This window comes from Oxyura jamaicensis, chromosome 3 (assembly GCF_011077185.1).
Source record: "Oxyura jamaicensis isolate SHBP4307 breed ruddy duck chromosome 3, BPBGC_Ojam_1.0, whole genome shotgun sequence".
Lineage (NCBI taxonomy): Eukaryota > Metazoa > Chordata > Aves > Anseriformes > Anatidae > Oxyura > Oxyura jamaicensis.
The window spans coordinates 6837766-6893432 of NC_048895.1; the positions used below are offsets into that span (position 1 = coordinate 6837766).

Sequence of the window (55667 nt, forward strand, 5' to 3'; positions counted from 1 at the left end):
CCCCCCCCCAAGGTGTTTTAAGTTTGCTTTCTGAGTTTTTCACTGCTCTAGCTTGTTAGTAATAGGTAATAAATTACATTAATCTCACTATGCTGAGTCTGTTTTGCCCATGACGATAATTGTTGAGTGATTTTCTTATCTCAACCCTCGAGCCCTTTTCATCATATTTTCTCTCCCTTTCCCATTGAGGAGGGGGAGTGAGAGAGCAGTTGTGGTGGAGCTCAGCCGGCCAGCTGAGTAAAACCACCAGAGATCCATGGCTCATCACTGCCAGATCAGGTATCAGGACAAGGAGGAGAGCTTTACCACTTCCTCGCTGCAGGATTTACCACTGCAATTGAGCCGTACTGTGCATATCGTTGCCTGCACATCAGCACAGAGAGGATACACTGTTGTCTCCCACCTGAAGTGTTACCTGGAAGCAGGTGCATCAATGGCTGCTTTGGGAAGACTGCATTTGGCGTCCATCAGCTGCACTTTGTCTTATGGGAGTTTAAATACACTGGGTTTGCATTTATCCTGAGCAGAGCACAGTAAAGAGCGCAGAAGAACCCTCTCTGCAGACCAGATGGATCCAGGCAAAGCTGGTTCTGAGAGCAGACACCTAACAGCGTTTAATTTTCCACTGCTGGAATTGTATTTCAACACATTTCAGATATCTTCGTAAGTCCCAGTGGCCTGACTGAAAGTGGTATGTTATTGTCAGACCGGTTATGGCCCTTCTGAAATGTGGCTCTTGAGAGCTGCTTCCAAGTTTTGTTCTGAGTACATTCTTAATTAAAGCAGATTGGGGCTTTGGGGAAGGAGGGAGTGCAAACCATTTCCTAAAGTCCTTTCTCCTTGAATTTCATTTGGAAAAAAATATACCTGAAGGCTGCAGCAACTTCTCAGTGTTTGTTGGGTCAATTATACCTTCACAGTGTGTTTCTGAGGGACAGTAGGAAATGCAGGAAGCCCAAGCGAGCCCAAAGTCGCCTTAAGGATTTGACATGGGAAACATAAGGCATGAACGTAAAGTCACCGTGAAGTTGCTGACAGACTCTTCTTATTTTAGAAGTGCCTCAGAGCTGTTTTCTTCAATCATTTTGGTATGTGAGCTGAAAAAAAAAAAAAAAAAAAAAAAAAAAAAAGCTACTCGGGCTAAACCAGAGGGATGAAGTGCCCATTTTGCCACTGTAATAAATACCAGTTCAAACACAAATGAAATCATCCCAATGCAGTGCTCCCATCAGACAGGCCCTGTAACGTTGTGCAATAGCCTTTCTGCTGCTGCTTACACAAGAAGCCATCAGGCAGGAGACAAGGACACGACAAGCAGGTTTCCGCAGTCGTAAAGTGGAGCCAGTTTGATGGTTGACGCAGGATGATGCAAACATGGGCTCTGAGGAGGAATGGTACGAGGCATCTGAGTCACCTTCCTCCCAGCACCATCAGCCTTGGTTTAGACATAAAACAGTAATTTTGCAGATGCTGTTTTCCACTGCTAAAACTCTTTCTCTGTGGAGATCTGGACATATCTCTTGTGTAAATGATACCAGCTGGGTTCGCATTGTTGCTGGGCAAAGCACAACCCTCACCTGCCTCTGGGTGGGGAATTTGGCTGGTCCAGGTGATGCTGATGATGAGTGTGTGGAGAGAGGATATAAATGGTTTCCCAGGAGCCTAGTTACATGGTATGGGAGTAATGTGTTCTATTTCTTATGTACTGCTTGTTTTTTTGTTTGTTTGTTTGTTTTTTAAAAAAAGAAGCTGTAGAGAAACTCATTGCTTTCCCTATGATCTCCAGTTACTCTTTGCAATTTTATGTGGTTTATGAATACAGCCCTAGAGCTAAGGACTCTGGCATTGTTTCTGGGAGAGTGGTAAAGTGCAAGGTGATGGCCTGTCCTAGCTAAAGCCATGTGAGAGGTTGGGCTGCCTGGCCCTTACCATGAAGCCTGCTGGCAGTATGGACCAGGGAGAGCATTGCCCTCAGCTCTGGAGGTGAGCTTCCCAACAGATCCTCAGGCTCAGAGATGAGGAGGTGCTTGCCTGTTTCATTGCCACCTTCTCATCTTCTTTTTTTCTACTTCTCTGCCACCTGGAGAGGTGTGATGTGGGAAAGGCTGTGGAGTACAGTAACTTGTGAGGTAAGCCCTTGCTTCCCTTCTCCCCATCCACCAGTACATTGCCTTTACCCCTACCACTGTAAAATAAGCATGCAGCACCAGCTCTAGCTCTCTTTCACCCCTCAGCACCTCCTCCTGTGTATAAGGAGACCTGATAAACCAGCTCTATGACTACTTTGGGCCACTAATAGCATCTCAGGAGGGTGGCTGTGAAGAGAGAAAGGTGTAGATATGGAGTGCTCCTGCATCTTTGCAATGGTATACCTGGAAATGAAGGGGTTCATACAGGTTGGTGGCCACATGTGGAAAATGAAGGCTAGTTCTGACTGACCACAGAAAGCAATGGAGAAGCTGGAAGCCCTTTCAAATAGTCATCAGGATAGAACCTCTGCTCAGCAAAATATCTGTTGGATTGTTTGAATGTGGAGAACTTGCACGGGGAAGCTAAAATAACATGGTTATGAGTCTTTTGGCTGAACTGAGTGACTGAAACTCAGAGCAGGTGGTGCAACAAGGTGAAGAAATCTCATGCTTATTTGCACCTACTGTGGATTTGGTCCGCTGCAGTAATCATGGAAAGACTGGAAATCCATTCTGTTATGCTTCTCCTGCCCCCACAGCTTCTGAATGCTTTAGCAGATGCACAGCAAACAGCTGCAAAGCCTGTTCCTACCTGTCAGAAGCAGCTGCAAATTTCTGAAGTTAGTGTCTTGTGAATACCCAATTACACTGAAAAGGGGAGAATCTGCAGCAGGCGCAGAGCACAGTGGAGCAGATAGCAAAGACCAGGAGGCTTGGGGGCGATCAGACAGGTACAGCAGTAGTAACTGGTAAAGCCAGCTCAAATTGTTCTCCAGCTCCCTCCTTAAGTTGTGGTTTTCCTTGTAACTTTGTGCCACTGGTGACTGCAATGAGACATAGATGGTGGCAAGGCTGAACTTTTAAGGATCAACTTCAACTGTTTTATCAAAAATAAATAAATAAAACCAATTTTAACCAGGGATGACCTAACTGGAACAACTCCTTGAATGTGCTGCTCTGCATGCAGACTGCAGCTCGCATCAAGCACTGTCTCCTGTGGTCACTGTTAGGTATGTGCTGTGCGAAGCAGATTGGGCTACAGCGCTCTCTCTGCAAGGGAGAGGCTTTAACAAAGGATTTTCATCATGGAATGATTTTTTTTGTCTCTGCACATCAGATGACAAGAGAAATGTAATCATCTCAGACATCTACTGCCTGTCTCCACTGCTGGCAGTGACTTGTACCTTTTGCATGTGATGAGGAACTGCATTTTCCTTCCTCCCTAGAGAAACTAGGGAGGAAGGAAAATGCATGTAATGAAGTATGGGTTTTAGCTGATAATTTTTATTCAGTCTTGAAATGGGTGTTTCTGGAGCATCTCTTGTTGAAGCCTCATTTCTTATGAGGTAGAAAGCTAAAAAATATCAGTGGTGTACCTGCATTGGCTTGAGACGCTTGGTGCTTGCTTTATAGACGCATAGGCAGGTGGGATGTGTTCCTGCCATACCAACACAGAGATGACCTCCTGTAGAAAGGGAACCCCCCGCCTGAGCTGTGTGTTGCTCAAGTTGCCTGAGGATGGTGTAATGGTATTTTTGGCCAGAACCCTCTTATGGAGTGATTGATGCAATCAGCTCTGAAAACCATGGGGCTAGAGGCTTTGTGAAGGGGAACAGCAGCAGCCCCTTAGGGTTTCCAAAGTCTGGGGTGGTTTTGTCCTTGCTTTGCTGCTGGAGTCTCCAGGCTGCCCTTACATCCAGCCTTAAGGCTTCATAACTTGCAGGGGACAGGTAAGCCTTATCTGATTATAAAGCCTAGCACTCCCCAAAGTGGCACTGCTCCCGCTTAGGGCACACTTGGGATGGCACAAAACTGGTGGTTCCATCTTCAGCTCTCAGAAGTATGTAGCAGCAGAGGCTATAAATAATTTTTTCCCTGCTGGGTCAGGGAGTTGAGCTAACATTTGGCTGCAAAGCGGGAAACTTTCCAAAAAGGTGGCTGCCAGCCTGCTGATATCCTTCCCTGGCCAGTCACTTTCCAGCAATCCATTGCTGGGATATCTCGTGTGTGTGCTTTGGTTGATTACGAGAGCGTATCCTTCCCAATGTTGTCTTTTAAGATCCTTTTTCCTTATCTGGTCTCAATTTGTAGCTGAGTTTCTAGGGCAGGAGTTGCAAGGAAGGAGATCTAGAACCACCTGAGAAGGTTCCTAATGAGGCAGATGTGCTCCACCTTGGTCAAATGCCCAAGTACATCTTCCTTCACCCAAGCCTAAGATAACAGCCAGTACCCCCTGGGCTAAAACAAACCCCAAACTTGTCAGCCCATGCTAGATGCTTAACTAAAACAAACTGGCAACATTTTCCTCTTGGGATGCACATTGGTCCTATTTCTTGAGCCCTAGACGTCCTGCCAAGTTCCTTTTAGTTCCTCCTAGCTTGTTTGGTCTGGCAAATGTCAAGCTAATCCTAAAAATCCTTGCTTCTTAATAAGCACAGTATGTGGCATCTCAATGGAGATTTAATGAGGGGAGGCTGAGGAGCAGAGCTGACAAAGCAGTGACCTTTCCTCTGTGGTGAGCCAGACCCAGTTCGTCCTGAGGTGCTGAGATTAATGAATATGGTGCTTCCAGCCAAAAGCAAATGGGCCTTATTTATCTCATAGGGCTATTTTATTGGGATGCAAATTTCATAGTGCTGAACTCTTTGCTTGAGGGAAGTCTTGAGCTGAGCCAGCACAAAAAATCACTAAGTTATCCACTATTCCTGATATGAGTGTGCTTCGAGGTCACAGCTGGAGCAATCTATCCGAGCCTGGGGTTGGCCATCTGATATGACTTAGCAAATAACTCACTGAAGAGGAGGAGGACAAGTTTTCTGTACTTCGGTTTTCAGCAAGAAGAAATACAGGTACTTTAATCAAAAGAAAAAAGCTTATACCTCTATATTAATAAAGAGGAGCTGTTATTACAAGGACTTCTGAGCCATCCATGTCTTGCACACTTAAAATCTTCCCATTGTTCATTAAGTGCTGATGTTTAGCCCTTTGGTTTGCAATGTCTGCCCTGTTTTGCTTTAAAGATGCTTTAAATTTATTTTTTTTTTTTTTGTCTGCAATTTATCTGACTGGACATGCTCTAGCCCAGAAAGCAGATCTCTGTGAAGTTCATTTGATGCTCATATTCGCTGCAGTGTACTTCTGGGCTCGACGCTGGGAAATGAGAGCAGGGGACTTATTTCTTTGGTGGCTTCAGAGCTTCCTTGCTTGCAGTCATTACCCAGCAAGGGGAGCAATGCCACCAGCAAGCAAGAGTTGGATGGATGGGGGACATTGAATGGGGGAAAAAAAAAAAAAAAAAAAAAAAAAGGTGAGTAAAATAAAAATCCCAGCCTGGAACACAAATAGGGGCTGAGAGGAAAACACTGAAAACAAGGAGCAGCCCAGAGATTAGAAGGATGGAGGTGAGGTTGTGGTGTGAAGGTGGAAGGGTGAGTGGGAAGAAATCTAGAAAAGGGTCTTTACGTACAGAGTTAGTGGGGAAAATAGCATGGGGACAAAGCCGATGGAGTGGCCCAATGGTGTGGAGACTGCTTGTCTGGCATTGACTTGTGTCATTGGGACACCTGCACCAGGGAAAAAAAAAGCAACCCCTTGTTGAAGCCCTGCATTGCTACGGCTAGGAGTTCAAAGTTATCCTTTATTTACCACACATTGCTCAGACCTTGGCAGAGATAGCAAGAGATCAGACAAGAGGATCAGAGTGGTCCACTTTGGCCTCTTCATCTTCCTGTATGAGTAATTATCTTCTCCAGAAGTCCTTCTTGGCTTTAGGCGGGGGGTTAAAAAAAAAAAATCCCCCAAACATCAGGGTTAATGACATCAAGTATAAGAAATAAATTGTTGTGTGTTGGGTCAAATGAGGCTGGTCTCAGTGTGCTGGCGGTTGGGGAGGGAAGGCAGAAGGTGGCAATGCTCTGGTGTGTGCTCTTCTGGGTGATGCCCAGCCACAAAAATTGCTGCCGTATTTCTGAGAGGCACTAAAGTGTGTCCTGAGCGTGGCCTCATGTCCTGAGCGCCTAATTAAGCACAAGGCTTGTGGTTCTGTGGAGATGATCTACTGCATCATGTGCCTGTTCTATTTAATGGGTTTTACTTCCATAAATTAAGGCACTTTGGGTTTATACATCTTAAGGGAAGTCATTTAGATGCAGCAGGTCACTTCCAGACACAGTGGGTTTTGCGGCAAGAGGTTTTCTTTGGTTGGTTGTTTTTTTGGGGGGTGGTGGTCTCACAGAGATTAATCTGCTCTTTTAAAGCACTAATCCTTCCATCTAAGCTGACGTGAGTGTCCTACCCACCTTCCGATTACACCCCATTACCCAGCTACATCACTCTGGGCAGGAAAAATCGGCTTCCAGCAGCTAGAAGCGATTCATTTTTGATGCAAGCGGAGTCCACGCAGGTTTGATATGCGGCTGCAGCAAGGTAACAGGAATTAAAGGGCACATCTTAAGCTCGTGAGACACCGGGATATCAGGGCTCTTAATGTTACAGTGTAAATAATCTCTTAATGCTCCATTAAACGAGAGGCTTTCAGGGCACGCAGCTGTTGTTAATGATCGCCTCCTAATCCTGATGTCCGTGGCTTGGTAACTTGAGGTCTCCTGGTGACTTTTTTTTCCAAATGCAACTGTTTGCAGATGAGGGCTGTGTGGGGAAAGTGGCGCTGGGCTGAAATGCAAAACAAGGCCGCTGCGTGCAAAGGATCCCACTGCTGTTGCTCCGTGATGCTTGCTTATCCCACTTGGAGAGAAAAGCTGCTGCACAGGGAGAGGAAGGGGTCGAAAAAAAAATACTTTCCACAGCTTTAGCAAGCCAGCCTTTTGCTAGAAATATCTCTGTCATTGACACAAAGCCAAGTCCAGGAGACCTTGATTTTTGGTAAGATGTTGAACTGCTTCTGTAAAGGCTTAATTTCTGGCACTACCTGCAGTCCTAATAAGCATTTTTCTTCTGCAAAGAAATTAAAAGATGATGTGAAGACTAGTTAAATCCAGCAAATATTTGTGCTGCTGTAATTCCCTGGGAGGTACTGTGGCTGAAAGCACTGCGGTGGTGGAAGAAAGCTGGTAAATATTATTCAGATTAAGATTTTTCCTTTAATTACAAGTTTAAATGATACTTGGAACAGTTTCATGCAGATGGTCAAAATTGTCAGCACATCTTGTGGGTGCTCTTTGCTGTGCAGTGACCATTGCAGGGCCCTTCTGTCCCCTCATCATGTTAAGCTGTGGCATAACTTTTCACCTTTTCCCAAATCCAGCTCTTGCTGCTGTGTCCCTGCAGCAGCCCAGTTGCTGAGGTCCCTCATGGGGCTGTGCCTGTGAGGTGTGTTTTTACAGCTGTGATGGTTTTCTCACTGGGGGGACCCTGGTGCTGGCAGTTGAGTGCCCTCTCCTCCTCCCCTTCAAATCATCTTTGCTGAGCCAGGTGGGACAGTTGCCTCTGTGAAGCAGGATCCAAGTTACGTGCAAGTCTGTTGGCTTTGCCAGACCTGATTTTATATATATTTATGATTGTATATTTATCTACACATCTTGTTTTGGCTCTGTGCAGGCGGTTTGAGAAGGGTAATGGCGATAGGCTAGAGATCTGGACACCTCTGCACCCAGGCTGTGGGGCTGCTCTGAAACACTCGCAGCTGCGTGGAGCCTGGGAGCAGAGCAGAAGGAAAACAGCTCTGAGCGCTCTTGGGATGAGGATACAAAACCCATCTCTGCTTTGCATGCTCTGAAGGACAGGAGCATCCCAACTATGCATGCAAAATGAAAATTGTGCTGCTGTAAATTCACGTGGCACTGTGTTTTGCAATAACCGTAGGGATTTTGATCACAGATGTCCTTAAGAACTGTGGGGTAGCTGGTCTGGGGGAAGGCAGTGTGAAATATACAGGGACAATCAGGTCCTGCTTTGGGACAGACCAGGTAACTGCAGCAATTATTGTTAATTTAAATCCACTGCAAGTGTCTTACCAATAGCTGCTGGTTGATTTCTCTGCCTTTGTTCACTCACTCCAGATGAGCATCACTGAGTCCTGAATCAATAAAAGGCTTAATTTAGAAAGCTAGGGCCAGAAGAGAGTGTAAGTGCTCTGCAAGAGGCAGAAAGGGTTAGATGGCACAGCTACGAAATGCAGAAAATTACACACAGCCTTTACATGCAATGCTATGTCAGCATTTTAATTATCCAGCTGATTTTCAGTGTTGCGTGTTTTGATTTAAAAAAAAAAAAAAACTTAATAGGATGTCCTGGGTAAATAAGGTCAGGTCAGGGGCATATTTTCTGCTTTACAAATGAGTACAGTATGGAAATGTCTTCATGTTTTTCATTTCTGAAGGAGGAGCTGGAGTGGGGTCTCAGCCCCTGCTTGCAGGGAGCACTTGTGCACATCTTCCCCTCTGCTTTTTTTTTTTTTTTTTCCCTCCAATGACTTTTGAGTTCCTCTGTGCCAAATGCTCAGAAGTGATGATTCTCAAGGTCTCTTTTCATTAGGTGCTGGGGCCGAGATGGGGCCATGCCGTAGCCTCGAGCTCCTGTGACAGATTGGATAACTTATTGCAGCAAACAGGAGGCAAAGGTCATTCAAGGCTCGTGGGCTTCTGAAATCCGCCTTGAAACACTTCCTCCCCTCACCTTGCAAAATGCCATCAGGTCTTCCTTGCAGAAAAGAAGGCAAAGACATTTTCCTGTAGTGAGAAATATCTGTGCAATATCAGTCTGGAGGAGCTAGGCATCACCCTGCTGGAATTTACCCCGTGCTCAGAAGCTGCCCTTTGTATGTGGAAGCGAGGAGAGCAGCCCTGCGTGCTGCGATCTGGGCGATCTGACCTGCTGCATGGAAATGAGCTGCTGCCTGCCCCGGCTCTCAGCGGTGCATAGCAAACAGAAATGAAGGGGATCCAAAGAGCACGCCGAGACAAGTAGCCAGTGTTCTGGGTGCTCGTTTTTATAATTGCAGGGCAAAGCACTCCGGGGTTTAGCTGAGCTCGGCAATGTTACACCACCACCACCACACTGCTCAGGGTCAGCTGCCTGCAGGGGGGAGCAGCTCCTGTGCTGGCTCAGGGGGAGCATTGGCAGCATCCCCTCCTGAAAACTGCTGTTCTCCTCTGGATTCCTTGAATCCTGGGTGCATCAGCTCAAGGCTTTCTACTTTCTTGTTACAAATGTCTTTTATGAGCCCAAATGAGTTTGCTAGCCCTTCTGATTTCCCAAACCTCTAAAACTTTCTTATACCGTCAAATTCCTATTACTAAAATAGTTTTAAAACTTTAAATAACTGTCTGTAATCGACAGACCTTCTGTTTTGACCATGGTTTTTGGAGTCCTGGCTGATAAGCTGAATTATTTCTCACGTCTGTTAAGTCAGAAGGTAGCAAAAGCATCGCCACCTCTTTTGACAGGTCTGTGTTTAAGTCTAGGCTACCTAATTTCTGTTTTGTAATAAGTAGGAGCACCAGGTGCCTCTGAACAAAATAGAAACATGATTAGCTGCAAGTGTGGACGGGAGCTGAGATGTGGCTGGATTTCAAGCACTGGGCATCTCTGTTTAGAAAAAGACCTGCCAGGAAGGAGTGCTGCCCTCCAGCCGTTCCTGCAGAAATGCAGGGTGAAAGGCATCTTTACCTCTTCCATGGTTCCCGTGGAAGTACCTGGTTTAGGGTTGTCAGAGTGCAATACAGCACGAAACTGCTTGACCTAGTTAGCTGCAGACAAGGAAGCGTGGCAGAGATGCTTTATTTTGTTGGTGTTCGAGGTACGCAGCTTTATTGGTTCCTGCACCTGTGGTGTTTTGTGAGATATATCTAGGCATCAAATTCAGCAAAACAGGGTGAAATATAAAGCTTGTGATCAGTGCGAAAAGTTCTTTAACTGTGAGCTCAGTGTGCAGCTATCTTTATTTTTTTTTTTTTTTTGCCAGCTGACTGCTTTTCTCCAAGAGAGCCAGCTCCTTTTGTAGCTGCAGCGTGTTGGATGCTGGTGGCTTGTGGCTAGAGCTGGAGAACAACAGGAAGAGGAGCAAACAGCAGCACTCTGTTATCAAAAGCCTTTTAGACCAAGCTCCTTGTTCAGCTCTAGAGGACAAGTTGTGCTGGCAGCCAGAGGTCTGGGACACCTACTGAGGCTGGAGACCTCATATTCAGGTAGCAAAGGCTAGGTGGAGGTTCACGGCTTCTTACTTGAGAGAGCTGGTGGCCACAGGGTAACTTGGAAAATTATCTTCTTTAAGTGATTGTAACTGAGAAAACAAGATTGTCTGCTTTTTTAGACTGGCTGGAGCTTCCTGGAGTTGCTTTGCAGGCACGTACATCCTAGCTAAGAATAAGCCATATGGCACTGAAATTTCATTTATGAACCCCCCTGAACTTGAAGGGGAGGTTTGATATGTCTCAGAGGATGTACTGTAGTGTGAGGCTTTCTCTGTCTTCAGGATCCTCAGTTTCTCTCCTGCTATACTTTTTCATTGCTGTGCGTAAGAATCCATTAAAAAGGACTTGTTGCTATAGGGGAGATGAACACAAAGCAGTGGAGGGAAAGTTGAGCTGCGTAGATAAGTCAGGTCTCTCATCAGATGGATGGGGGTGCTCTGGTGGAAGTGTTCCTGCTTTGGTTGACTCTGAAACTTTAGAGGAGCTTGATGTGGAGGGTGAGAAATGCTGGTGCACCAGATGTGGGTCTTGTCTTTCACACACTCTTCTATAGCTGCATTTAAGGAGACTTCAGGGTCTCTCTTGCCCTACTGAGGAGGTAAAACATCCTTGCAGAAATCCTAAAAAGTGTGCTGTAAATTGATCTGGAAGGAGAGACGTAGTACATATTGTCTACGTTCCCAGGCCAATATATATGGATTTGTAAGAATTCCTGGGTAGGGATTATCCATATGTAGGGTGCTCGTGTTTGAGCATGAATCCTACTGATGATGCCCTATGCAGCGGAGATGTGATTTATGCAGAGATGAGGGTCTTGGCCTTGAATCCATTTGGGCGCAGAGGCTCTTGATGGAGAGCGTCTAATTGCTAAAGAGATCACCAGGGTTTATATTTGAAGCAGTGCCTCGGGAGCTGATGGGGATCGGCAGAGCTTTGCAGGAAAGCCTGCCCCCTACCCATTTGCATTTGTCTGCCTTTAGCAAAAGCCATCAAGTTAATGCTAATTCAAATTCTCACTTAGGCATCTGCAGGTATAATTGTTACCTACATATATTGGCCATTGAAGATAGAAGGTTATTATGCCCTTCGCTTCGTCCTTTTTTTGTCACTTGAAGAAATAATGATATACATTTACAGTGGCTTGGTAATACCCTGGTACCAGTTCAACTGCCAGAGACTTCCCATCAGTGTCTCCGGCAAGTGCAGCCCCCACTTCTTTTATGAACCATTTTGCTGACAGATCCCAAGTCTGCAGATTACATGGGTTGATCGTGCTAGACAAATGAAGCTCGCAAATGGATGGAACAGAAACTGCTTCAATTCTGGTTGTAACATGCTGTAATTAGTCACTGCAGCAGGAGCCCAAATGCAAAGCAGGTCAGCCAAAGCCAGCCTCAAACCTGCATGGGAAGCAAAGCCAGGGCAGTTTTTACCTGCTTGTGCCTTGCTCTTATGCTGCTGGAGCTGAGCTTTTACTATTCAAAATATAACTTTTAAAAGTGCAACTTTAAGGAGAAAGCTGCCACTGGGGCAGCTTGCAGAAGGGACACTGTCCTTGAAACTTTGCAAACTTGGAAAAATTACTAATTCCTGTGTCTGGCTCTCATCGCAACTTCAGCAGCCCTCTTCAAATTTGGGTTTTCTATTGAAAAGAGTTTCTTTTTTCTTAGCTGTGTCCAGGGGTGCTGCGCTGCTGCAGAAAGCTTTTTGCCAGGCAGCCATGGCAGCCCGGCCCATGCACTGCTGCTTCCAGCAGTTAACGCCTGAGGGTTAACACCTTCTCCTTCGTGTGCATGGGCATAAATGAAGCTCCTCTCAGGGAGGAGGTTTATGACATCAGTTACTAAATGATCAACTGAAGAAATCCATGAAATGTTCTTTCGCTTGGTTTGATCACCCTTGCCAAATGTGTGTGCATCCCAGCACTTCAGCCTGGTGTGGGAGCTGTGTCTCAGGGAAGGATCTGCCTGTACATGCAGACCCACTTCAGTTTTGGGGCACAATGCTGACTTGAACCCAATTTCTCTATGCCCAAACATCCTGCATCGTTCATAAAAAAAATGAAGGGTGGTTTTGACCTGAGGAAGGTGCTGTGGTTCTGGGCAGATCCTGCCTTCTGGGCATGGTACAGGTGCTTTGGGGGCCTCTCTGAAGACCTCCTCACCTGGGGCAGGAGGCTGTGTCCTTGTTTCCAAATGTCCCCAGCCATCGCAGCTCCCCAGGAGCCTCTGCAGCTGAGATGTGGCATCTCAGGATGCCCCAGGGCAGCTGAAGCAGGCAGGGACAGAACTGCAGAGGCTTCCTAAGCATGGGTGACAGATGCACAGAGCCATACCAAATGGGAGAGATGTCACGTCGCTGCCTGTTGCTTTTCCCTTGTCATTCTCTAGTGTCTCCTTTAGAGCTGGGTTGCTGTCCTTAAAGCCCCAGCTTTAAGGTTTCTCTGACTTTGTTGGCAAATCTTTGGCCTCGGAGATGCCTCCTCCTTTAACGCCTTCCCAGTCCTGTCAGATTGCACACCCTCATGTACTTTTAAGTCCTTCTTTGGCATTTGAAGCTGTTCCCCTGCAAGGCCTCCTCCTCCCTCCCAGCCCTTCAGAAAGCCCCTGGGATGGCTTTGGCTGGGGATGGAGCTGTTCTGGCCCTGGTTGGGACACCAGGTGCTGATGGCTTCTGGTGAATGGCTTTTCAGAGACTCGTTCTGCTGGCTTGTATTTTGTGGGGAAGGACGAATCTGGATACAACAGATGTGTTGTACAGGGGAAGTGGTGGCTGGTGTCAGAGGGGGCTCTCTGCAAGGCTGGAAGGGGGAGGCTGCTTTCTGCAGGCAGCTTTCGGCTGCTCCATCACACTGACGGGTTTTGGTACCAGTCTGGCAACAGCAAGTCTCTCATCCCAAGTTGGATCTGTTGTCCTTCTTAAAAATGTGCACTTTGGGGTGCACTTCCAGCTTTATCCTCGCATCCTTCTAGCCTTGGTTCTTACAGGGTTTCCTTCTGAAACCCCGCTTCTTGTTGCCCTTTTCCTGCTAATGTCACCCTGTCTGTTTGACAGTGGATAGCTACAGGTGATGTGATCCAGGTGCTCTTCAAGATCCCACCCTGATGTGGGGGCACAAAAACCATCCGTGTTGTGTCCCTTCCCTGACGACACCAACGCAGAGCAATGCATGGGCACAGCGCACAGTGCTGTGTCTGCTGGTGTAGCTCGATGCCGAATGCACGAGGCAAAGCCCCAGGCGTGATCACCGTGTCAGGGTGAGCCGTGACGGAGCACGATGACAGCAGCACAGCGGCTGCATGACAGCCAGGATCAAGCTGATATACAGGGGGCTGAATACCTCCAGCAGCGACACTGCTGTGGAGCTGGGCCCCAGCCTGTGCCGAAGTTAATCCCTGATCCAGGGAAAGGGTTGGTGCTCGCTCCCTGGAGGCGCTCTCAGCAAGCGGTTGGGGACGGCAGCTGTGGGCTGAAACCCAGCCGTGGCTCCACAGCACGTGATGGGTGGGTGAGGGGTTTAGAAGAAAAATCGTCACAATGTCTTTGTTGGCCTTGCTTGAATAGACCCCAAGAGAGGCCCGCCTAAGGTGGCTGCTGGTGATTTGTGTTTTTAATAAGGAAAAGCAAGATGTCTTCACTTTATCAATAAATATGCTATTCAGAGGGCTCCAAAGGGAAGATAAATGTCGGGTTGATATTTGACTAGCTGTTGCTAAATTCATAGATGTGAGGTGTGTGTATGTTTAATGCCTCTCACACTCGACACGGATAGACCATGAACTAACCACACTGCGATCCTCTATCAGCTGTCAGCATCAGGGCTGGACCTGACCAAGTGACACCCCTGACAGCAGAGATGAGGGGAAAAAAGGGGTTAAACTGTAGGCAGGAAGGGGAAGGCAGGAACAAGGCAGCAAACAACTGGCACCTGGCCTCCATAGGCTAAAAGTGTGGTGGGGAAATATGGGTTAATTGAAAAATCTGCCCATTGTGTGTGGCTGCTGGCATCCAGAGGGAAAACAAAAAAAAGGGAAAACAAAAAAAGGGGAAAAAAAAAGTCAAAGGGGGGAGCAAGGAACTGGGAAATCCTGTTACAGACTTAGGCGAGCACTACCAGCAGCTCAAAGAGCTCAGGGCTTCAGCAGGCAAAATGCTGCTCACAGCCCTGTGTGGGCACTGAGCCCTCCAAGGGGTCAGTTCTTTCTGCAATGCCACAGGTGCCCCCTGTGCTGCTTACTCTGCCTGTTAGCTTTTCATTTGCCCAATTACTGAGCTGATCCTCACATGTTTTTATAAAACGATGTTTGGATGTGACTGATTTGCAGGTGTTTTTAAATGTGGCTGGCGTGTCTTTCTTTGTGTAACCTTGGTGTTGGACAAAACAAAAAAATCTAACGTGGACAGTGTCAAAGGCTAGGCACGTAGCTAATTTTAGGCTTTTAACAGTTGAAAGCATAAGGCTTTCTCTTCTAAATTTGGTAAAATGAGCGTGAAGCAATTGGCTTTGTCTGTTGTAAGGTATCTCCAGCAATGACCTCATTAGGCAGTGAATTTCACTGTATTTTTTCTATAATGCTTTGGAGGGCGTAGTATTTTTTTTAAATATTTTTAAATGCCTTTTGTAGCATGCCTAATTGTTTTAGAGATTTTATAGTGCAAACTAGAAGAAATTTTCTTTTGCGTTTTCCCCTTTACATTGTCTTTGGCTCTGCTAAAGCAGTTGTGCTGATTCTGAGGTTTCCTGTGCACGAAAACAAGGTGAGTGTCTACCCCTATTACATGGGATTCCTCTAGCTGCATTTGGAGCTGCTGCAGCATCTTTGTGGCGCTCTTTTTTTTTTTTTTTTTTTTTTTTTTTTTTTTTGCCTTAATTCTGTTCTATTAAGCTCATAAGCAGTGCTGTAATTTCAGAGGGTCAGAAAGCCTCTGATCGGATCAGCACTGCCATCGCACACGTTTGTAGCACAAATACCAGTCTCCGTGCCCTGTGCTATCAAGAGCCCCTTCACTCTGTCAAAAAAGTTGTGCACCCCTTATCCTCCTTCTCAGACTGTTGAGTTCAGATGGGCCATGGCCAGACTTGGCACAGCCACGCACCTTATGAACACATCTGCAGCTCCTGTTCCTCCTACCTCGCCCTGCTGGTGTTGGGGGAACATGCTGGGGGACAGCCCCTCACTTCATGTCCCACGGCATCTACCCCTGTGGGGTATATGCTGGGATCTCCTAGGAGGTTTCGGTCCACTTCTAAGTGGGTTTGAGAGGTGTCTTGCTCTGAAGGAACTATCTTGGTCCCTTAGCCTGAAGAACTCCTCACTGTAGCGAGGCAGGTGCCCAGGGTGGGGAAGGAGCATGAAGAAGGTCTATAGAGAAGAAAGGATTTCCTACAGAGACGTGGTATAATGCCTTCCATATTATTATAATCCAAGACTTTTAGCAGCATTGAGTTATGAATCTGTGACTGGCAGAGGTGGCGATGCAGGAGCGTCAGCGAGCTGAACACCTGTCTTTTGTTTCCAGAGCTATGAATTTAATGCCTGTTCATGTCATGTAAAGTGAATTCAAAATCATGCCTGTAACCATGTGTCCCTATTTGTATCCCCATTTTAAAGTCACTCTGTGTCTTGGGAACCACTGAAGCCTGGCCGTGGGAGAGCAGGAGGGGTGTGAGCTGCAGTGTACGGGCAGAACTGGGGGAGGGTGAGGAGTTTTTTTCTACAGCATCAGCCTGTGCTAGGCTGTGCGCTAGTTTGCACCATCAGTCCCTTACCAGTCAAGGTTTTACCTTGAGCTTCCATAAAAGCTGCACTACAGCACCCTACCAGGAGGATGATGTTATTAGACGGGCTTTTAACTAATTGTATTGAAGCTTTAAGAGTCTCCAAGAAAAAGGGCCATGGATCACATCTGCTTCAGCACCAGCCTCGGCTCACCGCTGGTGCTGCTCGATGGGATTGCTTCCGTGGTCCTCGCGGCATCCTCCAGGAGCTGGCTGGGAGCAGCACTGAGCTTGGCATGGAGGGGGGGAAGTCACTGCCAACGTGGCAGTTGTTTGTCATCCCAGACGACAAGAGTGAGCAGCAGCTCCTTGGCAGGTGAAAGCAGCCCGTGTCCCACGTGGTCCCGTAAATGCTCTCACATCTGCTGAGTGCTGAGAAGGCAATTCTAGCTCCATATCCCCCTCCAAACTGAAACGAATGGGAAGATGTATCGACTTGATATCGTGCATATTTGCATTAAAAGTTAAGGATCCTCTGTTAGGATGCGATGGTGTGCAGCGCGCAGTCTGAGCATCTATTTTTAATGCGATCTATTCACCTGTCGTTCTAGAAAGTAACAGGAAGATGGATTTAGGATTGAGTTTGTGGGTAAAGCACACTGCTGGGACCTTCCAGCCCCAAGAAAATGTACACCACACAATTTAAATTCCAACCTAAATCTAAGTTTCCAACGTTTTAAAGAGAAGCACAAAGATGTTAAGACAACGGCAAAAACAAGCACCCAAGCCACCTTAATTCTGCCCTAAAGTAGCATTGAGTAGAAATGTTGATTTGTGACTAATCTCTTTTCACTATTTATTCTCCAACTAAATTGGCTTAGTAATGGTTACGTGTCTGATCTGTGATGAAGGAAGAACTACAGTTGTTGGCTTCAATCCCAAACCAGAAAAAATGAAGGTGTTCCCAGCCCCCACTGTCTGCAAACAAGCTCACTTTCAAGATTGCCAGGCTTGCTTTGCTGTGGTTTACAGCCTCAGGTCAGAGGGAAGCAGAGCTTGCTCTGGAAGGGGGGCAAAAAAGGTGAGTGATGTTGATAGCAGAAGTTTATGCTGGATTATATTAGGTAGAGGCCGATAGGGCAAACTGATCTGCAGCCAGCCCAAGTGCAGGAAGTCGTCTTGCTTTGCCACAACCTTGTGCTGGGGTCTGGGGGCACCTCCCGTGTATGCTCCCCCTGTGCTGCTTCACACCAGCTCCCATGACAGCAATCCTGCTGCATCCTATGCATCCCGCCAGAGCCAGCTCGCTCCTCAGAGAGCAGCTGCTCCTTTTAGGAGGAGAAATCACTCGTTAGCGTATTCCTCTCCCCAATGTTACATTGCTCCTTAGAGTCCCTCTCTCTTTCAAGATATTCTCTGCTGCACTGGTACTTATTAAAGAAAAAAATGAAAAATTCATATATAGAAAACTGAGATATAAAAATATTATGAATAACAGTGCAATAGTCTCTTTTTTTCTTTGGCATTGGAGCAAGCAACGGCCACCCTTGCTGTTAAATTCAGTCCAGAAGGGTTGCTCTTTTTTTTTTTTTTAACAGTATTCTCATTACTGAATCTTCTCTTCCCTGTCTACTCAACATTTTCATACTATTAATGTCCTCCTTAATGTATTCTGTTTTCACGGATCACATCCTGAGGTGTCCAAATTTTCCCTTTGGTACAAACTGCTGGATTCCACTCCAAGAACTGGGTGCCTAACTCCAAAGCAATGCAATGATGAAAACTCTGCTTGAGAGCCCAACTTAATCTCCGCTGTGAAAATCATTCATGCTCTTGTCTTGCTAATGGGAAAAATATTTCCATGAGTATGAGTGCTGCAAAAGAGCTTGAGCTGAGTGAGAAGGACTGACCTACACACTAGTCCCTTCTAGCAACACAGCATTCAGGCAAGAGTAGGAACAGGACAATCATTCATGATGCTTGTCCCAAAAATCTCTACAAGCCTATTTCAGTCAAGGAGTTCATAGCTTGAAGTGTTTTTCCAGTTCGTTAACCTCCTTGGGATTTCCAGGTGCTTGGAGGCCCCAGATCTTCTCCCTCTTGTTTGAAGAACCACTTTTTTTCTTTTTTTCCTTTTTAGGCTCTTACTAGTGTCATTCAGAGGTGCCTTGTTCTTGTATTGGAAGAGAAAGTGAAGAACTGTTGTCTCTCCACCTGCTCTGTGCCACTCGTGGTTGTGCTCTTGTATTTTAGTTGAGGAGGGCTGGGGAAATGCTTAGACCTTGGTGCAGGAGAATGGGCTGCCATTGCCTTTGACCCTTCATTGTTCTCCTCGAGGAGCTACAGCTGTGGAAATGAAGAACAAGAACAGTTCTAATACTTCAACAGCTGCCGTTGACAGAACTAATAAACATCATTTTTAAATGCTTCCTGGGAAAAGTTAAAAAAATGTGTTTCAAGCAGGATGTGATGCACAAAATGTGGTTTCCCTGAAAAACCCATGACCAAAGTCAGGATGTTAAACTTAGCAATATAATTGTGAATGGAAAAATTTTATTAATGCTCTAAGTCTAAAACTTCAACGAAGAATTAGGCAGGGCAGTACTACAGGGTCTGCCTGCAAATGGTTACTAAAATAAAGAAGACATCCAACAGTAAAATGTAAAACTGAATTTTAATCTTCAGACATTTAATAACTTCAGAGAAAGAATAGTGTTTTTAATTCAGAAATAAGGAGTCTAGTGGTAGTTAGCATCTTTTTTAAAGCACAAGCTGCTCGAATTATAGTTTGTGTGGTGTGTTTTTTTTCAGCTTTCTTCTTTCCTTTCATTTTTTTTTTTTTTTTAGGTGAAGAAACACAAGTTTCAAAACTTATGGAGTGGAAAGCTGAAAAAATGACCCAAAGATATGATAAGTTTCAAGCGTGTCAGAACATATCCAAGGCAACTCAATTAGCTGTTTCTATTTCAGTCACAGCATTTTTGGAGGCTTGTTTTGGCACTACCAATTAGTTCCTCTGTGATTTTTCACCTTTGGCAGAAGCAGTGGGAGCTTTAGCAGTACCGTTTTATAATCCTCGAACAACCTACTAATGCTTTCATTTCCCATCTATTTGTTGCCAGGCACAAAGGGGTTTAATCACAAAATGATTGATAACTCTATTTAAACAGAGCATTAGCCTAATGACGTATGAAACTGTAGCAGAGTTGTTAGCTGATGTACAAATGTATTCATTGAAGAGGGACTGAAGTTGCCTTGTCTCGTGTCCAAATCAGTTCACTAATCTCTCTGCAAATTCCTCCTTTGCATTAATCTTTTGCTGATGAATGCTTGCTGGGCATGTTGCAAGCAATTGCTCGGTGCCCACAGACATTTGTGCTGTCCTGGCTCTGAGCAGTACCCGAGAGGTGTCGGAAGGGACCCGGCTGGTAGGAGACAAGAGGATGTCCACACCAAAGGCAAACCACACGTAGCCCGGAGCATCAGCACAGCCCGTGCTTCTCCATGCAATACATAGAGAAACAACAGCATTCTGATGCTGCAATTCAGCTTAACCAAAACTCCCCTAGCAGCAAGAAATTTAATGATGAGCTTGGCCAACAGGACAAGGTAATAGCTGCAGATGTATTTGGGGTACACCTGGGTTCATTTCAGAAGCTTCTGCTTAGCCCTGCATTTGCCATCTGTAGTGGGAAATGCTTCATGAAAGATTCCCAGCTGCAGTGGAGTCAATCTTTGCATGAGCCAGAACTCACCTGACCTCCATTTGAGGCTGCTGGTAATTTTCCATTATCACATGCTTGGAGCAAATCAGTTTTTTTTTAATCCAATGCATTTAGTAAGATTACGCAGTCTACATCACCATTTTAGAAACACTTTTCACTACACATTTATTTTTCTTCATTCCTTCTAATTAGTATTTGGCCAAGGAAAGCTCCAGCTCCATTTCTAATGCTACTTGTCCCTGGGTGACTTCACACGTCACTATGTGGTTAACCTCTCTCCTTCTCCTCACCCTAAATATCTCACTCATGGATGAAAGGATCCTTCTAGGTAGCTGATCCCTGTGCATCCTGACAAGTCAGTCAATCCTGCTGTATAAAATGTGTCCATCCCAGGTACCTGATGACAAAGGACCTATGATTGATATTCCCTTTATATCCTACGACAGCAGCCATTAGCCCTGCTGGAGTTGTCCTGTCCTTATGAAGACTACTGGGAGCATGGTTTGCAAGTCTTTTATATCTGAAAGACAGCTATTTATATCCCGGCTACTGTACAGCAAGGATGGGAAGTGAGTCATCAAAGATGTTTTGATTACATGAATAAGATTCAGTTTTGAGTTTATCCTAATGATGCAGCTATTCTTCCCTGGAGATGTACGCCTAGCACTCTTTCTGTGCTGGCAGCTGAACAAGGCAGGGCTTTGCCCCTTTCAGCTCTGGCTAATTAAAGAGAAAGACCAGATCAGTAATGTGGTGGAGACCTCCGGCATGAGGGAGAGCAGTGACTTTTACTCATCGTGTTAACAGATTTTTCTATCTGAATTCACACCAAACCTGCAAGTCACGCTGACCTTCCTGGAAGTCAAGCCCCAGAGGGCAGGAGCTATCATCCAGGGTAAGCAAGACAGCATTGCTTCCTTCTGCTTGGCTTTCTGCCCTGTTCCTACCATCTTTCAGCATCTTCCTCCTCGGTTTTCATGCTGGTTCAGCAGTTAGTGAAGTACCAGCTGAGCCCAGCCTGGGAAGGCAAAGCCATGCTGAGGGGTTGGCCAGCTGGGGTCCTGGGGCCACCCCGCAGTGAACCACAGCCTCCTGACATGGCCAGTTGAGATCTGGGTGGGTTTTCTGCACCTTGAGCCTTCCCAACACTGATACCCTGCTGTAAGCGTTACTTTAGGCAGGTGCGTGCTGCCTCCCGCTGCTCCTACTCTCAACCTAACACAATTTTCTCCTTATGTATCAGTGCTGCAGAAGCTGATGAGGAGATGAGGTATGGATGCCCCATCCCTGGAAGTGCTCAAGGCCAGGCTGGATGGGGCTTTGAGCAACCTGGTCTGGTGGGAGGTGTCCCTGCCCATGGCAAGGGGGTGGAATTAGATGGGCTTTAAGTTCCCCTCCAACCCAAACCATTCTGTGTTTCTAGGTTTCAGCCTGAAGATGGTGACTGCAGGCATGATTCCTGTACAGCAGATGCTATCTGGCTGTATTCATTATGGCTATTTGTTATCCTCTTTGCAATAAATTAATATGACCCTACTACCAGAAGAGATCATAAATAGACTACTTCAACATGTGGTAGGATGAATACTTGTGGGAAAATCTTGAGGAAAGTATAAGAGATGTACAAGATTGCTAGAGGAGCTTGTCCCTCCCCCACCACCTACAAATAGCCCCATGCTGGGAGCTTGAGGGGGAGGTCTTTAATTAAACAGGATGATTTATTATATTATCTGAAAACGTAAGTCTGGAGATATGTCTGGTTATTTCCTGCTATTGTCCTGGAACATTAAAATATTGAAAGTACTTCAGACAGAAATACGGAGTGGCAGGTAACACTCTCTGTGTGCTCCCAGGTGGGGCACACCTACACCAAGCACATAGAGCAGGGAAGAAGCTTGAGGTGCAGCCTGTGTCCTACAGTCACAACACCTTTGGCGAACCACTTCCCATCAGTGCCATGCTATGTTCAAGATACAAATTAATGGCATTTCCGTCTATGAGGAAACAATCAAAGTGTTTGTTTGTTTGTTGGTGTTTTTTTTTTTTTTTTTGTTTTTGTTTTCAGTTTCACTCTTCCTTTGAGCACACTTGCCTTTAGTAAATACCGAATTTCATTCTTACAAACAGTCAGCACTGTGTTAACAAGATAGGGATGGTTGCTACAGTACCACAATCTTTTTCTTATTCTTAACCCAGCTACAGCTGAGGACATAACAGCTGAGATCACGTTAACTGGCACCCACTCCTTTTGTTCCTCTTTTCCTCTAGAAATTTTGGACATATTCTTGCACATCCAGATTTTTTTATTTTTTTTTTCCCCAGATCAGTTTTTCTGATTTGTATCTCATTGTAGACTAAGAAGCAGTGTCTCCACACTTCCCCACAGCATTCTCCTCAGGAAACTGGCTGCTCATAGCTTGGACTGGCACACACTTCGTTGGGTTAAGAGCTGGCTGGATAGCTGGGCCCAGAGAGTTGTGGTGAATGGAGTCAAGTCCAGTTGGAGGCCGGTCACTAGTGGAGTCCCCCAGGGCTTGGTGCTGGGACCGGTCCTCTTCAATATCTTCATTGATGATCTGGATGAGGGGATCGAGTGCACCCTCAGTAAGTTTGCAGATGACACCAAGTTAGGTGCGTGTGTCGATCTGCTCGAGGGTAGGAAGGCTCTGCAGGAGGATCTGGAGAGGCTGCACCGATGGGCTGAGGTCAACTGCATGAAGTTTAACAAGGCCAAGTGCCGTGTCCTGCACCTGGGGCGCAATAACCCCAAGCAGAGCTACAGGCTGGGAGATGAGTGGTTGGAGAGCTGCCAGGCAGAGAAGGACCTGGGAGTGATAGTGGACAGTCGGCTGAATATGAGCCAGCAGTGTGCTCAGGTGGCCAAGAAGGCCCACAGCATCCTGGCCTGTATAAGAAACAGTGTGGCCAGCAGGGCCAGGGAGGTGATCGTCCCCCTGTACTCGGCTCTGGTGAGGCCGCACCTCGAGTACTGTGTTCAGTTTTGGGCCCCTCGCTACAAGAAGGACATGGAGGTGCTCGAGCGAGTCCAGAGAAGGGCAATGAAGCCGGTGAGGGGCCTGGAGAACAAGTCCTACGAGGAGCGGCTGAGGGAGCTGGGCTTGTTCAGCCTGGAGAAGAGGAGGCTCAGGGGTGACCTTATCGCTCTCTACAGGTACCTCAAGGGAGGCTGTAGCGAGGTGGGGGTTGGTCTGTTCTCCCACGTGCCTGGTGACAGGACGAGGTGGAATGGGCTTAAGTTGCGCCAGGGGAGTTTTAGGTTGGATGTTAGGAAGAACTTCTTTACCGAAAGGGTTGTTAGACATTGGAACGGGCTGCCCAGGGAAGTGGTGGAGTCACCATCCCTGGAGGTCTTTAAAAGACATTTAGATGCAGAGCTTAGGGATATGGTTTAGTGGAAGATTTGTTAGCGTTAGGTCAGAGGTTGGACTCGGTGATCTTGAAGGTCTCTTCCAACCTAGACTATTCTGTGATTCTGTCTCAAAATCTGCGCTGGGCTCATCGGGAGGTGACCTGGCTGTAAGCAGAAACGGGGAGGATTCAAGACACCCACCCACATGTAATACTACTGTACGTGTGGCACTGGGGAGACAAAAACAAGGGCTACCTGATTTGAGACAGCTCCCAAACTACTACTTATATATATATATATATAAGTACATGTTGAGGACATTAGTTGTCCATCATTCTGTGTTTTCTGATTTGTACTGTAAAGCTCTGTTTAGAAAATAATTTTAAAAATAATAATAAAGAAAAGGAATGCTTGTTTTTGTGCAAGCATTTGCTGCATTGTGCAGGCTGCTGCAGGTCGATCAGCGCGCTTTGATGTGAAGAGAAACTGTTCTGGTGGTGATGTTTCTCCACCTGCCTGCAGGAAGAAAATAAATCCATTTTGAACTCGGAGAATAGAAATTCAATGTTGGTTTTACTGGCTGCAGCTCAGCTATAGCAAAATCTCCACAGATGAAATGTGATGGAGCTGCTGTGGCTGGAGCACACTCATGCCAGCCAGGCTGTATTTTTTTTTTTTTTTTTTAGCATGGGACAGGATTGTTCACTTGGAAGGGGACCTTTAGAGATCATCGAGTCCGACTGCCTGACCTGTTCAGGGCTAACCAGTAGTTAAAGCATAGTCCAAACGCCTCTTGGTTCACCTCCAGCATTTACCATCCTGTAAAATCCTGCTCACGGGGAGCAGGCAGCAATATGCTGCTGTCCTGACCCAGGAGGAGAAAAGTCGCTTGTGGGGAGGGGACCTTTACAGCTTTTCAATCCTCTGCAGAAAACCAGCTCAATGCTTTCTCCTAAACCCAGATGAGCAAACCAGGCATTTCTTTGTATCCTTGAAAACCAAATAGGAGCTGCAACGTATCTTCCTGCAGGTGATGAGTACAATTACAACACTTTCTTTTTTTTTTTTTTTTTTCTTCCAAAGAAAAAAGCACCTTTCGCTGCTGAGAACTTGTCCTTCAGTTGGCAGAGCTGGCAACTGTTGGGAGAGGAAAGCTGCAGACTGACAGAGGAAAGAAACAGCGAAAGAGCTCTCAGAGCATTGTGCAAAAATCTTAAGATGTTGACCTCGCACAGAAGTGCACATAATGAAAGAAAAGCAGCAGTAGAATGTCTTGGTTTTCCCTATATCACCACGTATCCCAGCCTGAGAGTGTGAAGTAATGTTTTTCTTGTGATTTTCCTCCAGAAAAGGAAATCTGACATGTTTAGAGGTCATTCCCCTTATTGCTGAAACCCTTTCACTTTTTTTTTTTTTTTTTTTTTTTAATATAATTTCTTCATCATCTTACAGTCTGTTTTTATTAAATTACTTCAGGGAAGGTAATTTGGGAGAGCTCTGGTGCAGTTGTGTTAAATCTGTGACCTGCATGAGAAAGTCTATACCGTAGCATTAAAACCCAAGTAATACAAATAATAATAATAATAATAATTTCTTCCTTCTCCTCCTTCCCTTGAGCTCCTTTGGTCTCTGGATTTTCCTTCAGCTTTAATATCCTTTCTGTCTGTAATCAAGTTCACTTTCAGACCCTGCTGTTCAGCTGTTACTGAAACGTTGTCTTCAGAAACGCCGAGTGGGGAAATGTTGATTTGTTTTGCTCTCAGGGGAAATAATGTAACTCGGTGACAAGCTCACCAACAGCAACTCTTAACACGTATCAAGACAACTTGCATAAAATCACCTTGCTGTTAGGCTGCATACACGTATTTAATTGCATTTAATTCTCAAACGCTGATACAACTCGTTTCAGCGATATGAATAATGGGTTTTCTGGTTCACTGGCTGAACCAACACAGACTAGACAGAAAAAAAAATAAAATAAAATAAAATTAAAAAAAAAAAAAAAAAAACATAAAATGCTCAGTTCCATTTTTAGGGTCTTTAACCATATTAAATACATGGACTTTTATTATTAATAATTTTGTGCATTTTTCTGCTATGTTTTTGGGGTATTAGAAGCTCTGCCAGTCAAGAAGGGGTTGGCAGGATCCTGCTGTCTCATCACAAGGCTGCCTGATGACCCAGAGTACTCTGAAGATTTGTAGTTTGTTTTCCAAAAACCACCTTATACTTCTCCCACTGTTTTTCTTACGAATGTTCATTTCTCAGGCCCTGCGGACTCTCAAAGACTTTGAGCGGTGAGTTTGTAAGGCGTAATGGAAATGCTGTTTTAATTGGCCAGGGCAGAAAATGTGGTGCGCAGAGCTAGAGGCTGAAGCTGCAAAACTTAGAAAACCAGACTGCTCTTTCCAGGACTAGCTTGTAGCAAAGAGCAGGGCTGTGCATGGACTGGTGTGCAGCTTGCCAGCTTTCTGCTCTCTTATGCAAGGACTTCACGTTATTGCATGAGGAACTTCAGAAGTAATAGATGCCTTTCTGCATCTGTTGCTTCTGTACCAGTTTTAGGTCTCTTTTTAATGTGTTTTATAAAGGGAGACCAAATAGCAGGTCCCACTCCAGGGCCCCCTCCTGAAATCCACCCCAGGGGCATGCTCTTCCCTTGGATCCATCCCCGCTTGTCCCCAAGCTGTGGACAAGCACTGACAGCTCAGGGAGAGGCCGTGAGCTGCCAGGGAGCAGATGGGCAGGGGTGGAGGAGAGGAGAGGGTGGCAAACAGTGTGCAGGAATTGGAGGGCTGCAGGACAAGGATGTGAGCTGGCAGCCAGGTTCATGGACCTTGGAGCAGCTTGCTACAACAGGAAAATAAGTAAGCCCAGGATTTTAATTAACGTGTTCTTTCGTTCATGCACAAAATTAAAAAAACTATCCCTCCTCAATCATCATCATCTTCTTTATTTAATTAGGAGGTTTTACTATACTAATTGTTACATTCGTCCAATTCCATCAAATCAAACTAATGACAGCCAGATGGCCACGTCTCTCAAGATGCCTTACTCAGGGCTAATCCCTGCCCTCTGCTGTGCAGACGCAAGGAGCAGAGGGAGCCTGTCCTCTTCCTCCAGGCACCAAGAGGACAGGATTAAAAATGCAGACTTATTCAGCAGGAGGCAAAGCTGGTGAAGATCGCTGCGACCAGCTCTCCCCACGGGGCTGAGGCTGGATTATCCACCCTGTTCGTATGCTCTAGTAAAAAACACGCAGTGGGTTAACTGGGGAAGAAGAAATTGATGTCTCTGGAGCAGAAACAAGGTGCAATTGACCTCCTCAATCAATGCAAAGGATGTGAAGGTTCATACGTGTCCTCTCCCTGTCATGACGTGTAGACTTCTGCATCCTCTTGCCCACCCTCTAGCTCCTGCTTCATCCCTACCCTACACACACAACATTACTAGGAGCACGACTGGTACCCATGGTTTTTATTCTGCAATAACAGGCTCAAGATGTTGTTCCCAGCAGCTCCTGATAATGCATGTGTATTACTAATTACAGCAGTTTATTTAAGAAGCGGTGGGTCAAACCTGTTGTGATCACTTGAACGATACTTGAAAATTATTACAGGGTGCTCCCATTGTAAGTTAGGATAATTAAGGCTGCTGGTATTAACACTCTGCCCTTCCTTACTGCCAGTTTAATTTCCTTGCACATTTTTACATCCTACTCCTCATTCTGCCTTGGGGGTTTGTAGTAAAATTCAATAACCATTTTCCTTTCTAATTTTCTATTAAAGCACCACCTTATTTCACCATCACAGCTTAAAGATGAGGTAAGCCTCTCTGCTTCCTTCTGCTTGGGGCGGGCTGTCCGTCCAGAAACCAGGGGAGCCTGTGCAACTCCTCCGTCACGTCCTGCAAGCACCTCTCTTCAGAGTCCATCCCAGCTAATAAGAGCCTCTCTGAAGACTTTGAGGCAGGCACGAACACCCTCACATTTCAGAAGGGTTGACTATTCAAGCACTGGAATAGACTTTTTGGAATCATCACTTGGGCTTATTAGTTTTGCCAGATACTTTTTACTAACTTCATCCTGACGGACGTAGCAAGCACGTGCTGCCAGAAGGACACCACCAGTCCTATGCATTACCCCCTTACAAAGCCAGGTGTCCTGGCTAGGGAGCACTCGCCCCCACCAGTACAGCTTACTGGGATGGGGGCTCGCACACCCTGGGCACGGCTTTGCCCTCAGCCACATTGTGCTCATAGCCATACCCCAGGACAAAAATGCCCCCAGTGGATTGATTTTTCAGAAAAAGCACAAGTGCTTGATACAACTGCAGAAGGACAATTTATTTCCTCATCTTAACACGCACGTCCCATCCCTGCACAGCCCCAGAACCACCTGCCTGCCACAGCCACGTCTCATCACTGCAACCTGTAACTGGCAAACCTCAGTTTTGCATCTTTGCCTTTTTTTGATGGACAACCCTGTTAGGAAGAACAACATATGACCACCGCTCTGGTCAGAAAGAAATACGACTGCCCTCCTGAGACAGATGAGGAAGAGTTAAAAGGCACCTGGGACTCTTGCACCTGGGGCCTAATGATGGGGTGCTGGAGCTATAAAAGGCTGCAGAAGGAAGTTGAGCTCTTGAAAGGGAGACTTGGAGGTGGTTTCTGGTGTAACTCAGACACAGATAATACAGCTGGTTGGGAGGAAAGGAGGTGTGAGACGTGACTGTGCTGCTAAAAGTAAGTGATTCTAGTGGGGAAAGGGCTGAGGTGTGATGTCTGTGTGCTGGAGATGTTGGCTCTCAGATAGGAGTCAAAAACTCTTGTGACTGCTTGTAAAAATATTTTCTTTCCACAATGTCCAAGGGAGGAGAAAGCCTTGGCAGCCTCTTCTCTAAGCCTTTCTGTGGTCCCTTTCCAGCAGGGTGGCAGGTGAACCCACAGCTGATCCTGCAGGTGTGTGGGGTGCTGGACCAACCTGCTCCTCGTGGGCAAAAGCAGGAATTATGAGACCCAAGCCACTGGTGGGATAGCATAAGGCAGTGTTTGATACCCATTAGCTATCTTTCAAGCAAACAATGCGTCTGCTGTGGCAGAAGGCATGTAGAGTCTACGTAGCCGGTGCCTGATGAGCATTTATCAGCCAGGGACATCCTGGTCACCTGCACAGCTGCTAAATTTGGGGTGACATAGTTGGAGAGTGGAGGCAGAAGTTGGTGTGGCTGCAGGGGAAGCTGGCAAAGGGGAGAAAACAAGCCGTTTTTCTCCACGCTTGCAAATAACACTTATAAAACAAGGTATGGCTGCCTCCGTGGAGGCTACACTTTATCCCATACAGCTCTTGAGCAAGCTGAAATTGTAAGATATTAAAGCAGCCTTAGTGCAAACTGTCTTCCTCTGGATTAAGGCCATAATTCACATTGGGGATTCTGGTATTTCTGTGCATTTATCTCAGTTATTATCTTGGCAGGTGATGACAAATGAATACCTGCCCTGCAATGGACACCCATATCAACTAGTCCATGTATTTTTGTTTTGGAAAGGTTGATAGCAATTTGCTTAATCCTAAAAGAGTTCCTGCCCCAACTCTTTGGCAGAGGGCAAAACTGGGAGAGATGAGGAAAACTGTACGTGCCTGTATGCTAGACTGGAAGTCGTGGTCTTCTAGCTGCAGATCCATAGCCTGCATGTCCTGACCTTATGGGTTAAAGGGCAGACAAAATTCAGCACCCTCTGCTATTAGCAAGTTAATACTTAACCCCAAAATCAGGGTCACCAGCCTCAATGAGCTGCTGGAGATAAGACAGTGTAGATTTTGGAGGCATCTGATGCCCAAGTAAATGCAGAGGACATGGCACCGCACTGGGGATGGCAGGATGGGGATGAGCTCCGCTGGCTCTGTTTTGTCCACGTCCCCAGCTCTGGGAAAGCTACTAGTGCATCTCCCTCCAGCTGCTCTTGGCTCAGGTGCTCAATTTCTAGCCTGAATATCTGCAACACCCCTGGGGGTTTCACCCTGTGCTGCAAGGGCCTTGTCCTGACTGCCAAAAAGAGCTTGCAGCAGCTGCAGAAGTTAATTTTACAAGTCAGGTGTCTGCCTCTGACAGGCAGCTCTTCATATCTTTATGGCTAGGCATTATTATATTGTTCTTTCATTTGATAACAGCTCCAGTAATGGCTTCCACTTGCAGTAAATCTCTTGTGTTCTCTTTTCTCCCCCTATTAAATAAAAGATGATAACCTTTCCGGGAAGCTGCGTGGGGAGACTTAGGGCAACTTTAAGAGGGGGGGCCTGGTCAGAACTAGCTAAGCGCCTGGTGGGACAATGCTTTTGGAGAAATTGTAATTATACCCTGCAGCACTTGGGAAAACCTCCCCAGCATGCAAGCTGAACTGGAAAATGAACATTTTAAATGCCTCTTCAATTTAGTGTCTTTAGAAAGTGCTGCTTAATACCTGGAAAATATGCCTGTGACATGAGAACAGACAAGTCTGAATGTGACTCAACACAAATATTTGGCTCTATTTTCCTACCACCACCATCATGTAGCAGAACCAATCCCAGTTAAATGGCTTTGCAAACACTGACTAAAATACTTCAGCTCTCCCATGCACAGCTTTACCTTTCTCAGCAGCACTGGAGCTTGCCTGGAAACCTGGATGAGAGCAGACAAGACTCCAAAGCTATGAAGGAGCAGCCCAAAAACCTTCACGGCAGCTGCTCTTGGGCTATGGGTGCAACAGCTTCAGCACAAGGAGAAGGGATGTAGGAGTTGGACTTGATGATCCTTATGGGTCCCTTCCAACTCGGGATATGCTATGATTCTATGACATCAACACCCAGCCCCACCAGGGCTGGAAACCCAGGAGAGCTCTGAGGGCCCTGAAAGTAAAACCAGTGTTACTGGGAGGAGCACTTAATCTGGGGACAACTCAGTGCCTTCCTCCATCTGGAAGCCGTCAGTGAACGCTGAGTAACCTTCAGACTGCCCTGGGGAACTGAAAGTGGGAGTATGATCCATACAACCTCTAACCTACAGATGGGAAGCATCCAAAAGCAATCAAAGAGTTGCACTTCAACAGCTGGCAGGCCTGCACGCTGCCCGTGTGCGTTGAACCCCCTTGGTTTATCACCAAGCTCTAGTACGCCTTTGCTATTTCTAGGGCATCAAGGCAAGAGTGAGTTTAACCCCTGTCTGTAGTGTGCTCTGTGTTTTTTAAATGAGGACATATGAATCAGGTGAGTGTAATGAGTGGCTCCGTAGCTTGTGCACACTTCCGCTATGGGATCACAATCCACAAAGCCTTCCTCTGAACTGGAGAACCGGGCTTCTCTCAGCCACTTGCCTGACTGAATTACCTGAGCTGCAAAAGGGACTTCTCCCTTCTGTCTGAAAACAGGATGGAGAATCAGTGGTTATCTAGGCTTAACCCTGCTGTTCAGACAGTGAATATTTTCATTAGCTTCCCCAGTCCCAATTAAATCATTGTTTGTATGTTATAATTTAAAGCATGTACTCTAATGGTAAAAACCATAAGAACTATAAAGTGTATCCATATACAGTTGCAATTGCTGCTGGGTAGCTTCTTATCTATTGCAATAGCTACAATATTAAAACAGGGAAAGTGAAGCACTGATTATCCACAGATACACCTAATTTCACTTTGTGAAGGTATCTGTTGAAATAACATCTATAATGTAGGTAAATGAATGTTCATGAGGGACTAAAGCTGGAGCACAACGCTGATGCCAGAAATTGTTTCACTGGGGTGGGGGAAACAACACTAAAGCTTGAAATAAAGCCCTTTGCTAGGCTTTTAAAAATAAATGCCAGCAATACATCTTAATTTCCCTGGTGGCCTGACAGAGCAGCACCCCAAGAAGCCCTGTATTTACGAAATCCTGGGTAAGCCTGGCTGCTGACCCTGTCAATGCAGCTACGTGTTTCTGAAGGGGGTCAGAGGGGGCTTGGCAGGGGTTTGGGTCCAAGGGCACACCAGGAGCCGTGCCAGGGCCGTGCCAGGACGCTATGTCAGGGTGCCCAGGGAGGGTCGCAGCCCTCAGTCCCCTCGGGTTTATTCCTCTCTGAGGTGGGGCTGCTGCCCTATGGTAAAACCAGAGCTTTTGTGACACCCTAACCCCGCAGCGGGATACTTTTCACGTGTGTTTTTTAAAAATTTTACTATTTCTGTCAATTCCGTGCGTTCATTTGCTACTTTAGTCAAGTTGAAGCCGCCACAGGCACCCACCGCGGCCTGCCACCCCCTCAGCCTGCCATGGAGTTCTGAGGGAAGGGGGGGGGGGAGCGTGCGCGGCGTGCGCGTGCGCGCGGGGCGGGCGGGCGCGTTCCCGAGGCGGGGCCGCGCGTGGCGCTGCGAGGGGCCGCGCCGGGAGCGCCTCAGGTCGGTCGGTGTGGAGGGGCCGGGGCGGGGGGGCACGGCCGGTACCGGGTGGTGCCGGGGGGGCGGTGGCGCTGAGGGGGCCGGGCCGGGCCCCGGGGCAGGGCGGGGGCCGTCGGGCCCCGTAAGGGGAAGGGGGGGAGCGGCCGCACCTGAGCGCTGCTGGGTGTGTGTGTGGGGGGGGGGTGAAACTTGGGGGGCTCGGAGGGGGGAGGCCCAGGTGGTGTGGTACCGGGCGCCCTGTGCAGTCCTCTGGGGGGTTGGGGTTGGTTTTGGGCCCCGGGGTGTGTGTGGAGGGGTGAGGGTGAACGGGGGGGGGGGCTCTCAGCTGCTGCTCGGGAAATGCTTCACAACGGGGTGAACCCATAAGTTGCTTTCTCTCCTTTATTTTCCCTTTTTCTTCTGCCTGAAATGGTGTTTTTTTCTTTTCTTTCTTTCTTTCTTTTTTTTTTTTTTATGATTCTTTAAGCAAAACTCTCTTAACTCTCCATTAAGTAAAACTTGCCAAGGAGAGGTTGGTGGCAGTGCCCAGTCTGACCAAAATGCCCCTTCCCTTTCCCTGTCGGCCCAGTGTCTGTGTGGTCCCCCAGAGCATTGTGTTCCTGGAAGTTTTTGGTCTGAGAAAGTCCGGCAGTGGTACATTTCAGGTGGAGTTTGTAAACTCGGCTGCCTGGGTTGTGTCTTCAAAGGTGAGGTGTTTAGAAATAGGGGGGTTGTGGGTCATGCTCCCCTGAAATGGGGAAAAGTTTGAAGTTAGGATATTTCAGCGTTCCTAGCAGGATTACAAACATGCCCACTTGAAACACCAAAGGCTGCCTGGGTCATGTCTGAAAGGCTCTGGTGTCAGTTTCCTGTGCTGGTACTTGTCTTTGCAACACTTTATTTTTCTTCCCAGCCTTTAATCTGTGTCTCACACTTTTTGTGTAGTGTTTGCAGAGGAAGGTGGTGTTGGGCTGTATGTATGCAGCACTGTATTGGACTCTACTGTAACTGTTCCAGGCTTGAATCAGGCTTAAAATAGTTTTTATTTTGGTATTTTTATTCTGGTCTCATCGTTTCCTGCAGAAAGGAAGTGCAGTATGTCATAATGTGTTGTATCTTGGCATAATTAGGCTATTTAGCTTTGTGAATTAAATATCTTAGGACCTTATTCATTTGAAATAAGTTCTGTAGGATTGCCAAAATGGAATCTAGAGTGGAGTACTTTTTTCTTTTTTTTTAAATCCCTCACTGTAAGTATGCCGCGACATAATACGCGGCAACTTTCCTCGTGTTTCCCCTCCAGTGATCCTCAGCTGCGCCCTGGAGGAAACACCTTTCAGAAGCCATCCGGAATTCCTCTAGCTTGCCGTGTAAGGCTGAGGAAAAGGATGCAACTTGCAGTAGTTTGTTTTCTTTTCTCGTTTTTTAATAGCGTGGATTCTCGCTACTTAGACTGCGTGATAGATTTTTTTTTTCTAAAGTTACCAAACAGGTATTATGTTTATGTTAATAGCTTTAGTGCTAGGGCAGGTTTGGTTAAAGCAGAGGTCTGCTGCTGATAGGCTGTGCCTTGCGCTGTCAAAAGAAATGTAGGTCTTCATCTCTTTTGTTAAGTTGTGCAAAGGACTCTAGTTCTGCAGCAAGACGTCGTTCATGCCCAGTATTAGCGTTGTTGGGTCACTTCAGGTAGTTCTCCTGTGATATTGCCTCTACTAACTCCTGAAACTTTGCAGGCTGTTGCTTTGTTTTACAGAAGCATTTATATACCTGAGCTGGCAGGCAAGCCCCATTTTTTGAGGCACTACATAACTAAGCAACAGTTTCCTGTCAAGGACCTGCTGGTTAAGGCAAAATTTGGAAATAAGAGACGGTAATCTTGTAAGGAAAAGATTAAAACCTTTGTGCAGTGCAGGTTTTCTTCAGTTTTGCTTTCTTCTGTAAGGTTGAATTCCAGTCGTGTGCCTTAATTCCAGAGTGCCTTTTATGTATGCGTGTCAGAAAGCTGGGGGAAGGCTTAGGTAAAAGGTTACCTCATTTGTATTTGTGCACTTTCTGCTTTTCTGGCCTGGCTTGTCTTTTTTGTGATCCTACCAGCCCATCTGAGTTTGCTAACTAAGCATGCTGGAGTAAAATGACCAAATGAGGGCAACATCTGTGAAGTGCTTGCTATTTAAAACACTGATAGGCAGATGGGTGACCTGTGAACATCTGCTGGCCATCCTGGGTGTGCAGGGTGTAAAATCAGAGAAAACAGGTTTGGAAGGCACCTTGTGAGACCATCTTGTCTAGCCCTGTTACCTGTATCGTGAGGTTACCTGGCGTCCTGAATAAATATTTCGGTCCACCAGAGGATCACGTACCACTTAAGTACACTTGTGAATGACTTGTTGGTAACATACGCCCGTGACAGGATGGATATTCATGTGCCAGGTTACACTTTGTGTCCACCCTAGCTGCAGTTTCTCTTCATGATCTGAAGAACTTAAAGGAGTCATTTTGCTTCAGAAAATGACATTTTCTAGAATTACAGCTTTGCTGCCTCCTGTTATGCTCAAAGCTTGCTTGGGTGCAAGGATTTTCTGAGAGCATGAGAAGAAAGTAACTCTTCAGTCAGGTAGCACGTTTGCTTGCACCTGGTAGCTGTGGGATTTTATATGTAGGCTTAAAAGAGTTGATGGAACAAAATCCCTTTAAAATCTAATCCCTAATGTGCCACACGCTGCTTTCAGTGTGTCACCTTGCTTACTTAGCACAAGTGGTACTCTTTACAGCTGGGGAGGAGCTGAGGCAAGCTGCTTGTTATTTACAACAGAAACACGTACGCTGCCCCTTTGCTGGAGTGTTTTGCCTTACTTTAGAGTCCTCAGCATGCAGTTTAACTCAGGTGAAAGAAATCCCTGCCCTGTTAGACAGCTTGCTTGATTTCTGTCGAGGCATGTAGCTCAGGTGAATGCCACGTGACGTTAGGGTAGTGTAATGCACATATAAAGGTGTACAAAGTACACCTAGGTGCATTTGATTTCTTAGTGCAGTTTTGACTGTCAGACCAAGGTGATACTGCTGCATATATACAAAGAAAAAGTAAAGGCTTTCATGCTATAAAAGTTTTATAGTACATAAATCTTACGTACGTGTACCTAATACAATCCCTTGAAATACCTTTATGCTCTTTCGTTTGATTACTTGCTCCTCCTTCATTTTTTTTTCCTGTTCTACGATTCTGAAATGTCCCAGGGTTAGTAAGACAGCATTATGAAGGAGAGTAAGCACTTAGGATGCCCCAGCATTGCTACACAAATATGTCTTGATGCTTAAAAATATAACCTGAAACCAGAATTTGAGTGTATACATGTCCATCTTTCAAAAATTCATTACTGCTAAGTAGCTGCCATTTACTTGTAAAGAGGAGGAGAAATTAATCAAAATGCATAACTGAACTAACAGGCACGTGTGGCTGAAGTACTTGCAGCAGAGGAAAGTATATCTGATTTTTGTAGAACAGTTGATCTGATAAAACTTTGTCGATGTTTTTATTCCCCTGTGGAATCACCATTATAAATCCAAACAGGACCTTCACATGCTGGGTGAGTCTGGAAACAAAGCTAATGGCAAGTAACAAGATCCACAGCTTCTGACATGTGGCCAAAGAAGGTTAGTTTGGTGTAGTGCAGTCTGATGGATGCAGTGTTTAGTTCAGTTCCTTGAAATATTTGGACGCAGCTCATTAGCAGTGATCGGTCCCTCATACCTGAAAAACGGGGTTATTATACAATTAAAAACAAACAAACAAACAAAAAAAAACACAATAGTGTTTATTCTTGGGTTTTGAGACCAACTTTTGAGAAATGAGAGCCGCTGTGTTTGAGAATGCATTTCTTATCACATTCTTGCTTTGCCAAGGGACTAATCTGTTCCTCTTCCAATAACTGGGATAGTCCTTTTCTTTTGTTAGTTAAAATGCATTGGAAACAAGAAACTGTACCAATTTTTCCCCTTTATTGACTCTTTTAAAACTTCTGAATGGTTCCAGGTATGCTCTTCTACCAGTGTGCCCAGTTACTGATCTGCTTGGGGTTTCTAAGCCAGCTATTTCACGTCTAGTGAAGCTTAGAGTCTAACAGATTGATGCAGTTTCATGATGGCAGGTCCTAATGATGTTTGTTACAACATCTAATGTTTCAAGTCTCCTTTGTTTTAACCTCACTCAGTTGTGAACATGAAGCACCTCAGAGCATGGCGATCTCAGGAGACTGAAGGTTGCAGGCTGCAGAACAGGTACTGTGTGGGTCTTGGCAATATCTTCCTCCCTCTTATGTTCCACGGGGTACTTCTACACTTGTTTGACATGAAAACAGGTGATCTGCATGTGAAAATGTAGTCCTTGAAGTCTACGCTAACACATTCAACTGGATCATGTTCCTCCTGTGGTTATTCATGGGGTGGATACTCCTCTAGTGCCATCAGCTCTCAGAAGTGAGGTCTCATGGACAAGTTGTCTTTATCATTTTGCGGACTTACTGACCTGTGTGTAGGAGAACAAAGACATCTGGGAAGCACTGATGTAACAGAACAGGACCGGTCATGTTTCTACCTGCCCTTTGTAGATCCTGTTTTAATTTAACTGTTCAGTTTTTAAAAAAGTAGTTTCTGAACAAAGTTAAAATTAGTATAAAGGTTTGTCTACATAAGGGAGATCTGCCTGTGAGATAGGAAGGGAAAGGCTTGTCCCTAGTCATCCGATCCCAATCTCCCCATTGAAATAGCCAGCATATGAGTACTAATTGTAGTGGTGGTTTCTCTAAAGTGCACTAAGATCACTAGCTTCTTTCTCACAGGGCACTGAATGATCATTAAATGCTAATGACTTTTGATTACTGTTGACCTCGGTCAATTTAGAATTAGTGACCTAGGGATGAAAACCGCTGTATCTCATTACCAATTTCCTGAGCTATCTGATCTTGCCTTTGTAAGTCATTTTTGATAAGAGGGAGAATAGAATTAAAGTTGACCTCTGTCTTAGGAAAGGGTTGAATGCTTTCAGGTTTGCAATATGTTTAGAAACATGCACACACGAAAGAGGCAGCGACTAAGAAAGAACTTATTTTTTGACCCCACAGTTTGTCATGAGGAAAAAAACATGCAATGAAATGGGCAAGCTTAGGCATTAGTGATGGGGAAGAAATGCACAATTTGTTGCTTTTAAACTATTAGAAGAACAGTTTATCTCCTGTAACCTTGGGTAAAATTTCTCATTTTAATGTTGAAGGTTTTCTCATCTCACACATTTATTTATAATTCTTGTTTTTACATTGAACTATCAAGCAGCAAATGAATGTTCATAGAATAAATTGCAAATTCTACTCTGGGATATTTTCTACTTGCAGTTCCTAAACTATGACGCTAGGAAATGTGTCTCAGCAGGCTGGTGAGATCATTTATTTCGTGTTGTGATGAAGCGTTTCACCTAATTTCTTTCCATATGCACAAAAGGGAATGTTGGTGTGATAATTCACTAAAAGGATCAAATATGTTGTTCACTGTAGGCTGTTTAAACATAAGTCTTTATACAGTTATGGTTTATATAGAATGTCATTTGCGTGGCATACGTGGTATTGAATTGATAATGAAAATTCTGGGGAAACAAACATTTTTTCCTTTCTCACTTCGATTTGCTAGCTATATTTTTATACAGCTGGAAACAGAACTTTTTAACTTTAAAAGCAAAACTCAGGAGTGTAAAGAAGTCTTTTTTCTGTTATATTAGTGTGTTTTGGGTGTAAATATTAAGTTATTGAATCTCTCACTGTGGCTAAATTGCAGACTTTTGGCAGCTAAGCAAGGAAAAATGACGGAGGTGTTGCACTTGGTTTTGGAACATGTTTATGGGGAGCCAATTAAAATTCATGCAGAGAGAAAGTGGATTGCATCAGGAAGTAACTATAGGGATAAATGTTTTTTCTTATTATTAAATACAATGCTTTGATTTGATCACTTTGCCTCAAAAAGGCTATTGCGGTCAAAATCAAAAAGGGGGCAATAAAAATAATTGCAGATACAAAAAGGACATTAGAAAGATTAAGGATGTCTTGACAGGGAGACAAGTAAAAAGGGATGTGTAGAGATACAGCCTACATGCTAGCAAATAACAGAATAATGGGAGAATAAAAGACAATTTTATTCTTTAAACTCCTTATTTATAAAAGTTTGTATTCGCCTGTTGATTGGGCTGCTCAAGTCTTCCTGCTTTTGTTTCCTTTAAAGCATTTGAGGGTGGTTAGGGAAAAAAATGTAAAAGCTGTATTTGTGGATAGAATTATGCAAAGGGTTTAAGTCCTCATTCTTTAAAGCACAGAATAAACACTAAGCAGAGTTGGGAGGAATATTTGCCAACAAGCATGTTGCTAGTATAACATACCACCTATAGCAAAACACACTTTAGCTTCTAGCATTGGTTCCAGATGGTTTTCTATTCTGATGCTATTCTGTTCTTGGCTTTTCTGAGAAAGAAAAACTCTCTCTCTCCCCCCCCCCCCCCCTTTTTTTTTTCATTATTTTAGCTTATTCTCTGAAAGTCTTCGTAATTTTATCTTTGTTCCTGCTTTAGTCTCCTTTTTACCCTAGCAAACCTTACTGAGGAAGACTCCAGGGCCAGCTTTTCCATGCAACAAACAGAAACAGTTTCCAGTCCTGGTTAGCTTCTGTGCTGCCAAACAGAAACTTGGGAGAGAGCAAGGAGGTTGGGAAACTTTGTCAATTGTAATATGTTTTTTACTCGAGGAAGTCGAGCGCGGAGCTATCAGTCTCCTTTCCAAGTGAGCATTTTTATCAGGATTTTGAGTGGTGATGGGGAAGGATTCTTCCAAGTGACTAAATAATTCATAAATAGGTAAACAGAATTAGGCTCTTCAGCTGCCTGGGTTGATTTTCTTGGTTTTATTGTTTATTTGATCTTAGAATTAGACACTGATTAAAAAATTGTGTGTAAAAAGTCAAATTAAATGAAGTAGAAGTGGACAGGTAGATTTGTTAAACATTAACACTGTGTATTTATTTTGGTTAATAGAGATGTACCGTCTGAAACGTGCTTCATTGGGGAATCCAGAATTTAAACAAAGAATTTTAATAATGCATAGGCATAATAACAGCCCAGGGAAAGACTTGGCAACTTCACAAAAAAGAAATATATGCATTTTCTCAATGCCTACTTGGAATTCATTCCTCAGTTCAGGATCTGGTTGCGACAGACCATTGGGAATTTTGATGAAATCTTGTTTTTTAGGGATTTATCTAGTTTCTATTACTACATGAAGAGCAGAGCTGTAAATATGTGATACAGGAAAGGCACAACCTAGTAGAAGAAAAAAACAGAAATTTTTGAGTATGTTTGCTGTTGCATGAGGAGAGATCGATGTAATGTGAGGAAGAGTACCCCCATCAACCTTGGAAATTCAATGATTTCTTGAGTGTAAATTACCTTTTGAAAGGCATAATCGTGTGTAATACATATATATACACACAATTATTACATCATATGTATATTGCACCAAGAGTTGGGCAATGTGATTCCTGAGCCAGTCCTCACAATGGTTTCAAAGCATATTACAGTCTTAGAGGATAGTGGAAACTGGGATTGCAGGTATGTTATATGCATTTGGATTTAAACTTAAAAATTAGTGCTTCAGGTTTTTTGTTTGTTTGTTTTTCAAGAATTTTTATCCAGGAGCTGATTTCCGAGGGTTTATAACTTGTTCCCAGTTTGAAAGAAGGATGAAACTTGATGCATGGTTGGACTTGGTGCTTTGCGACATGATTTAGTGGGTTACACTGGTAGTAGGGTGATGGTTGGACCAGATGATTTTGGAGGACTTTCCCAACCATAATGATTATGTGATTCAGCCTCAGAATATAGGTTTTTTTTGCTAAATTCCTCACATCTGGCACAAATGATTTTTGTTAGACCTGTGTTAAGACGTAAGGATGGAATTGCCTACACCCTTGAAGTTAATATTTCTGGTTTGATTACTTATAAATATTAATGTATCTGAAGAATTACTTTCCTTTTTTTTTGAAGTTACATTTATGAAGTTCTGCTAATAAAGAAAAATGTGAATTACTGAAGAAAATAAGGAAAATATCATAACAGATTTTTGGAAATGGATAGATCTTTGGGTAAGAGAAGATCAGGTTCCTTGATCTTCTCATCAGAAACAGACTGACTGGAACTTGAGACTCTGACTAGCCTTGAGGTATTGAAATAGGGAGAAGTTCATAGCTTGCTTTTACTGATTGCTAACATTGATTTGTAAAGTCATTAACAGTATGTGTATAATAAAAGAAGAAAACTTTTTTATGGGAAAATATGTGGAAGTTGTTGGCCAAAACAGTATAAAAAAAAAAAAAAAAGTGAGTGTAAGTAGCACCATTTCTTTGCACGTTTTTTCCCCACTTCACATGGGTCTAATAATTGGTATATGTCACTTCCTTCTGAGCTAATAAAGTTCAGTGGAAGGTGGTATAAAGCTTGGAAAAGGGTCATAACAGAACCCAGCAGTTCCTATGAAAAGGTTGTGGAATCATCAATATTTTCCATTTCCAGCAGACCAGGTTTTGATGGGGGATTTAAGAACTGACAGAGCTGCCAGTTAGGCTTTTTACCTACTGGGGTGGATTTTTATCCTTTTACACAGATGTTGTCTTGTCTAGTAGGGGTCTGTCTGACTTTTGGGTTCAGGCAGAACATACTTCATCTGCACCTTCTTCCTCTCTTCCTTCCCCGTGCTATAAGTATGTGTGTTGTGTTTTACAGAAGTCAAAGGTATGCCTGACTCCTGGTTCACGTTTACCACTAGTCTTACCCAAACTGAGGTAAGCAGTGAGTCTGTCGTTCCCTTGCCCTTCTGCAGCCTCCCAGTGACCTTATTCACTATGCGTATAATCCTTGGACTCGTTTGGCAAAGTAGTTTGCAAAAGTGTATGAGGACCTTGATTTTTTTTCGTATTTGTTAGTAAGTGAAATGGATTTGTGGAATTAAAATCAAATCTCCCATACGAATCTCCTAACCTGTTTCCTTTCTCCTACTGCCAATGGCAGTGCTGAATTTCACCAGATTTTCTGACGAATGCATGGCTATTCAGTATCTCTACGGTTTTTACTTTTTTCCCAGTGCAATGGCAAACAGGTTATTACTGTAACTAGAAGGGACGGAAGTTTACCTAAGGAGGGTAAAAAAAACTTATACAAACCCAACAAGGTCACATTTTGTGCTGAGAATACTTGCTGTGTTCCCATTGTAAATTCTCCGCTGTGAGCAATTATAAACATCCCATCTGTGGGATGAGTTTCATTTCCTTGTACCCCTTTTATTTCCACAATTCAACGTGGCTAAGATTGTTAGTTTCTGACCCAAATGAATCTGTCACAGATCAAAAAGAAAAATGAGAGCGAGTAAGAAAGGAGGAGGGGCTGGGGAAGCTTGCTAGGAAATATTTCTTTGGAAATTGCTTCACCTGCCTCTTAATCTGTTTAGGAATGTCTCTCAGCTTTCTCCTCCACAGCAGCCATAACCCACCATCTTCTTTTACATTACCAGCGAAGGCGATTTTGCATTGAGATGCTGGGCTGTGAAATGCAGCAGCTATGCATGGACAAGCATCTTTCCCTGTGAGCTTCAGGCAGAGGAGAAAGACACGTGTCTGGAAATATATCAAACCACTGCAGCCAAGCCTTGGGATGGCCGCTGCCAGCAGTTTTAGTTAGTGCTTAGCATGGAGCATCTCTTCAGGAGACCTGATAATCTCTGCAGTATCTGCACTTAGGGTTTTACAGTCCTTGGGTTTAAAGACATTCTGAGATTACACGTTATGGAGCCGTAGCTGCGATTCAAGCAATCCCAACGGGATTTTCAATAAATAGCCTGAGTAACTTCTGTGCCTCAGTGTGAGTCAGGGGCAGACTCTCAGGGTCAGCAAGGTCAACTGATTCTCCACCAACTTTTGATCTTTTTTTTTTTCTTCTTTTGATGTTGTACTCTTGTCCAGCAAAATTAGTTAAAGCTACATATGGCTAAGCTTGCATTAAGAGAAAAGAGGATTTTTTCTTTAAAACTTGACAATAATTGAGATGATGTTTGAATTAGCAACCCAGCCAATATTTTAAAGTGTGAAATGTTGACACCTAACACTGAGTATTTCTTCTCTGCGTTTTTTAAGAGGCAGTGTTTTCCCATTTTTTATGCACTTGACCTACTATTAAGGAAATCTGTTCTATATTTAAGTTCTAAGTAAGCTAATGACTGAAAATTAGTCTTCTTTCTTATTTAAATGATTTGGTTGGCATAGCTTATATCCTGTTTATTTCAGAAAGTAGCTGTTAATAAAATCAGGATGTGTTTGCATCTCAAGGAACAATTTCTGCCTGAGACTCACTAAATTGTTCAGACTTTCATTTAATGCTTTGAAACATTGATTAAGTATATTCACTCTGATTTGCTTTAATCTGATTGCACATCTACAAGTTTTCTTCTGATGTGGTGCAGCCACGGCTGGTGTAGGTTGGCCTAATTAACACTGCTTAGTGATTTGAGACCCCTGTCAGAGGCTGTTACGTTATCGAGAAACATAAGGAGTTAAAGCTGAAGCTGTGACCTCATCTCTATTCATGTTACACTGGAGTATAAACTCCGCTGAAAGGGATTGTTTAACCGCATCGCCGTCTTTTCCGCTGCTAGCTGATTTGCTTTAATTTGGCTCGGATATTTATAGCGAGCCCTTTCTGCACAACAGTTACAGGAGGGGTTGTGGGAATACCAGAAGCATAGAGAGCCATGCTAATAGCAATTGCATGTGGGAAGAGCTCCCACGGAAACACGGAGGCTCAAATACGTCTCTCTACCTGATTTCAACTTTTCATTGCTTCCCCTGTGAAAATCCAGGCAGCATCGAGGAGGGCAGGAGCTCCCTGTCCTGCCCCTGGCCAGCTGTGCAGTTATGCAACCGTGCGTGCCAGTCCCTTCCTTACTTAGTGCTGTGTCTCAACTGGGGAGCGCCACTGCTGTCGCTTTAATGTTGGCACCGCGCACGTTACAATAGGTGTCACTGTACGGCTGGCTCCAATCGCTGGCGGTGACTTCAGCCATTGGCTCCGAGCGCCGGCTGACTCCATCTGCAGGGCTGCAACACCGACTCTCTTCGGATCCCTCCATCGCACAAGTTGAGCTCGCTGAGCGCTGAGCAGGCGAGCCGTGCGACAGCAAGCCGCGGAGCCTCCGTCAGGGAGCTGCTGTGCTACCCTCCTGGCAGTGCGCAGCGCTTTCGGGTGGTTCACAGTCAGGAGACCTGGAAAGAAATAAAACTGGCTGGAATGATGGGGATGTGTTTAACGATTCAAGTACTGGATCAAACTTAAAGGCAGTTTCTTACTCGGTATGCTGGAAAGGTCACCTTGCCTTGCTGGAAGAGAAACAAACTCTCAGCTCTGCTGCCCGGTGTTTAACAGCTTACATGTGCATTTTTTAATGTTCTTAGCTAGCAAGGCTATCTAGCTGTACAGATAAGTATACTCATGGTAGATGAGAAAGGAAAGAACATGAAATGTCTCACCTTCTTCTTGATGCTTCCAGAGACGGTCAAGAACAGGTCCAAGAAGAGCTCTAAGAAAGGAAATAGCAGCAGCAGCAGTAGTAGCAGCAAATTGCCTCCAGTTTGCTATGAAATCATTACCTTGAAGACCAAAAAGAAGAAGAAGATGGCTGCTGATATTTTCCCCCGAAAGAAACCAGCCAACACTAATACAACTGCTGTCCAGCAGTACCACCAGCAAAATCTCAACAACAACAACACTATTCCTGCACCAAACTGGCAAGGACTTTATCCAACCATCAGAGAGAGGTAAGTTCAGGACAGTTCATTTTTCTGTTTTGGGTGGAGTGGTGAGAAGTCACAAAATGTGTACTTTTAGTTATTTATTAGCTGAATAAAACATTGTTCTATCTTTTTTTTTTTTTCCCTTGGTGTGTGAAAAATGTATTTGGGTAATGGGAAATATTTTGATAGCTCTTTTCCAGACATTGCAGCTGTTTGTGTAAATAAAATTGTTGCTGCAAGCTGCAGCATACCCATAAAGATTTGCTTGTAGACCATAGTGGGGGTTTTCAGTGATACATACTCTTGACTGATTGCCACCTTTTGAAAAGTTTTTGTAAGTTTTTATTTATTTATTTATTTATTTATTGCCCCCCCCCCTCCCCAGCTTTGCTTTTTCCCAGTACACTTGTGCACTGACGTGTAAAGTAGCTTAAAACTGTTTGACCTGTTTCTCATTCTATTATAATGTAACTTTAACACGTTAAGAAATTTGATGTCTTTAGTCCGGGGCAAGCGCGGAGTTACGAGGCACCATAAATTAACACGCTGCCTCTGTTTGTAGAAATGCAGTGATGTTCAACAATGACTTGATGGCAGATGTTCATTTTGTGGTCGGGCCACCAGGTGGGACCCAGCGGCTGCCAGGACACAAAGTAAGCAACAGCTGCATTATCAGTTTTTGTGCGGGGGATAGCAGGAGAGCTCCCATGGTTATGCCAGGACGTAGCAAGGGAGATTCAGCTCCTCTGAGGCAGGCTTAGTTCTGTATTTTAAAAGTCTACATGCAGTTGAATGCTGTCCCTTGTTTTTCTTTGTGGTGTCTGAGGCAGTCATTGTAAGGTTAGGAATACTGCTCGTGCTGTTGATTAATATTACACTTGAGACTGTCTAGAAATAGTTAACTTTTGTAGTGGATATGAGCTTTTTCCAGTAGCTAATGTATATATGCCCATGAGAGTAAAACGAAGGGGAAAATGTGTAATTCTGTTTTTAACTTCAACTCCATTTCTTACCGAAGTGTGTCTATTGCCTGTCAGTGAAGCCTGGTATGTTCAGAGTGGCTCTCCCACATTGTTTTTGTTGGCAGTGCTGTCGGCTTAAAGCATGAAATAAGATTTCCCTTTCTCAACAGTATGTCCTGGCTGTTGGGAGCTCGGTATTCCACGCGATGTTTTACGGAGAGCTTGCAGAGGACAAAGATGAAATCCGTATACCAGATGTTGAGCCTGCTGCTTTTCTTGCAATGCTGAAGTAAGCATCATTCATCTGCTGGATATATTTCTGTTCATGATGTATACATACTTTAAACATGACATTACCAGTGTATTAGACTTGTGTGTAAACAGAACGAAAGCAATTGCTTAAAATATTCCTCTTTCTGTGTTTCAAGTATTTCAAACTTTTACCTCATGTTGATCTCCCCCTCTACTTCCAGGCACGCATATATTAGGCTAATGTAGGCAGTTATAAATAATGACTTTGACAGGGGATCTTTGGGCACATTGTATACTGTAATGCCTATTGATTTGATTTGTCACCACACATTACACAAAGGAATGGAGTTGCTAAAAAGAATTCTCAGCTGTAGAAAAAAAAAATCGCAACAGAACACAACAGCACTGTTATACTTTGCAAGCACAGTGAAAAGTTAAAAAGAAAAACAAAAATCAGAATTGCTATGTTTGTGTATAGTTCCAGCTCTTTTTTAAACGTGCTTGGTATCTGCCTTGTCTTAGAAAAATGACCATAAATTACTGCAAATCAAATTGCACTGAAAATTAAATTTCCTCTCATCTGTTATATTGATGCATCTGGAAAGTGCTAAAAAGGCTGTTTACAAGAATAGGGTGGTTTTTACTCCAACTGTGTGGGGGGTGAGAAGTCAGTTTACATGATCATTATTTATCTAGGTCTTTGATTTCTTCTTGCAAACTGCATAAGAAATGCTATCGGTTCCAAGTGAACACAATGAAGCAATTTCCCTGCTGAGCTGTCCTTGAATGTATCTATAAACTCTGATTTTTAAAGAGAAATTCCCAGTTGCAGAACTGCTATGCCTATGAGGGTTTTTTCCCTTCAGCTTTAGTAACAGCTTTACAGTATACGTTAGTATCTGATGGTAATCCTTTTAACGTGTTGTGGGGCTTATTGCATGTAATGGTATAATCACTAGCAAACCATTTATTATATTCCATAGATTGTTTTGGCTAGCATGGGATTACAGAACGATTTCTTTTTTTTTTTTTTTCTTCCCTGTTTCTGTGGCACTGTGGAGGAGCAGTCAAAGTTGCATACAGAGTTTGTTGCGTACTGGTTTTTATAGGTTATTCTGAATGTCAGAAGTGTTCCGTGCAAATAAGAATAACTGCAAGGAGAAGCTGAAGTCACATAGCTTTTGCATAGACCTGAAACGTAGCACCAAGTTAGGGCTTTATGTCGGTAGGTGCGTTGCAGATCCCTGCTTTGGGCCTTTCTGTTTTTGCAGGTGTTTTATGCAGAGCTCAGAGTTGGGCTTTACTTTCGTGCAGAAAGGCACAAATGCAAGATACTCAGAGTCCTGTCCTACTTTCTTTTTGAACAGCAATTCTGTATCACTGTGACTATACGTGATTTGCCATCTAAAAACTGAATGCTTTTTGAATTTATCGTTGTCATGAGAAAATATGTTCAGAGAGCAAACCTAGAAGAGAATATCGATACTGATCACCTAAGTCTTGGCAAATTATTTAGCCCATGGTAATTTGAGAAAATATCTTGGAGAACATGGCCAGAACCACAAAATTCATCACCCTGTAAGCTTTTATTTAAAAAAGCAGAAAACCACACAAACTTTTTTGAGCTACCCTTCTCAGCTCTAGCTAATGCAGCGTGTCTGAGCCTGCAGAGTGCTCCAGCATCTGCGAACGGAGCTGCCTGCAGCTGTGATGGTGCAGGGATGGGGAAGGGATGTTGCTCGGCAGTGCAGCATTCCCCTCCTTGCATAATCCTGAGCATGTGCTGCACTGGGCGGAGCTCGGGGGGAGCCTTGGCCCCCTTCACTCCTCACCCCCAGGAAATCCTTCCCACGAGTGTCACCTGCAATTTTTAAGAGCAGTGAATGCTAAAAAGCTCATGATACTGATACTAAAGAAAGAAAAAACTTTTTATCCATCCCAAAGCAGTCTTCTCCTTCATATGCTCCTTACCATAGTCAGGAGGAACCCAGCATCTTTGTAAGAAAATATATATTTTTTTTCTTAGACAGTGAATTCTTAAATATTTTTGTGTTTTAGTGTGTGTACTTACAGTGAACATTGGACAAGGTATTGCAAGATATAGTATAGGAAATATTGGCTGGTAGATAGTAATTATTCTCCCAGTAAAATTGATTTTGCTGTTCTCTATTGTTTTAAAAATAGGGTTAAGAGGTTGTTAAAATTCATAATCCTACTGACACACCGAGTTGGTGTCTTTAATGCATTATGTCTTACCTTAATATCGACTTTTGAACTGCAGTCTCACCTTAACCTAGGATGAATGTGTTACGAAACCAACAACCCTACGGTCTAGCAGAATCCTCTGTTTAAGCATAGGGTGAGACTGGAATATCAGTAACTGACAACCAGAATCGAGGTGCATCGGCTGAGTGCGAAGTGTGGAATATTGCTGACAGCTGATCTGTGCTGTGTCTGTTGTAAATCAGTGATATTAGTTCCTTGCTTTCATGAATATTAAACTAGCAACTTCTGTACTATTTCAGTTTAAAACAGATGTCATCATTCTCTGCTGTACTAGCAGGCAAAGAGAAGTAATAGAAGGGAGAAAAGAGTTGGAGAGAAAAGAGGAGAATCATAACACCGAACAAACTGACATACTGAAAGCTTTTGGGGACAGTAAAGGACCTAAGGCCTAAGCCTTTGTTGTTGCAAATAGCCCGGTTGAAACCAAGTAATAAAGGTGTGTTTAAAAGAAAGTGGGGGGAGGGAGGGGTCTGTATGAGTATTCTGTTCTCTGTAGCCTCTTACATTTTATTATACTGCTTGGTCAGTCTGCTCTGAGCACCTTGTCTTGGTGTGGCTTGGAAGATAGCACCCTAAGCCTGCAAATCATCCAAGTAAAGCTATCTGCAACTACAAACAACCTACTATGTAGGTAATAGTTTCCCTTGATAAGCACGTTCTGTAGTGCCAAAAATGCATTGTGTTGGGAAACCTGCTAGCTAAAACATATTAATTAGTACAGGGTTGCATACAACTCCAACTTCACTGGAGGAAGATATTTTTATCAACCATAACCATCAAGAATTGCTTATCCCTGTGAAGAGTAAAATTGCATTTGACATGGTTTTAACACATTGCATTCACTAGCTGCAAATGGGTCCCTGAAGCATGAGATATTAAAAAGAACAAACTGTACAATGCTTCATTTCTCCAAGCAATGAATCCCAGCAGTTTAGTCACATAAATAGAATTTCACCTTCATCTCTTTCATGACACTAGCATGGCAGTAAAAAGCTTTTTTTTTTTTTTTCTCCTTATGCACTGACTGAAACAAAATGCTGTGTTAGTGGAGCTAGGATGTTGTAAGCATTAATAAACCTGAAAATTAGTTTTCTGTGCCTTTTGCTTTTCCTGTGTGTTTCATTGCCTTGTTAAAATGCTAGTAATTACAAATATGGGTAGCACCTGATATGCTTTGATAGCATTTCTCTTCTAAGACACTAGCTGGTTATTACCAATAAACTTGTTCTCGCTCTTGTATTTATATATACATCAATGAATCATCATCATTCTCCATCTCGGGACATCCAGTCCAAGTACTATTTGTAGCACCTGTTCTAGACTATTGCCTTAGCCAAGTAAGGAGCTACCTCTTGGGGAGGCTAGTCTGTCATTAAACAAGGTACCTACGGCAGGAAAACAGAGACGGAGGGGGGCATGCTTTGGAGACGTAACTATTGAGTTATTTCACATTTGGGGCACATGCTATTTTATTCACCTTAGATTTAAGGATTTCAGCATGTTCTCTCCCGTGGTCTTACATGAGTGGTGAATTTATCTTGTACTTTCCTCATGAATTTAATCAATGTTCCCCAAAAGCAGTGCTTAGTTTTAACGAGGAACTATTTAAATATTCCTTGTTTGTAACTTTGAGGTGTTACTGACAAATGATCCTTGTGCATTCAGCAGCAGCATTACATGCTTGTGTTTCCTTTCAGATACATCTATTGTGATGAAATTGATTTGGCTGCAGATACCGTACTGGCCACTCTTTATGCTGCCAAGAAGTACATCGTCCCTCATCTTGCCCGTGCCTGTGTTAACTTTCTAGAAACAAGTCTAAGTGCAAAGAATGCCTGCGTGCTGCTTTCCCAGAGCTGCCTCTTTGAGGAACCTGACCTGACCCAGCGCTGTTGGGAAGTGATTGATGCCCAAGCCGAGCTAGCTTTGAAGTCTGAGGGCTTCTGTGACATTGATTTTCAGACGCTTGAAAGCATTCTCCGAAGGGAGACTCTGAATGCCAAAGAAATTGTGGTTTTCGAAGCGGCTCTGAACTGGGCCGAAGTGGAGTGTCAGCGACAGGAGCTGACGGCTACCATAGAGAATAAGCGCAAAGTCCTGGGGAAGGCTCTGTACTTGATTCGCATCCCCACCATGGCACTCGATGACTTCGCAAATGGCGCTGCTCAGTCTGGGATTCTGACCCTCAACGAGACCAACGATATCTTCCTTTGGTACACAGCTGCCAAAAAGCCAGAGTTGCAGTTTGTCAGCAAGCCTCGGAAAGGCCTCGTTCCTCAGAGGTGCCACCGCTTCCAGTCCTGTGCTTACCGCAGCAACCAGTGGCGTTACAGGGGCCGGTGTGACAGCATCCAGTTTGCTGTTGATAAAAGAGTGTTTATCGCTGGCTTTGGGCTGTATGGCTCCAGCTGTGGATCGGCAGAGTACAGTGCCAAGATTGAACTCAAACGACAAGGAGTTATCCTAGGTCAGAACTTGAGTAAATATTTCTCAGATGGTTCTAGTAACACTTTCCCTGTGTGGTTTGAATATCCAGTGCAGATTGAGCCTGACACCTTCTACACAGCTAGTGTGATTCTGGATGGTAATGAACTCAGCTACTTTGGACAGGAAGGAATGACAGAAGTTCAGTGTGGGAAGGTGACTGTTCAGTTTCAGTGCTCTTCGGACAGTACAAATGGCACTGGGGTACAGGGGGGGCAGATTCCAGAACTGATATTTTATGCTTGAATGGAAGTGTGTGGAGACAAAGCATTTTCCTATGAAGAACCTGCCTGGTTCAGACCTACTGATGCTTAGCTTTCTGTCTGCAGATACATGATCAGTACAGGTAATATGTCACAAACGCTGTGGGCAAGTTACCAGCTTGCTATACTAGTAGCATTGTTGGTGCTAAAGTTTAAATGTAATATTCAACTTTAAACTGGAAGCTCTTAGGGAACACACAAATGTTAAAGGCTTTGTAAGAGAGGTGCCTGTTTGCTGGTGATGCTGACCCTTGCTTTGATGCATCTGTGAATCACCAGAGGATGTTCCTCTCTTGTATCTCATGGCTTCTAGGACTACTTCCACTTAACTCTGTCTTCATTGATCAGTTTTCTCTTTCTATGGTTCCTTCTCTCTGCTTGTAATTATTAGGGGAGGTAAGGGTAAAAAATGAAAAGCCTTGTTTTATAGTTCTCTTCTGTCTGCTCTTCAAACTTAAGAGATTCCAATAAGCTGAGCTGCTTTTTATCATGGGACCCGAAAGTGCTTCAGCTGTAAACTGAGGAAGTACAGGTTTATACTTTCATCCTGTGAGATTCTCCTGTGGCCAGCTGGTGGGATGGCTGCAGGGGAAGAAGAGACAGTGAGCAGCTTTCAGGAAGTCAAGCAGCATGCTGACCGCAGTGCATGGACATGTTTACAGTGAGGAGGGATCTGGGGGCTTGGCAGCTTACCCTCGGAGTTCATCTTCTAGGAAACCTACCTACAAGGCGAGGAAGTGCTTGAACATGTTCAAATTGTATATGCAGACTTAAGCCTCTATTCCCATTACCTAATTTTGATACATTGAAGTTGATTTGCTATTTAAATAGATTTTCTTTGAACCCACGCTGAATAAATGGGGGTTAATATCTAAAATTCAATGCAGGACAGTTCTGTTTGGTTTTGGTTTTGTTCTTATTTCTTCCTCCTAAATGTTACAGAGACAGATTGTAGAGGAACAAAAGAATGTACCAATCCTGACTTGGACTTTTTTTCCTGTAATGTGAGCTTTCTTCTTTTTATAACCATACATTATCAGTGAAATTCAGACAAAGACAAGAAGATTCCCAACTGTGATCATATTACAGTTAGCCTATATCATCAGATAAAAGTAAGGAGGAGAAAGTCTTCTCTAACGTGCTAATGGCTGATCTCTTGCAACTGCCTTGTAGTCAAACATCAATCAGGGGATTATGCAGTGTGGAACCTTTCCCTTATCTGAATTCTTTCTCAAGCTTCCTGTCATATGTCTGCATCATTTCTGGAAAAGTATTAGGGATCACAACTCTATCAGGGAAGGAAATCAGTGTAAACAAGAGATGCAGGTACTATTTAAACATGAGAAAATCTTTCACCCTTGCATTGTGACAGTTGCATCTCAAAGGGACACTACCTATTGTAATGCATCTCATTCTTCTTTCATCTCTGAAGTGGGTTCTTTTTGTTGTGTATGTTTTAAGAAAATGAGAGGACCAAATGATTCTCTAGACATTCTCGAGGTTAATGTTTTATTATATCAACACATTAATGTAGCATAACCCTACATTCACTTGTCTGTTTTATAATAAAAATGTTTTCCCATACGATCGCTTACCAGTTCAATACTACTACTTTTAAGTGTTTCTTGACAGTTGAAACCCTGGCCTTTGGCCATCATAAAGTGCCAATACATCTTTGCAGTGTCCAAAACACCATCTGAGGTAAGGAGAACAGGAGTATTGACATCAAATACATTATGGCCAAAGCTCAGCTCTTCCCTCTGGGTAATAAAGGAGAGCCAGATGAAGAACTCCCTACAAGTTCTATGCTTTTCACCCATCTTAGTGTTTAATGCTTTATATACATACGCACATATGTACATATATGTGTGTGTGTATGTGTAAGCAACATTCTTTCTGAAATAGAAATACCCTCAAATACATAGAAAATGTTTTGGCTTTTTTTTTTTTTTTTTTTTTTTTGCAACAGATGTACGTAATCCAGACTGTTAGTGAAATCTAAACAGAATGCTCCATGGAAAACTCCCAGAGAGATTTTTAAAAAATCCCCAGTTAATTATATGTAGATGTGCAGCCTAAATTAAACAAGAATACAGTTGTATGGACTGGAGGAAGAGTTGAAGAGACTGCAGAAAAGAATCTAAGATTGTTGAGAAGTGACAGTCATCTACCTGTAGATGTTTTGAGCAGCAGTTCCATTTACTGAAATGCATTTGGAAGCAGAGCAAGACACTAATCAGCTGATTAAGTTTTCTTACAGCAAGAGGTTGACATAGATGTAATCGTTCCAAGTGATTATCAGACTGACAAGTGGCTTGCAGAAGCAAGCTGCCTTTCGAGCTGTTGGGGGGGGGGAAAAAGGAGGTGCTTCAGCTGGTGGGACAGATCACTACTGCATTGGTATAGCTAAACTCTGGTTCTCACTTTTGATTTTTGTTTATCTGCAAATAAAGGTAAGCTATCCGCTACAGTGGCTGGAACAGATAGTTAGGAGATCAGAATACTGTATAGCTGTAACATGTAGAAAATGAGCTATTACTTAATTCTTTTTTATTTGCTGGTTTTGTTAAATCTTTTTGATGAAGTAGGGTGAAAGCTACCTGTAGCTTAATTCCTCTGGGTCCTTTCCAGGTTTTAGAAGCTGCTGCAGGTAACGTTATGTGTTTTGTTTTTTTGTTTGTTTGTTTGTTTTTTAATGTGGATGAATAAATATAAGGACCACAGAACACCTTTTGATGCCTACAGCTCAGCTTGATTCTGAGCCCTGCTTGATGCTGACAGGTACTGCTATACGAGAAGGTGACTACTTCCAGTCACCTTAGACATCAAGGCACTTAAATAGGTGTCCAGGTGTGAATTTCGTCAGTTTAGCAGTAGTATCTGAGCTTGAACACGTTGATACAGCTGATGCTTGCAGAACATTGACCTGGCACGTAAGCATAATGTCAATACAGAGAATTTCCTAGGTTGTCTTAAGCTGTACCTGGCCACCTCTGCTAATGTATGTTTGATTTTCCTGGTGATGGGAATCTGTGATAGAGAGTATAATGTAATATACTTTCTGCATATCTCAAATAGTATTTAAGTAAGCATTTTAATTTCTACATACATATTGCACTGAACTGTTTTGTTGTTTAGTTTTTTTCCTTGTTTTGTTTTGTTTGTAATTGAATACAGCTAACTTCAGATCACAGCACTCATTTGTGCTGGAGCAGTGTTTGACCTTAGCTTACAGCATTATTTATAAAGGACAGATATATAAATATGAAGTACCTCATGTTGAATGTTATTGTACTGTATCTTTAATGTCACAGTGCAGATCTTGTTGGACTCATGAATGTGTATAATCGCATTAAACATACAAATAAAAATGGTTCTTAAATGGTTGTTTCCTGCAGTACCTTTGAAGTACGAGCTGTGAAAGCCTTTACTTAGCTATCTTTTAGCGATTGCTATTGTACTGTTGGGCACAGATATTTGTTGAGCTTATGTATTCAGAGATCTTTTGATCCCCAAAGAAGTAAAAGTCTAAGGAAAAACAAGGAAGAACAATGAAAATGTTAATCAGTTACATTGTAAAAAGGTTGACAATTAAGCTAATGAGCTAGAGTGAATGAATTCATTTATGTGCTTTATGAAAGACCTTGTCTGCTAGCATTAATATTTTAATGCTCTATTAATATTATTAAGTATTTGGAGATGAAGGGGGAGGGTCTGGAGTTTATTCTAAAAGACAGTTGGCACGGGAAAGGCCGTGGTTTTCAGTCTCTGATATGTAAGAATAAACGACGTGGTTCGTGCAAAGGGGCTGTTCTCTGCTGAAAAGTTAATTATGTCACGTTAGTCAGAATTCTGATTGTTTTCTTAAAAATTTTCCTCCAGCAGATTTGAGTCTTCATTTAAACTTTTATTATCAGTGAAGCCCAAGCTCCACTTTCTTGATGTCCATGTCCAGAACCTCTCATATATTATCAGCTAGTTATAAAAAAATACTCCACAGCACTATATGGAGACATGGAAATTTCATTGAGGAAGTCTTCTCAAATAAAAACAGTAACTTCAGGCTTCATCTAAAATCCTGATTAAAGCATGTTTACAGGCATCAAGCTTGTCTCTTTTGTTAAGTTTTCCTAAAATTCTTGCTGCTGTATTTAATACTACACTGCTGTATACATGATCCAAATTCCCTTATGTGTCCAGTGCTTCTCATTAATTTGGAGGAGACTTCAAAAAGGAACTGACCATGGAGTTCTGTGCTAATAATACAAGCTCTTATATGCGTGGTAGATACCAGGGTGGTTTGGTGCAGGGCCACATCCGCAGCAGTCCAGCTGCAGGAAATAGGTCATTCTTTATTCAGCTTGTCCATTTTATTTATCAGAGAACCTGAGGCTGCAAGCAGCACCTGTCTTATCCAAAGGGACAGTCTCCATTTCTGACTGAAATCTAACCGAAGGAAGTGCTAGGACACTTGCTTTGATAATTGCTGCTAGCGTGGCAGTCTCTTGCTCTGTGTTCACTGATGCAAAGAAGCAAGCGTGTATTCACAGCAGAAGGAAAGGAGTTTGAAGTGGCTGGGAAAAAATGGGGGTGTTTTAGGTTTTGGGAGGAAGACGACTCCTTAAGATAAGTTCAAGATTTGTCACAGATAAAATCTTGCTAAGAGGGGCTCTGTATTCCCTTTTATTTGGAAATTCCTGAGGAGCTGATAGCCGCCACCTCTCAGGAAGGTAAGATCCCACTTACACCAGGCTCCTTTTGAGTGCTCAGCTCTCAGGTACAGGACCCCAGGATTTCTTGGCCTCTGAGAGTCAAGAGACCTTGTCCATGGCCCACAGCGAGCCCGTACCTCCTTAGAAAAGCCAGTTGGTCCTGCTGTAAGCAGGAGGGTCTTGTTGGACCTCCCTGGCTCAGCACTCAATGGAAGCCAAGGCCACGGAGCCAGCTCCTGGCACAGGAGTGGGATAAGGACTTCAGCCCATCTCAGCAGTAGCAGCTTTTAAGCCAGCCTGTTCTACCGTGCCTTCAAGCAATCAGCGGGAGCACAAATACCTGCTGATTTCCTGAAGGCAACGAAAGGAGCTGTTTTCTCAAACATGGCCGTGTGACTGTGTTCAAAATAAAATTACAAAAAAGGCTTTTTGGCATGCTGTTTCATTTCCAGAAGTCTTTTGTTTGTTTGTTTGTTTTTCTCTCCCTAAGACTTCCCCACAAAGTGGGACCCTGGCCCAATTGAGATCAGCAGGCATTGCCCTAGTGACCTCAATAAACCCAGGATTTTCATTTGCAGTGTTCGATTTGTATGATTATTCCCAAAGAACTATGCAAGAAAGGGAAATTAATTTTGAAATCACACTGTAATCTGATTATCTAAAATATAGGTAGAAACATTTCTATCAAATCTTATCAAAAGTCCTGCTCATCAGGATATTTTAAGTGCCCTTGCCAAAGCCTACCTAATAATATGAAATGCTTTATCTTCAATCACGATTCTGTAGGCAGAACAGTAAACCTGTATGTGGTTTGATGTCGATTTTTGCAATCTGCGTTTGAAATTCGTATCACATAAGATGCATAGATGGCTAAAGTATTTTAAGATAAGAAGGTGTGTGTAAATTGCCCACAGTCTCTTTGGAATGAAGGAAAAACAAAAACATGCTTTGGTTGTAGGCACTTATTTTGAAAGAGATTCCTGAAATGTGCTGGGTTTGTGGATAGCATCAGAAATGCATTGATATTAAGCCCTTAATTGTAGCATTTTGTAATTAAATTTCTAATTGTTTTCTATAGGCAAAGATAACGTAGTTTTCCTTTGGGAATCCTCCATCCCTGTCCAATTGGACTTACGTTTGAACGCATATTGGCAAGTTCAGTTTCCTAGATCTCCTTTTGAAGCCTCACAGCTGCATTAAGTGCTGCTTGGGGAACAGCAGCAAGTGCTTCGAGACCGGCCGTGGCTGTTTTCAATCTACCAGCAAGCAAGGGTTTGTGTAGGGGGATTTCTTCAGAGATGATGC

General features: G+C 43.9%; 1 protein-coding gene across 3 annotated transcripts; it reads left to right on the forward strand.

Annotated features, from left to right (window-relative positions):
• The first annotated feature begins 27770 nt into the window (after positions 1-27770).
• BTBD3 (BTB domain containing 3) lies at positions 27771-53037 on the forward strand. 3 transcript variants are annotated; one of them, XM_035321783.1, is made up of 5 exons: positions 27771-27899; positions 43160-43427; positions 43966-44056; positions 44536-44654; positions 48601-53037. In XM_035321783.1, exons 2-5 carry the CDS (start codon positions 43285-43287, stop codon positions 49631-49633), a joined length of 1386 nt encoding a protein of 461 aa, XP_035177674.1. In that variant the 5' UTR covers positions 27771-27899; positions 43160-43284; the 3' UTR covers positions 49634-53037. The 3 variants fall into 3 exon arrangements, with proteins under 3 accessions (XP_035177674.1, XP_035177675.1, XP_035177673.1); XM_035321784.1 differs by lacking the exon at positions 27771-27899 and adding an exon at positions 31505-31562; XM_035321782.1 differs by lacking the exon at positions 27771-27899 and having other exon boundaries at positions 42559-43427.
• Positions 53038-55667: the final 2630 nt, after the last annotated feature.

Coding starts and splice junctions, on each gene's coding strand:
- BTBD3 (XM_035321782.1), top strand. CDS start 43,102: ATGGTAGATGAGAAAGGAAAGAACATGAAATGTCTCACCTTCTTCTTG. Junction 43,428..43,965: donor TATCCAACCATCAGAGAGAG/GTAAGTTCAGGA, acceptor CTCTGTTTGTAG/AAATGCAGTGATGTTCAACA. Junction 44,057..44,535: donor AGCGGCTGCCAGGACACAAA/GTAAGCAACAGC, acceptor CTTTCTCAACAG/TATGTCCTGGCTGTTGGGAG.